General features: G+C 43.4%; 1 protein-coding gene across 1 annotated transcript; it reads right to left on the reverse strand.

The window, feature by feature from the left end:
* Nucleotides 1-6,447: 6,447 nt before the first annotated feature.
* Nucleotides 6,448-59,463, reverse strand: BASP1 (brain abundant membrane attached signal protein 1). The gene is made up of 2 exons (XM_074576165.1): nt 58,699-59,463; nt 6,448-8,071 (listed from the first exon to the last, which is right to left on the reverse strand). The coding sequence occupies exon 2, from the start codon at nt 8,060-8,062 to the stop codon at nt 7,331-7,333; it is 732 nt and encodes a 243-aa protein (XP_074432266.1). The 5' UTR covers nt 8,063-8,071; nt 58,699-59,463; the 3' UTR covers nt 6,448-7,330.
* Between the last annotated feature and the right edge of the window lie 12,626 nt (nt 59,464-72,089).

A 72,089-nucleotide genomic window follows, 5' to 3' on the forward strand; every position in this document is an offset into this window, starting at 1 on the left:
TCAGATGGTAGCAACATGGACGTGGTAGCACAGAGCTCAGTCTGGATGGTAAAGGCCCATCTGAGAGTTTGGGTCATCACCTATTCAGATTTCCCACTAATGTAGCCGTGTTGGTCCTGGCAGATTAAACTAGAAAAATTCATATAAAATTAGGTCAGGTATGGCTACAAAAATAGTGGCAGTGCAGTGAAAACAGAGCTGCTGTTCAAATCTCATCCAAAAGTGTGGTCCAACATGTGTGTGATAAGCTAAGCTAGAACACCAAAATATGGTGCAAGGCAAAATTCAGCTCCAAGTTATTTAAGTGCAGCATGATGCACCAGTTTAAATTTCTAACGTCTATTAGAAAGTATATAGCACTCCTCCCTGCTATCACTTTTTTTCTTCTGTTTCATTTTTACATGCATATGTAGAAATATGCTGATCCTTATGTTGTCCACCTAGTTTCACAAAAACAGTGTGAAACATTCATAAAAACTGATCATCTAAAGTCTTGAATAAATCTTTTAAATTTACTATTTCAGAACTTACATTACATTCCTAATTAGCATTCATACACCGCTTCAATTCAAATCCAAACCTGTCTATTATTAGGTTATCCCTAAGGTTAGCAGCTTAATTCTCTCATATCCAATCATTCAATGCTACCTAGTATAATGTGACATTCTATTGCAAGTAATTTTTTTTTTCATATCTATATGGAATAACTGCAAATAAAATTATTTTCACACAGTTCAGCGGACCTGAATCAATAATTTTGCTAGCTGGTGAACTGGCCTCCCATGTTTCAGGTTTTCTTTCCTTAGCCTGCAATGCGTGTCCAGACTCTATTAGATTGTCCATTTAGCTTATCATCAACAGTTATGCCATAAAAGTATACTTTTATGCATGTCCTGGCTACCAGGAAACTTTTGCTTTTAAATAAAATATTGGAAAAGATTCCTAAGTAGCGTTAGAGCTTCTTCTACTGGGAAAGGTTATTCAAGGTTTAATGGGATTGAAATTTTCCTTTGCAAAGTACTCATTATGAGCTACTGTTGTTTGCCTTTTCAAGCAAAAATGCTAGCTTGGGAATGCTGTCTTTTATTTAAAAATAAAAAAATGAAATGCAGCTGATGAAGTTCACATAATTGGACAGAGCAGCAGAGTTTAAACCAACAATGTATTCAGCATACTGACACGTGATATCTTTTGAAACCTCCATAGGGTCTTTTAGCTTACAGTGAGCCATTTCAGAATCCTGGACTGTTGCAGAATAAAGGGTTTGCTCTTTCAGGCTTGCGCCAATTTCCAATGATATAATTATTTTTTCAGCTTCTCCTTTCCACCAGATTAATTCATATTCTACTTGGTAAACATACAAGTTTTTATGGACCCTGTCCTTGGAATCCTGCAAGCGATGCCAGAACTTTACCAAAAAAATTGAAAGCCAGAAAAATGCCATTAATAAAGCATCAGTATGGTCTGTCACTACAGCACACTATTCTCATTAACACATAATAAACCTAAAACTGGTAGAAAGCCAATAAAGCAACAATACGGGAAAAGGAGTGCTAAAAACGAGAGCCACTGGAATAGACAGAACAGAAGGCCAGCAGCTGGCTTCCTGCCACGCTGGGTATCTCTAGTAGCCCAGCTTCTCAGGGGGGCTGTGTAGCCCACGATTAAAACACCTACAATTCAGGTTTAAGGTTTAAAGTACTAACTGTTAAGTTTTAAAGACCATTTGTTGGCTAGTATGACTTCCAGTCTGACTATTATGGGCTTTGCCCCATTCCGAAAGTGAAAAGACCATCTAGGGATAGACTCCTGTTTCACACTGTTTTTCTGAACTGGATGGAGCTGAATAGGTGAAAAAAAAAAATTGAATTCTATTGCTTTTCCACCTCCTAATGTGAACAGCTCTATTATGTTCTTGTATTGAACCCAGTAAGATTTGTTTAATTCTCAAGTGAGATTGAATGTCGAACTTTACCAAGTGTTAATCTAAAATTACTGGCCAGCTGAACCAGCAGTGATGTTTAGCAAGTTATTCATTTTGAAGAAACCTGATGAGATTCCAAATAACAGACTGGTAGAGCTTGTAGGAAGATTTCACCTTACCCTAAGCAGGAACATCATGTAAAGCCTTTGAATTTTTGCTTAGTAAGTGAAACGAAGTTGTAACTCAATCAAATCTGCACCTCACTTGACTGAACAATCTCAAAAAGAGTCATCTTGATCGAGCCAAGCCATGAAGAAGCTCAGTCAGCCTCCTGATGCAACGGGAGACTCTCAGAGATCTAAGACTTAAATTGTGGAGGGAAGACAATCTAAAGATGGAGGCAATACATTTAAGCAGCCATGAGAGTAAGAGCTTGGAATTAGTATTTTTTGCCTACACAAGCAAATATGCTAAAAGAGAGACAGGTACCCTGATGAGCTGGAGAGACCTGGTAACCCTATGGTGGCCAGTTAACATACAATAGTGTTGTCTCCAGGAAACAAAAATATTGTGTCATATGCCCTGTGTCCCAACTCCTGTGGCCATATTTTGAAACAGCCATTCCTTCCCTCTCACCCCCCAACGAAAAGAAAAAAAAACAACCTAAAAATACCTCCTCCTGTTTACCTGAATCTGTGGCCGAATCTTGAGCCCACCATGATAAATGCAGCAAGCAAAGTTCTGCCAGTCCCGGAGAAGACTCTTTTTCATAGCAATGAAGGAAAAAACACATATTTGCTGCTGTTTTCCCATGGCTGGAGGGCCATAGTTTCCAAATCTGACTGCTTAACAGCTGATACGCATTCATATTGCATGAAATACAGTGGGGAGGTTCAGTATAAAACAGGATGTTAAAAAAAAAAAAGTAAATGAAAGGCAGAAATTCAACCAAATCAGACTCCGCATAAATGTGGAGTGTTTCATGCCGAAAAAATATGCGACACCTCACCCCACCCCACCCCACCCCCCCAAAAAAAGAAGAGCAAACCAAGTGATTAGCATTTTAAAAATCCTTAAAAAGAGCCTTAGAGACTATTAGTTCAGTGCAAGGAGACAACAATGAAAGTATAGAGTAGATGTACTGAAGAAACGTACTGTCAGAGAATGCCTTCTGCAGCACTGGCAACAAATCCGAGGTAGTTCTTTGCCACACTCCCCAGTTTGGCTAAATAAGGATAAGGGCACCGAAATGCAACCTAGTGAGAAGTTGTTCCTGAAGCAAGACTGAGGGCTTGATTCGCCCCCTGCTTCAAGCTCAGTTCAGTGCACTAGGACCAAGCTGGAGTCCAAGCGGATCCGAAGGAGGCAATTGTTAGGTGAGACAGAGAACAGATAGACCTCCTAGTTAAGCTCCAGGAGACATTCAGGAGTCGCTGGCTGTTTAGGTACTGGCAGTCACACAGTCACATGCCTAGAAGTGCTGTCACATAAGACCAACACATCCTATAATGTTTTATTTTACTGATTCTTCGTGGAAGTGTCTACCCTGTACAGACCCATAAGTAAGTCCACAGAAAACAGCCACAGGGCGAGTGGTAAATATTGCTCCTAGGCAGCTATTTTATTATGAATATTTTAACATCACTTTAGTTGTTTTTCTATCGTAAAATGTCCTTATAAAAATACCAGCAGGCACGTCTCAAGTACAGTAAAAAAATGGAAAAAAAAAAAAAGGAAAGGTTAAGTTGCTGTACATTTAACAGCAGCTGCATTTCTCCTTGCTGTGAAAGCGCAAGCAAATCGTAAGCAAAGCCAGTGGCACTGACCTTCCTATTGTCGAAGGGAGAGCAACAGATTCTTGACAGTCTCCAAGGCAAAACAAGGGAGACCTTGCAAACATCCCTCTGTAGGGGCTCTGAACAATAGCAAAGGTTCTTTCCCAGGGCTGAATTTCTCTATTCCTTTGGCATGCTTTCACAAAAGGGCTGGGTCCTTTGAGGTTATCTGCAATGTGCTTACGCTCAAAGCATTAACATGCCTGCTAGCTCTGTACCCTTAGCATACTTTTACTGTTATTAAAGAGTGATTATAACTCAGAAAAAGAGGATCTTGGAGATGAGATACTGGACTGAGGTGAAGAAAAGCAGGGCTCTAGGCTCTAACCTCTTCTCATGCCACTTCAGGCAAGCAGTGTGCTTCACATTTCTATTAACCATATACGCTTAGTTCATAAGCTCTTTGAACTGAGGTGATTTCTTTCGTTACATAGATAGGTATAGAATAGCAGCACCGTCTAGCAATGGCCCAAGATAGAAAGCCTTGGCACTACCAGTTACGCACTAAGCATTTTAATTATAATGACAAGGCTAATTTTGCAGCCCCCTCTATTAATAAAAGAATTAAAAACATTACACGGCAACTTTCCCTTTTATTTTTTGAGAATACTGAGCACTTAAATAAGTAAGTGCATCGATCTTTGTCTGCGCTGCCTCTCAGCTTCCCAAACACAAATGCACACTTTGCCCATGTGTTGGTGATTTCCAACCACATGGAGCATAACATCCCCTTGCACCATCGACACTATTGGGAAGAAACTACCGTCAGCAGCAAGCAGGTTGTGAGAACTGCAGCACGTGTGTTAAAGGTTTGCTGTCAACTGCTGCAGGGGCTGCTGGGTTCAGATACAGATGTGGAGCACAGGGGTACTTCTAATCGCTTCAAAGATAAAGACTGCATTCAAGATCTTCTTACTGGTTTTTAGTATGCCAGCTGAAGGAAGTTCAGGGGAAAACTGAGGTATGTGTTGATTGTCGAACTATTTTTAGAGATTAAGTGCTATTTTTGAACATTATATTGAAAGTGAATGGGTGTGCTATCAGCCAAGTTGCAATATTGTTAGTAGGCACATTCACATACCGTCCCAGTAAACAAGTTACATACCTATTATCCATTGGCAGCCACTTCCAGCCCAAAGGCAGAGCATAAATGTAGTCCCATCATCCTCGGGTCGATTCAGCGCTATATCACCACAAAAGTACTGCAGGATCCCCGCACTCCTCCTCTCAATCCTGGACTCGTCTCATGAACAGTCATGGAGGAGTTGCGGACAGAAGTTCCCCCTTTTCAGGACACATCTACACTGGGAAACAATGGCAGAGGGCTCTCAGATTTGCAGGAAAGCCACAAACTTGGCCACACAAAGATGCTGTAGATGGTGACAGCTATATATATGCGCAAAGCTTGGTAAACTACTGCAAATGTGTTCTCTGCCTGGCCCCCTTGCAATGCTTCAGCTATTTAATCAAAAGAAGCCTGTCTTCTTTTTAAGCCAGTGTACTTAGCTGACCCTTCTCTGTGCAAAAAAATCCGCTTTATTTTGACATGTTATGCATGAAATGGACTCCTTCGGATTAAGGATGCAAAAGCTTGGTGGTGGTGCAAGATTCATGCAAGTGAAGGACCTGATCCAAACCCAACAGAATTACTCCTGCCTGCTCCAGTAAGCTTTCCACACGTGCACAACTGCACATGAGTATCCCCAGCACGGTGTAGGAACCTTGTATTTCTGAATAAAACAAAGGATAAGAATTATGGAAGTCTGTAGAGTGAATCATCCTCACCGCATGGAGAGAGGGCACGTGAAATAATTTATATCATTGAAAAACACCAGTTCCCTTATTAACTAAATACAAGCCCACTCATCCCTTTGGTATGTGTCCAAGCTGGGTTTCTATTTCCCATTGCCCGCTTCTCTCAGAACTTCTGCTTAGCCTAAGAGCTTATTAATGGGCAGACCAAATATGCTTCTTTAACCAGTTTTGTGAATCCTGGGCTCTGCACTGAAATCGTTGTCTGTATCCAGCAACAACACCGCTCAGCAGAAACTGCAATTAATCAGCAGTTCTGCTGAATAAAAATGGGGCAAACAGGCAAAACTATTGAAAAATGTTGTTTATGCTAAGCTAAACTCTGCTCAGATACACAAGGTTACCCATATTAGAAATACACAGAACTGGGCTTTTGTGGCAGCTGCGGTTCATCTCCTGCACAATGGCAACGGGGAAAAGAACAAAGTGTATCAGCACTAGAAATATTTTAATAGGACTGGGATTAAAATTAATTGCCTCATTTTAAAAGATCAGTTTATCAAATCCACTGTCTTACACCCAGTTAAAACCCAGTCAGCATGCCTCTGGCTCTTTAAAATACCAAGAGAGCAGTTTTTTTCATGTGTTAAGGCAGGCAAAAGCCCTTTCTACTTTGTCTGGGATAAAACATGTATGAGATGTGCTGTTTATTCACCACTTCTTCCAACCCCACCTGTGAATGCTTGTGGCTGTTGAAATAGGGGTTTATGGCAGCATGTTTCTACCATCATGAGGTTGATGGTTCTTTCTTTGCCTCTACTTCACTACAAATAGGCGAGTAAACAGCCCCAGATGTAGCACTTCTTCTCTAAGTGTAAGAATCTCCTTCACCTAGTTCCCAAGGGGTAAAAGTGAAGATTTAATCAGTCTTTACACTTTTTTATTTTTTAAATTATTTAACTTTTATTACTGTTGCACCATTTATACAATTACATATAATTTCAATGCATCCATTGTACATTTTGTTTTTTTCATTTGTTTTCCAATGAGTGTGTGTTGGTGTCTGTGACACAGAATGGAAGAGAAACTGGAACTGCAATGAACGCAGACTTTTTCATTTCCACTGACCAATAAACAGAACTACAGGTGCACCCAACCACGGACATGCATTAACTCGTCATGAGAAATCTAGGTAGGCTAAGTAGGATGAGAATGCTTTTTACTCCCAAAAAATATTTGGAGAGGAAGAATTGGAGGATTGGCATTGAGAAATATGTGGACAGCTAAGTGGGTTTTGTCTGAAAGTTGGCATTCATCCACTGCATAAAAAAAATATCAAAATAAGAAAGGCTGTAAATAAAAAAACCACAGAAAATACTGCTTTCATAAAGATCTGATTGCCTTGGCACAAACCCAGTGGGCAGAATCAAATGCATCACTCCCAAACCCCATTACAGAACAAAAAGAAGATTTTGATACATTGGTGGAGTGCATTTACAGCAGTTCAGATACAAAAGATGTGCTGTACTTTCAGACATCCATTTATTTTACTTTTTTTTTTTTTAAATCCAGGACTTGTGTCAAGTTGGCAGAAAGTATATTAGATATTTCCCCACAAAAATACTATTTGGATTCTCCCCCCTCCCTCCCTCCCAACTTGATGGGACATCCTTTTCATTTTTTTCTTTTTTTTTTTTTCTCCTTTTCTTTCTGGGCAATACATATTTGTTATTTCAGATCTGAAACGAGTTAGTATAGCTGAAAAAATAAAAAAAAGACACAGGTTGTTTTAAGTGGTTGTTTCAACAGGCTGTCCAATTTAATCTTGCACTGCTATGGTTTGATCCGAATTAGCCGCTGGAACTTCAGAAGGTTTCGCTTCCTCTGGTGGGGCTGCAGGGTCCGAGGCCTTAGCAGTGGAACTAGGTGCTGCTGTTGCCGCCGTCTCCTTGGAAGAAGGCGCAGCCTCGCTGCTGCTAGGTTTTGAGTCTGAAGCTGGGGCCACTTCACTTTTAGTTTCTTGGGCTGCAGGCGTTGCGGGAGCCTCAGTCTTTTTGGCTTCCCCTTCCTCTTTGCTCTTGTCATCTGCTTTACTGGGAGCTGTGGCTTCTGAAGGCTGGGAAGCTTTTGCATCGTTGCTAGGCTCAGAAGTTTTGGGTGCTTCGCTACTGGCAGCGGGAGCAGAGGCTGCAGCCGGCTCCTCTTGCTTGGCTGCCTGTTCGTTGCTCTTCTGTGGCTCTACTTTCGCATCGACAACAGACTCCGACTTCTCTGGTTCTGGTTTCTGGGTTTCTTCCTGGGTCACTGTTTTCTCCTTCTCCCCTTCTTTTTCTTCCGTCTTATTGGCAGCGACCTGAGTATCCTTTTCGCCCTTCTCCTCCTTGTTGTTCTCCTTCACTTCTGTGGTCTCTGTGGTTTGCTGGGCATCCTCAGCCTCCTTTGGAGTCTCCTCTTCCTCAGTTGCTGCTCCTTCAGCCTTCTTGTCTTTGTCTTTAGCTTTTTCATCATTGACACTGTACCCCTTCTTCTTCTTGCTCAGTTTGCCTCCCATGTTGGAGCTCTGTAACAGAAAAGAGAAGGAGATGGTTACCCCAAGCCCAGCATCTATCACTGAGAGAATCATTAGATCAGCTGAGGTGCAAGAGAAAAATTGATGCTGGCTCCTTGAAAAAGAAACTACAGCAGGGTTGGTCAGACGTTACCAGCTGAATGCCCTGACGCTGCTGAGCACCCCTGCCGCTGAGCTCACATCCCGCTCAGCCCTGCAGCATTTCACTCAACAAACCCCCCTCTGCCACGTCCCCCTGCGAACAGTCTTCTGAAACCCTCTAACCCTGGGTACTTTTCACGGGGGAGGGAGGAGGAGGAGTAACAAGATGATGGAGGACTAACATACTTCATCGCCTCTTGTGTCCTGAGAAAGGGATATAAAGGGTGGAAGTAGTAAAAAGACGTATTGATATTCAGGTTGGGCACAAACAGAATTTGACTGTCAATCTTGGCATCCACCCCCGGTTAACACAAAGTCCGCTATCACTCTAGCAAATGCTGTGAACAAGCTTTTCATTAAGGCTTGGAAAAATAAAAGCAAGCCTAGAGTCGGTGAGAAGGCTGATGTTCTCCCTAAGACACAAGACTGCATCTACTCACCCCTCTCCCACTGCCTGTCACCCACACAGCCAGCTCCCGCTGTGGCTACAGCCTATCTGCAGGGATGGTGGTACCCAGCGGCCAGGAGCCTGTGCCTCCCTCACCCAGAGGGCTGCAGGCACCACAGAAGCAGGAGCAACTCCTGAGCGGGGACATCCCCACGCACGGAGCACCTCACCCAGCCCCTTCCCACTGCGATCACCCACCACAAACTCCATGTTCCCGCACACGGCGGCACCTCACACCCGCCCTGCAGCAGGATGGGAAACCCAGAGCCCAAAACACAGCAAACCTCCCAGTAGGACAACCGAAGCAAATATGGGCACTTCTGACTACAAGCTTACATGTGGCACGTGGCATGACGCAATAAAAAATAGGGATCAAGAAGAGGGGTGCAGGCTTGGCATCCTCTGCTCACGGGTTCCAAGCATGACAAGCAATCAGGTACACAGTTCAGTTGTTTAAAAGACATTAAGGACGTGTGTAACCATATCAATATTTATATACCCTCCATGTGAGAGTGTTAACTAAGAATATATAAAATCTTTTCACAGCACTTCAAAGCAAACTTTGTCTATTAAAACAGAAGGAGATACTTGCAGATACACTGGGTCATTAATGAACACAAAACCCTCTTTGATTCCTAACTAAATACACTCTTCTGGTATTAAAACAAAGGTATCATTCATACTCAATGAAAGGTTAAGAAAAAAATGTTTCCTAGTTTTGTACTATTTGAAATAGGTGAAGGTGTTTTTTTCAAAGTACTGCCAAACAAATGTTTAATTTAAGGGCTTCTCCAGGGGAGATGAATCATTCTAATTTTCTGGTTTGCAAAGGCAGATAGACTTATAGGCCCTATATGTTTTACACACTTGACAAAATTGTGAATACAAACCAGTAAAAATTTATATTCATAGGAGTGCTCATAGAAGGCTGAATATTAAATTTAAATACCGCTAAGAACTAGCTGTCTCTCACTAGACTTTCTGCTGACACAGATACAAGGCCCAGGCACAGCCTAGCAACAGATTTTCCACGTCTTGGGCAAAAATGAGGCATTATGGTCAGCAGAGACCTTTCTGATTTCAGCTCCCCAAAAGAACAACAATTTGCAAATACCGTTGAAGGGTTAGCACACAGCCCTGCGAAATGGTAACGTAATGTTACTGAAACACTACTTTGCTGCCTGAAATTTTATGGGGCACAGCAATAAAAGGATTAACTTCCACAGAGCCACAGTTGAGCAATCTAATCTCTGCCTTCGTGGCAGATACACCAGCTTTTTAGGTATTTAGGGCAGGCTACGGACATTAGTTTGTTATCTGACAAATTTACAGGCTTCTTGATACTCCATAAATATTGCTCCAGCTTATTGTTTATGTACAGTTACAACCAAATACTTTGAAAGGGCTTTTGCAAGTCAGCAGGATCAGAGATTTACACTGAAGTCATGTGTGTATCCCAATTTGCAATCCCTAATTGAGCCTGTATTTGTTTCCCAGTACAACACAGGTACTGTAAGCCTAATTTCATTTGCTGCGTCTCCTGTATTTTTCCAGATTTTTGCTATTTCATGGCTAGTAGTAGCTCACCACAATTTATATTTTCATCCACAAAAAGCTTTTAACCTCAGATACAGCTGGCTAGAGAATGCGTATGCCAAAGGACCTTTAATAAGCAGAGAAGCATGCATATGAGAAGCGTGCTCCCAAACTATGAAAAGAAACATGCACTGTTTTTCCTGGGAGGTATACTGTGAAATTGCTGTGTCTCAATTTGCATCACAGCCAGCTGGCTCGGGATACTGGAGCAGAAGACGGAGAAGAGGTTCAGAGACTATCATTATGTTCTATTAGTAAATATTTACAGTTACAAATGGACTGCCACCTTCCAGCATAGCTTCAACTACTTTATAACAGAACAGATTCACTCTTCGTGACACTGAATCTCACATGTCCCTATTTAAAAGCCGCCTGGATCATCATCGTAATAGCTACGCTGGGCTATCATGCAAAAGCACAGCAATCATCAGGGTCATCGCCCAGCCCTGAAGGCAGCAATGCTATGAGGTTCCTTTCCCCCTGTATCTGAATTACAAATACTACTCCTCCTCCTCTCCCCAGCCTCCTGATAACGTATCTGGGCTCCCCTGTCATGTCCTCCAGAAACAGCCCCCGACGTGCTCCACTGCCTCAAACAGACGCTGATCTAGTCCCTGTCCCACCTTATCTGTTCCTGGAGCACTGTCTGAACCATCCACTGCAAAGAGTCTCAGAGTGCAGCACACACAAAGCAGACCTTAAGAAGTATTTTAAAATTACAGCCAGCTGCACCTGGAAGAAAAGCAGCACATAGACCAAGCCACTTGAGCATCTCTGTGACCGGGTTGGATATTCTTGCAGGGATAATCCTGCCTGATGCCATGTGAAAGTGAATCTCAGCGAAACGGCTCACAAGTGAAACAGACAGTAAAGTGCATTAGGTCACTGAGGTATGTATTCATACGGTGTTAAATCCACTCTGTATTACTACCTTCATATCAACACTTGCAAGAGTACAGACCTTTTTGCTCCCCGCCCCCCCAAAAAAAGAATAAAATCTAACAAAAAGGAGGTACCCTGTCTGTCCCAGTGAGACTGATGGCCCTGGCTCAGCCTCTCCCACTTGCCCTGCCTCTCCCTAACTCCCATAACCGCCACATCTGCCTTATGAATGAGAGACCCAGAAAAAGAAATTTGCCTACAACTCTTTACCATGTAGGCTAAACCCCAGTATGGCTTCAGTTATTTGCACTCCCATTGACGCATAGTAGTTCTGAACTACTTCCAGCAGCTGCCAGCTGAGTGCAAAGCATTTTGTGGCAAGCGTGTCCGAAAGGATGATCCTTGAAAATCCTGGTGCTGAGCACCATTCCTGTAAAATGGCACAGCATTTGATGGCTGTGCCTCTTCGCTGCTGAACAGAAAAGGCTCTAGAGAGAGACAGTCAAGAAGCAGATTTTATATAAGTTGTTGCGATATATCAGTTATTTTCGGGAAACTTTGGTGCACCAGTTGGCAGACCAGTGCTTCAGAAGAGCAAGGTTAAGTACACCACTTCGAAGTTAGAACAGACTTCATCTGCTTCTCAGTGTGCTGAGTATTCTTTGACTGTGTTGCTCTTCTCATGGAAGAAGAAACAAATCCAGAGACCACTGTGGAAGACTTCTACAACAGGAGGAAGGACTTCTTTAGTTTCTAGGAGCTGCTGTTCATTGTGCTCCTCCTGAAGGTTCCATTCTCCTGCAGAAAGCAGGAAGAGAAATGGAGAGCTTGCACAGGTATCTTTCTTTTTGTATAGAAGAAATAATCTGACCATATCTGTATTACAAAATATCATGTCTACAGGTCACCTAGAGCATGTTAAGCACTTTGAATATTCATGATAATCAGGATTTCCTGGGATAACAGTGTCAAAAAAAAAAAGAGTTAATGTCCATCAGATCATAATACAGCAGGAAGAAGAACTCACAGAACATTTCAGATTTTACACCTGCAGACTGAGCTGATCTGATGGAGATGAGTCCCTGGAACACAGGCAGCATACATTTGTACAGTTTGGGAAAATAAATATTATTTCAAATGTTAAGGTTTCAAATTGTTCTTCTATGTTGAAAAAGTCCCTAGAATTAGACTCTTACTATCTTTCTCTTTTGTCAGTAAAGACTTGTCTTCCCAATTAGATTTCTTACGTCCTTATAAATTTCTAAATATTTCATTTAGCATACGCGTTCACATCCCATGAAAGGGTCTGTCTATTATGAGAATGCACTTGCTACCGCCCTCAGTATGGAGAGCAGCACATCAGGAAAGGACAAAACCACAGATACCACCTATATATTATCATAGTCTGATTGCCAAAGCTACACTTCCAAAGCTCCTGTTCAACTTCATGCGTAGTGTGGGGAGCTCAGTCCACCTCCAGAAAAACCAGTTCAGGAAGACAATAGGTATCTTCTGAAATCCCACTGCCTTCCGCGCAATGTAGGCCCGTGTGCTGGGTCAGGCCAAAGCAGCCCTTGCACAAGCCTGTTCCCAGGCGTGAGCTATCTCACACAGCCTGCAGACAAAGAGCTGTAAAATGCACATCCCTCCCAAGGCAGGGTTTCAACACTCCAAATGAAAGGAAATACGGATTCCAGAAACTGCCCCACCCCCCAGCTGCACAAAATAAATAAAAAGATCTTGAAGAAACCATTACATCTCTGTACCTCATTGATTCACCCTACACTTCTGTTTAAAAAAAAAAAAAAAAAAAAGCAAGTTTTTATAAAGGGACATATATAGGAATTTAAGGAAACAAGAATTTCCAGACACAATTTTTGAAAGATTTTCTGAAACTTTTATGAAAGAAAAAAACAAAGAAGTTACTACTTCTCAAAATATCCAGGACAATTCCATTGCCCACATACACACACGCGCATACTCTCAGGGACACTCCTATCTCACTAGCCCAGGTCAGTCAGTTTACCAGGTTAAAGTTAAGAAGCTGTCTGAACATACCCCTAGAAAGAATTAGACTTGCTAGTCTTGTCTTTTAGCAATAAAGCCATGTTTTTCTGTTCTTTCTCAACTATCCTCACACATCTTCCTTTTCCTGACATTACTTGGAAATAATGGAATAGAAATGCTAGGTCTCATTCAGGTTCAAGCCTCTTCACACCTCAGTAATAGTGACCTTCTCTTCTCTTTTCTCTTCTCTTCTCTTCTCTTCTCTTCTCTTCTCTTCTCTTCTCTTCTCTTCTCTTCTCTTCTCTTCTCTTCTCTTCTCTTCTCTTCTCTTCTCTTCTCTTCTCTTCTCTTCTCTTCTCTTCTCTTCTCTTCTCTTCTCTTCTCTTCTCTTCTCTTCCCTTCCCTTCCCTTCCCTCCTCTCCTCTCCTCTCCTCTCCTCTCCTCTCCTCTCCTCTCCTCTCCTCTCCTCTCCTCTCCTCTCCTCTCCTCTCCTCTCCTCTCCTCAAAATTTAGTAAAGGAGTATAGAGAAAAAGAACAGTGAATGCTTAAAACAGAGAAATTGTGCTCACTTGATTTTCTAACCTTAATCTTTGAAAGAAGCCAATTCCAATTTTGGTACTGTCCTGTTTTCTTTTAATATGCAGCCAATAAAGGAATTTTAAGAAATAATACTGCCAAATCTAGGGTTTCATTCTCAGCCAGATTTCAGTTCTGTTTTCCTCTGGTGAGAAGCAGAATACATTTGATGCAAATTTCTTTAAAAAAAAAGAAAAAAGAGGAACGACAAATTTTATATTATTTTAACATTCCTGGGGACATGTACAACAGACAAAAGTGGGAGGGATGATGTGGTTTTTTTATATGGGACATTTGCCATTAATATATCTTAATTATGATCATTGATAATAGACTCCAATTATGGGAGTTATAATAATTTAAGCACACTGCAGGCTGATATAAAATTGTGCCTGGCTATTTAAGATCTTGTACATGAGCAACTATTTAATTTGAGAAGCATAACTACTAATAATACAGCAAGTTATCATAAATGTTAATAATCATGGGACAATTATTTTGAGAGCAAATTAAAAAGTTGTACCTGAGATATTCCTAATATTCCTGTGAAATACTTGAGCTCTGAGGTATGTATTAATTAATCAATTAGGAACCTATTTTTCCAAGAACAGAACAGGAATGAAGACCGGCAGTTTTATTACAGGAAAGGGTTTTGCCAAAATTATCAATTAATTTAGCGTCAACCTGAAACCACAAGTACTTTGCACCTCTAATTTGTCTTTGCACCCTGTGTGGAAAAAAGCTAGCTAGCTAGGCAGAATTCCTGAATAAAAAAAATAAATTTTATCTGTTATTTGAGCAAAGAGTGATGAAGATTTTGTGGGTTACAGTGGGAAAGCAACTATTGAAGACTTTGGACTTGTGTCCTTCTGACTTGGAGGAGTGTACAGCTGAAGAACCTGGAGACACATAGTGACTGAAAATCCACTACCCAGCCTGACTCTGGTCAGACACCAGCACGGCTTTACCTGCAGCAGAGTCTGCGGAAACAAAATACCCCAAGGTACTGCCTTATGCAGTCTCTGTGTGTGTCACCCTCCATTAAAGCCACCTGAGTGAAGTACCAACCTGCGTGCTGCAGAGTCGCTGTGTAGGAGCGTACTCAGGAATGTGATACACCTCATTTATTTAAGCGGATACACCTTACAAAGCCATCTTGTAGAAAGCATGAGCAGAACATGGACCAGTCTTGCCTTCCCAAGCCAACAAGGGGAATGGAAGAAATGCTCCGCCGTGTGTGAACTCCCCGCTCACCCCAGGTGAGGCTGTGCTTTGTAGGCAGAGATAACATCTTTTACTAGGCTAGCTAATACAGATAGAAATAACAAACATCACCCTTATTCTCCTTAGACAATTGCCTACAGCTGATCCATTTCAGTTAGCATTATTTGATACTTTCCTGTTGCTGGTTTCAAATCAGAATCCCACTGTTTTGCTACAACTGGGGTTTTTTTTCAGCAATCCAACATTGCCTGGCAGCATAGACACAACTGCCAGTACCTCCAGTTTCATGCCTGGCACATCCCGCCAGGCTGTTCTGCATTGTTTGTAACAGAAACACAAGCCATATTAAAAACTGAGCAACACAGAAGAAGTATAAAATAGGTTCTTTTTACAGTACAGTGTATGTGTTTCTCGGCCTTGTGTTCAGTTCATCCAATGCTCTGATTGCTTAAATGAAAAACGCTGCCATCAATTCCTGTTTGCCTTATCTGCCCCACTCTGTCTACCAGCCTTCCTACAGACTTGAGACCCAGCTCGTGTTCAAAGCATTTCTCCTCTATTCAAATTAACTGCCTCTGTTCTTTTTGTAGAATAATAAAAGCAGCTTGCAGACATGCTCATGCAGGTACACACACGCAGCCAAAAGTCAGCCTGCCCCAGACTTAGATCTTAATCACGCTATTATTGGAAGGCACGCGGTTGGAAGGGGAAACTGTGCTGTAAACACCTGTTTTGCAGCGACTGAGATTGATTTTACAAGAACACCTCTTGTAGAAACTGTTTGCAGCCTTCAAGAGAACCTGAAAGACTAAGCCAAAAATATAAGCATTGTGCCTCCTCGTTCTTTCTAAGTTGCCACATCACTGTGGGGTTTGTGCATGACTCTCCAGGAAGCAGTTTAATAAATATTTTACACCGGCCAAAGCTTTCTAATCCGTATCCTAGAATTAAGTTCCTAAATAGGAAATGGTGCAAATTTCAGAGGTGGTCATTACCCACATCTTTCAAACTGTGCAGGTCCCACGAACACGCACAGCCGAGGGAGAGGCGAGATTCCACACATATTATTCCAATTATGGCCAGCCATTTTTTGCCTCCCTCGAGTACTAAAGACACCATTACCATGCCTAATTAGAAAAACACTCAAGGTGATAAAAGCCTAGATAACGGGATAATTTCATTCCAATTCACATTTTGCTAGAATTTTGTCCCTCCAGCAGCTATGTCATTCATGGATCTCAGTACGCTTGGCTTGCAGACCCCTGAACTGACAGAAGAAAAAGAGACTCCAAAAATGTAACAGTCAGATGCTAGTAAGCAACGAAAACATTAGCCTCCTCCACACTACAATCCTAGTGAAGAGCAGATGTGGGAAGACCTCATTCCTGGAGGGACTGCCCCCTGGGAAAGGGAATTTTTTTCAAGCTTAACACCTATAGCTTGTATTTCTCTAGCCTCACCCTGAACAAAGAACATATAACATGAGGCACATAAAGAGATTTCAAATTCATGCTTTCTACACTAAAAAAAAATTACTGTGCAATCCTCATTTACATATTTCCTTCAATAACAAAGGTTCTTCGTTACTGTCTGCATAAATAGTAAACTTACCTGCCATTTCCTTAACGAGAACTTGGAGAGCCATGTTCATTTTTTGTAAAAGGCCTGAGGGTATTTAATTAGGGAACTGTCACCGGAGACAATTATTTATGGGGATCTACATTTACATTTTATCTGTTTAACATTCCACACTTAAAACCCCCTGTATTACTTTAATGCCCATTTAACTGGTCAAACTAGTTTTAATCAAACTTGAGACGGTCCTTAGAATATAAATTACAGTATGTTATAAGAAATGGGTACATTAGCTTTGAAATCCTGCAATTACCAGTTTTACTTTGAAAATGGATTCTCCAAGTAACTGCTAAATTCGTCAGCATTTTTCTTTGCCATCTCTAGTCTGCTCACGGTGCTGCTCACTGGAAAAAGCACTGGGTGTATGCCCTGGCTGTAAGAAAACATCTTATAGGTAGGAAAAGGAGTCTTAACAGACAGCTCAGACCTATGGTAGACCACGACAATCCTTAGCCTCTGTATTTTCCTTCTTCTGTTTGCATGACACCCTCACTACAGGCAATGAAATCACATTTATAATTATGAACCAAATCCGATCCTCATTTTTTTTTTCTTTTTTAAATACAAGCCACACAGACTGCAGCACACCATCTCTGACTGCAGCACACGATTCCACAATTGCACCACAGGAAGGAGGGAAACAGGGAAGCAAGACCAGCCACCAGCCACCTAAGGCAGCGCTCTCCCCTGCAGTGCGCGTTGTGGTGTTCACGGGAACATTGAAAGCGCTTCCTTCCAAAGTACACAGTATCTAATTTACTCGGCAAAACAAAAGTTTAGCAATTTAAATGAAGTATTTATTATTGACTCCTTTATTCCATTACCTAACTATTTAAGTATTTTAAGATTTAGGCTTTAGGTAACACATTCTCTATCCTATCTGCTTTTATCTGTTTCAGCTGCAGCAATAGCTTTCCTCTATTTTTCCTCAAAAGGAAATGATTGCACATCCACTTGATGCTCCAGGAGGTATCCCAGCTTCAGGTTTAGACTTTAGAAGAGGTTGGTTGATTTAAAAAAAAAAAACACCCACAGTTCTCTTCTCCTCTCTCAAATCTTCGTCACCAAACACGCAGCGGATTCAGTCACTGGTGATGTGCCCACCTTCCCGATCACCTCAGCCCTGAACACCGCAACGGCATTCCTCAGAAATGAAGGTATATGCAAGAGTCGCAGGATTGAACTAACTGCGTCCTCCAGTTAATGCACAACTGCTAATGCCAGTTAAATTAGTAATGGGAACGTTATTCTGAAAATACCTGCAAGTTTAAAATTGCATTAGAAAGCTGAGCGCACTTACGTCTATTAGGAGAGTATTACATATCACGCCTCTGGTGGAATTTAACCTCCTGCAAGCGACCAACACAAAACCTACTTACCACCTCAGCAGCACTTATGAGGTATTTTACACCGGCTTCCTGAAGAGTTGCTGCATTTCTCCTTGGAATAGCAACTTTTGACTTTTAGTCTTGCGTACAAAGTTTCATTTTAAAGGAAAAATTCTGTACTGAACTCAACGTCGACAAGTCAAGTCATGTTTTGCGTAACATCAAAACTACCTATAATTAAACCCCGCAAGACTTTGGGCTGAATTACAAGTATTTTTCATGTTGTTAAGAAAGAACTCCTCCCCGTGACCACAGTATCAGTGTCAGCACCTTATCAGCTCTCTGCTTCTCACAGCTCTGTTGTAATAATGTCTTGTAGCAAAGACATGCTCAAGAGAAATGAGAGAAATGCACGCCTGAATGCTTAACACCTTGGAAAAGTTTTTACATCCATGTTCCCGGACACTCATTTGCACCATGTACATTTTCTACCAGGCTGTAGCTTGGTCTATTATATTAAGTTTGTCACTTTGGTCGTTCTCACTTCCTGGTTCTCACACTAGCACAATATGTGGGGTTTTAAAACAGCATACATTTGACACAAAAGAAAATCTCGTGTTTGAGACTTGCTTTTTTTGATCTTATTTAGAATGCATGTTTATACTAGGTTTTGACTTTTTTCCCTTCCCCCCTCCATTTTCTAAACAAGGCATTACATTCAAGCTACGCGGCTTACCAGTTTCACTGTAGTCACTGGGGAAGGATTATCAAAATAACATGGAATTGGTACACAGCAATCACTGGCAAGCAAAGAGCATTAAGCTGCTGATTTCTGTTTGCGTCTTACAAATATCTCTCTCCGTCTTTTTCACCACTACTCATTTACACTCCTCTAATGACTGTCTAAGGTACCAAGACGCCTTAGGCAATCTTTTATTAAGACTGGCAATATTCCCCAAAACTTGAGAAAGGAGAGCGGTATTTCTTGACCCAGACGAAGAGCCATAGGTATGCATCAACGAATGCTGTCATGTGGAGCCTCTTACACTCCTCCTGTGCCACGTTTTGGTAATAAGCTAAGACATAACCAGAGTGTGCCACAGATGGTTGGGAGGAAAGAGGCAGAGTTTGCTTTTTGGTTTCAGTCGTGCAAGACGACAGAGGGGGCTGGAGAATAAAACCAATCTCTATTAGAGAGTTTTGTCTTGTGCACAATAATGGTTTGCTTTGAGAAAGCCACTTTGAAAATGTAGTGTTCCTCATAATCCCAAAGTAAGAGCTAGGCCAGGCAATAAGTCGTACCATGTCATGTGTAAAGCTGTCACCTTGGATTCAAGACTCAGAGATCCTAGACTGATTGCCTAAGTTTCTTTCCAACATCTTCGCTGCCTACACTTTCTCTTTTCTTTTACTTGGTTTTGGTTCGGGTTATATTGGGATGGCTGATCAGCTCTGCTAGAGAGAAGGTTATACAGGACTGGAGGCTAGCAAGTCCATTTGGGAAGGCGTACAGTGAGCAGCTAGTGAAACCCACACATCGCGTTGAGAGATTTATGTTCAGTCCGGGCAAGGCAGAAATCCGATTTAATAATTACTCAGCCAGAACTGTTCCATGCTAGCAGCTACCCAAAAAGGAGACGAGCAAACGATGCGGCAGGAGTGAAGTGAAAACCAGAAATCAGGAAAGGTGACCAGGTGCATAACTCCTTTGAATAAAACAGCTTGGTTTTCTTTTCCATTTAAGTACCAGTAGGAAATCTGTCCATCTTAGAGCTATCAAATTTAATCTCACTAAATGAAAGCAAAAGCAAAATAACTCTGCAGGGACAGCTGTGGAGTTGGATGTAGTCCCTTTTCCTCCCCCTCACTTAAGCAAGGACTTGCGTTTTGCAACAACGAATGTAATTGATAGCTAATATGGCCAGAATTCAACTTCTGCAGTTCAGAATGCATATCAATTGCCTTAGACTGTATTACTCTTGATGTAGACTAGCCCTCCATCAAGGCTGTATGTACGCCAATTTGCAATTTTGGTCAACTCAGACCGTATAACAGAAAAGAACCTACTTTCCAAGGCCCACGTGCCGTAGAGGAAGTTATTTATAGAGAACTCTTAGAGTCACTCCTTCAGTTTAAAGAGCTTTCAGTCCATGGCTATTTGAAAAAAGTAATTATTCTAACCAAAGAAGGCAGGCAGACATTACTATAAAGCATAAATGAGCTATTTCAGGATTAAAATGAGAGAAGTCTATCAGAGCAATGGAGGCTTGTGAAGTATGGAAGATTGGTTTTCATTTTTCAAGACAGAGCCATAAATAAAAAGAAAAATACCACTAGAAAGGTTCTGTTAGCTCTTTCAGCGCTAATACATTTCAGTAGCAGTCCAAGTTTCAAATCAGCACTGGGGGCCCATTTTGCCGTCCCCCATATTAGCACATATGTGGAACCCATGTGTGCCCCGGGGCATCCACGTTTTAGAAGAAGAGAATATAAATTCATTTTAATGCCGTTAACAGAACACAGCTGCCAAAGCTCCCAATAATAACTGGCTTTTCCACAAATTTTTTGCAATCGGTTCTCCTGGCTGGTGAGGTAGCAGTGGTCAGACTGAGCAGCACTTCACTTTGGGGTTTTTTTCCCTCCCTACGCTAGCAGGTTAGCTGGTGGGACAGGGCCCCTGCATTCCCCTGCGGGATCTTGTGAAGGAATGGGGACCAAGTGAGTGCCTCTGCCCTGCTGCCTCAGCTCCGGCTCCCAGGGTTTGGCAATCCATTTGCTTGGGAGAAGGAGCTGCGCTTCATAAACTTTAAGATGTTGGCTGTCACCAGCCAAGAGGCATTCAGCTCTGCGGAAACCATGTACACAGTTCTGCTCGCTGCAGTTTTCTGGGTAATCCCCCCACACACGCACAAGTTGAGCACTAAATTCACACGTCCCAAAGATGAGGGGTGGGTCTAAATATGATTCAAGAGCATAAAAGCCGCATATCCATATTTGGAAATATTACTTTCAAAGGTCTCATGCTATTTCAGAAAATGCTAAGTGAGCCAGTATCAAGAAATTTGTCTCAGGAAACACGTAACTATTTTAAGAGTATTTGCAGCCCCAAATCTTCATTTAAGTCTCTTACCTACCACAATCTCTTACTTCCTTGTATTTCTTCTCTTTTTAACCACAGGTAACTGGTAAGCAATACCACAGTTAAGCTTATTCTATGATTTATACATAAAACAGAATAAAAAAATTTTTTCCATAAATGGCCAATTTCATTGCCCGCTTTCAGTTCAGCAATTCTTCACTATAAAAGGGCAAGTCTTCTATTTAAGTGTTTCTTAGCTTTTGCAAAGGAATGATTAAAAAATGATTTATTTTCAAAGTCTCTTCTGTGTGAATATATAGGACTAAAAAGAGGGATCTTCTTATGCTGGTTGCCAGTGACGGCAAACTTCTCTCGCATCACACACTTCTGACAAAATCTGACATGAGCCACTTCATTCAAACACAAAAATCAAATACAGAAGGAATTATTCTCTTTATTCTGGACAACTTAGATAAATCATGTAAAACTACCATCACACCATTACATTTTGTCATTCCCTGCCATTCACACTAAGCTTCATGTGTGAAGCCTGTCCCAGCTCTGCAGCTTTCTGCAAGTCTAAAGAACCTACCTCGTATCCCTAAAATCACAACATGCTCATTTGGCGCAGGAGTCATCTTCTCAAGGTGAAATTGCCACCCTAGAGCAGTGAGGCAACATCCCTTGGTTTACGCTTCTGGGACCTGTCACAGTAGGAAGCATACCATGGTAAAAATGAGAGATGAGATCTTCCCTTCTAAAGCCCAAATGCAGACCCATATTACTGTAATAGGACTGTAACATAGTACAAAATCAGGAGGATATCTCTCTCTCCCCATTTTCAGGGGTCCACGGCAGTCTGAGGTCAGGGGACGCAAGAGTCCAAAACCTACTCAGCTTCTCCCAGTGGCTGTTGGGTGGAAGGCCACCCCTCATTTGCAGCCCAACTTCCTCCTTTGCAAAACGAGATGATATCACTTTCCATCCTCAGAAAAGCTCTGCCTGGTGCCCACGGGTGCTATAAAGGGTTGGAGACATTTTTGCCTGCTTTGAAAAGCCAGCTCCTTCCATATGACTTCTTCACCCCAAATCTCTGTTAGAGACGGCCGTTTTTCTGCATATTGGCGCTGTACTGAATTACGGCCTCTGAAGCTTGCCATTATATCGCACTATTAGAATAGCATAATGTAATGAGCAAGTCACTCACCTAGATTTTACAGTACTGTGCTCCTACTGTTATATGGAGCTATAAAGCACCTCTGAACATTTTCAGGTATTGCTGAAAGCTCCTTCTGGAACCAAGCCCCTTCGCATTTATGCCTCTAGGCTGAGAACATCTGTACATGGACATTTTGATTTATAGTTCCAAATATGCACATTTCGCTCAGTTTCGGTTCACTTGATGAGAAGGATTTTTTTCTCAAGCTAAGAAAGCTCAGGTGTATCCAGCTGGATAAAGATGAAGCTACTGCTTGGCAGCCATCTTAGTGCTTTATTAAAGACAGATGTAAGAAAACAAAGTAATTTTGCTTAAACAGAACAATGTGAATGCTTGAAAAACTACAATAAACCCCTTTTAACTTGCTTTCATTAGGTTTTCAGATGTTGGACTGACGTATGACGGTCAGTGCTATGTTTATTAACTAGATGCATGTCTTCGTTAAAAGGACATCCCTTTTAGGAGTAATTATTCAAATTTGAACAGACGCAAGAGGAAGCCCTAAACTGGTTCACTAACTTTCCAAGACCTTTTTAAAGATTACACAAGTTTGAAAATTCTGAGTTATATTTGTCACATACTGCAGAAGCTCCCTTTCCTACCTGAGCTGTAGCGATTACATTATTACAGTCACGAAAAGTTGTGAAAACTAAAAGTGCCTTCCTTTAATGTGTGATTAAATATCAACTAGACGCAGCAACATGGCGCTGCTGGAGATGATGCTCAACAGAGCAGGATACGAAAGGATCGTCTGCAAGGAATGGCAGGAATTAGGGATTTGAGGGGTGACAAGTTTAGGTAAATTTCCCTCAGTAGCAGCATTTTCACACTGTCTTTGTACCCATTGATTTTGATGTAATTTTTTTTTTATGTACATTTTGATGTAATTGTTCTTCTTCATTAAGAGTAGAGGAAGGGCATACACATGTTGTTGCGGAGACTTCCGTTTCCATGCAGGTTACATCATGGCAATTGTGTAAACACGAGGCCCTTGAAAAAACCTCATATTGGTGTCTGTTGAGCAGGTTCACAACCTATTTTATAGACACTAGTTGAAAAATAAATGTATCTTAAAAGCAAAAAAAAATTTTTTATTAATTTCACAAATAAGCATAATTTCCAGAAAAAGGTCAAATAAATGTTACAGAGGAAGAAAAAAAAGATGAAGAGGACGGTTCTTTTCTTTTAAACTAAAAAAAAACCTACTTTCATTATCATATTTGTCAGAGGCCAGTCAGGAAAAAAGTTCTGTGTGCTGAAAAATCTTAAAGATCCTAGCCTGAGAAAAAAATGAGGTTAAATTAAGTAAATAATATGGGATCATGAACATATGACACTCAGCTTCAAATAAACTCAGTTTCTATGAGCTCTTATATTTGTAAGTTGTCAGCTCATAATTTTATCATAACCTCAGAGTATTTGGATTTTTTTAAAAGCATCAGCTCTAGTATTTATTACAAAAATAATCTAAGATTTCATTTCTAATCCTCATTTTAGCAAGAAAAGTCATGAAAAATTCCTAAACCCAGAAGGCATTTTTTGTCTCATGGTTTCTTATGACATCATTCCTTTTAAATGCTTAAGGCTGGGAACACTGCATTTCTGCAAGGAGAGAAATGTATCTGAAACATTCATTCAAAAATGAATGGCAGTTAATTTCAGTCACTCATACTTGTCAGCCCGGTATTCAGATAAATTCAAGAAACACAAGGGTTCTTTAAATTTATTTTAAAATTTGTGTGAGCGTTTCTCCTTAGTATACTTTGTTCTGACAAGTCAAACTTACATATTCAAGAGTCCAGACATCTCGCACCATTTGAAATAAACCTGATAAGGGACTTTACAAGAAGGCTGCAGGGAAGGCGGAAGAATTGTGGATGGAAAAGAAGAGAACTGACTCTCTGGTAACTGGTATGTCAGGAGTGCAGAGATGGGAGTCTGATGAAATCAGTACAATTAGAGAAAGGAGGCACTCCCAACAATTTTTCCATTTCAAACCTAAATGGAAAATCCAAAATTGGATTTTCCAATCCAAATTAAAATAATTTTCAAATGAAAATGTCATGAACAATTTTGTTGTCTACAAGCTAGCTACAGTGCATCACTGCAAGATGATCTATGCTATTAGCTCTCCATCTACTGAGCTTCTGGAGTGTTTTGACATAAATTCCTTTGCTCATTTGCACTTAACAACTGATTTTTTTGGTGCTCTGAGTGGTTTTCCAGCTGGAGCACTATAACAATAATTTGATTTTATTTATGTTATTTATAGCATAGAATTAATCCACAAATGAAAACATGGGAATTTGAAACTGGCTGCTTGTTAGGCCATTTCAACTGTTTTGCCTGGATATTTTTAACCATCTTTTTTCCGATCTCATTCCTATTTTTAGCGATTGGCAAATAACTACTTGCTATCAGGCTAGATTAAAATAAAAGCAGTTCTGAAACTTGTTTGGAGCAATGTGGTGATGTTATCTGCTATACCAAGTAATTCAGATACAAATCAATGTGCAATTTCAGTACTGCTGAAGAGATGGGAGTTTCCTCACTTCTTTTTAAGTTCCAAATTTTATTTTCATGAGTTACGTTTTCAAAATTCTGTTGAGTGCTCTTGAGAGTTTTTCCTTATGATCTTTCCCTCAAAGATAACCATAGATAACAGTACAAAGCAAGAACTCAGTCTTTACAAAACGCAACCATCATTAACAATAATTCTGCAATTTCACTCGAAGAACTACAAAGTAATGCTTAGAAATGCTAAACAGAATTTAATCTGCAATGACTGTCTGCAATTCGGTACTTTCAAATGAGTATTAAAATACTAAGTTTTATATTTAGGAGAGTGAAATTTCACTGGGATCTTTGATCACATGTCTGGCATTTGCCAGTACAATTCTCTTTCAATAAAAAAAAAAAAAAAAAAAAGAAAAAGAGAGACAGAAAGGCTCCAGCACTGTTTGCTAGCCCTACGAATGACGTTAGAAGCTGGATCAAAGAACACTGAACCAGAGGCCCTGAAGCCAGTTGGCTTTGTTGAGCCTCACATTCAACAATTTTTTTTCAAAAATCAAGTGTTTCATATGCAGCCCAACTGTATGACATCTACAGTTACTCAAATATGATCCTCAGTTACCAGAAATATGCTCATACGAGCAAGCAGCAGCTGGAAAACATTAGTATCAATGGTAAACCTGGATGGATATCCATATCTGCAAGCTAATAGCCAGAGAAAAGAAGTATTGTAGTTCTGCATGGCCACCTGCCTATAGAGATTGAGAGCGATTAACTCTCTTCTCAACTGAGCGTCACCCTCCTCAGACTGCTTTAATGACTTTAAAACATTGCTTAGAATGTTACTGAAAGCATAGTCTTTATATTTGCAAGGCACAATAGCATTTCCCCAGCTGTAAATTGCTGAGATTTACAGCCTCCCCTTGACTAGCACCGCAGCACGATGCTGTGGAGCAGAATGCGCTACTCTGCTTACAAAGATTTGGCGCATGTGATTAAGCAGATGAAATGAAATTCTTAATGCTCAGCTACAAAAACATGCAATAATTAATTAAATATTTGACTACAGCAATGGGAGAGCAACTTTGTGTATGTACACATTCCTGTGTTAAAAAGAGAGACATTAAATCATGCATACAATTAAATTTACCAGGAAACAAAGTTGCGAGTCTGTAAAAGAGGTAACAAAATCTGAGAAAAGGGTGCTCTTTCCCCTTCTTATTTTGTACTGGAAAGGCACAGAAGAAAAGAAAAGGAAAATAAAAAAAAAAAAGAAAGAAAAAAAAAGAGTACATGTCAGTCTATATTCCCATTCAGATGTGGGTACTTCGTCGAGCCTGTCAATCTGCGCTCATTTTCAATCGATGGTTATCCATAGAAAATGGGAATGCATCACAGAGCTATTTATTTTCCATTTAGCACCCCACCTGGAAAGACCAGCAGTCTTGCAGCTCTGAAAGGCTCCATGCTCCATTGCTGATCTTGCTAAGATTTGAGAGACCACCAGTGCTCAAGGGCACTATGCAGATGTATAGGCACTGTGGGCTGAACAGCCCATCACAGCCTGAAAGATCGACATCGAGATGAAGACACTTCCATACAAGTATTTTATGAACACCTCCAAGCTGTACTTTTGTTCTCGGAGCATGATTTTGCTGCCAGGTTTCTACAGCGCTAGTAAGACTCACCCTCCAATCAAATACTAGTGTAAATTTGGTGCAATAGGTCCATGGAGATTATTATTCCTGTCCGCCTAAATCCTCCCAAGACGTACAGTTTCAGCTCTACTTTAAACGTAAAAAGAAAAAAAAATAATACGTGGGCAATCCTACAATTGTTTTCCTTGAGAAGCTGTAGGATTTTGCATCTCAGCTGTAAATAACTAGTTGATATCATTGGGTCACAGTGCACAGCAGACCTAGGAATCTGAACAGCCTATACTTGTTAATACATTCCATGGAAAAAGGGCATAAAAATAGTTAAATAGTTGTTTCATTCTAGGCTATGCTTTAATTCTTTTCTACAGCCATGGTTTAGATCTCAAGAATATTAAGGCCTTAGGGAACCAATCTGGACATTATAAGCATAGTTGACAAGAAAAGCTCATGTGTAGAATCTGAGTGTTGAAGGTACCGAGGAAGGTTAAAACTAAGATTTAAACTGAGACCACTAGCCAGAACATGAGCTACTAAAGCATGAGGAATTATTGTAATTCAGAAAATTAAGTTATTCACTGCCATTTTTCGTACTGAGCATGATCTAACGGCAAATGTGTAAGAAGCAATGCCAGGAAAACGTTACCACATTGGTCTTTATGCTTTTCTGATTATTCAAATGTTGTGCAAGTATCTGACAAGTGGTAGGCATATTTGCAGCCCCCAGCATTAGCAGTCATTTTAGGATGCCACTGAGTATTTCTGAGGTCAATCTGCATAAATGTTAAAGAGTGAAACTGCTTTTATGTCCAAAAGAGTTTGCAAGAGAAGGGGAAAGGACAAAAGGGCGACCCTTTCCCTTTAGAACATTTCTGAAGAAAGGATGTCTCTTCTCTGCTTCTCCGGCCGATACTGGAATGTGGCAGATCAACTCCCTCCCACTTTCTTTCCTACGTTTTTTACCATGTTGCTCACTGAAGGAATGTCCAGTAAATTATCCTAGCATGAAGGGTAGTGTGGACAATCACACAGAGAAGGCAAGACGTCATCTGTTCTAACCAAGAAACAAAAGCAACTTATATACAGGGTCAGTATGGTCCATATTGCTGCTTAGCTCTCTGTCACCATAACAGAGCACCTCAGCTCCAGGTTTTCCTATGCACGTTCGGCATGGGAAGTGCCCCTTTCTCCTGTTCCTGGCACCAGTTAGCATCATCTTCCTGCTTCCCCTGCACTGGCATGAAGCAGCAGACCCCATGAAAGAAGCTGGAGTCACTAGATAAAAACAGACAGAGGAGATTCACTTTTACACTGTGAGGGAGGGGAGGAGAGGGACTGAAGAGAGAACAGAAAACCAGATAAAAGGATATATAGGAAATCTATCCTTGTCATGTTCAACAAGAGCAAGAATATGATATCATAAGACCAGCCTTCACCTCCTTTTCCATGGGGTCCTTGCAAACAAAAAGTACTCCCCACCCACATTTGTAACTCAGATAACGTCCCATCACACTCGCTGTTGTACACAGGTATAAGATGTTGCCCAGGACAAGATAAGAAAGGTACAGCACCAGTAAAACAACAAAACAAAGCAGCAAAACAGCAAACAACAAAGACCAGGAGTAGCAACTCCAGCACTGGAGCTCGGCATCTGTTTGGACACAAGCCTGGCTTGCCCGAAGTGCCGGGCGTCACGGAGGCAATGGCACGGTCTGAACGCACAAGACTAGGCCCAGCAAGACATCAAACGAAATTTAACAGCAAAGCGTATGGAAAAAAGCAGTATACTTAACTCGTTCTTGGTAAATGGCTATTCAGCCTAGCGGGGTTGAGATGCATAGCTGAACTAGGAGTCAGAAATCTACATTTGCCACGACATTCGGCAGAAAAAGGGCATAAAAATCATTAAGCGGGTTGAAAAAATTCTCACTTTGAGTTTAATCTAGAGCAGATAGAAAATAGTTTGGTTACTCAGCAACATAATTTTTAAAATTTTTTATTTTAACAGATATCTGAAGTTAGAGGCAATAATCTACACCTCTATAACTACTTTTATAACTGTTTATATTGCTATAACTACCTAAAGTGCTTTTATGTGCTGGAACTGATTTCTGGGCATGTTTTTTGTGACAAATAGGGATAATAAATCCCACAGCCTTCTGTTCTTCACCCTCACCTTCTGCTGTATGTCACATTTTGGTTCATAAATTACTCTCCCCCTTCACTTACAGTGCCCCTTCACTTTTATGAAACACAGCTGTCAAGGACTTCAGTAACAAAGAAATTCCCAAATTCTCCCAGTCTCAGGCATTTCCCTGTCTATTACAGTGCTTACAGCATTAGAGCGGTATTATGTGAAACAAGGCTGCCTTAAGAGCATGGCTGCCACTATCTATTGACACGGGACACTTTTTAAAAGAGAATGTAGTAAGAGTCAGAGTTCAAGAATCGCGCGCCCAGTCCAGCTGGATAACATACAAACATCTTACAACTCCGTCTCATTAAACGAGTTCAGGGAAAGGGCATTGCTAAAAATGAAGAACAAATGTCTTGATTTACAGATCTACACAGCATTTGCTGCAGTACATTAAACAGTAACAGAAGTCACTTTTAACGCAGCCTCTTTCACTGAGAAGCACATAATGACACCGCATCTGTGCTGCTGAGGAGGAACCCAGGAAGGACACATACAGCACAAGTCATTTGTGCTGCCTTTTACTGAAAGCCCACACCAGCAGAAGGTAATGACGGCGGTATGGTGGTGTACAAAATATTGCTCCAGTCACTTAAATCAGTATCCTTAATCCTTGCCCTTCCTTTCTGGTCACTGCCTGTCCAGCAGCCAGCTGTGAACAGCCCAGGAGATGCTCTCAACAAAGACTGAGTTGCCCAAATTAAAACAAAACTTAAAACCAAAATCGGCTACAAAACCAAGGAGTCCAGCGCTGGGACTGTATGTCGCCAAGTTTAAGGAATTTGAATTCATGCCTATAAGCAACAGGGTAGAAAATCGGAGATTACACATTCACATTTTCACAGCAGGGACACGCTGATACAAATCAGAGTACGGATTTTACTGGTTTACCAGTAATAACCAGCTGGTCCATAGCAATCAAACTGGTTGTTGAATAAAGGCGTTTTATTTTTGCTGAAGTACGCACAGGCCTCTGCGAAAGAGCTCTGTGTCAGGGCAAATGCTCCTGAACTGCTACTCCACTCTTTCCAAAGATGCCTAAGCAACTTCCCATGCCATGTTTATTTCCCTGCTACTGCAAAACACCAGGTGACACAGAGCACACATCCCAGATCCCACCGGGATGGACGTGGAGCACTGCAGAATGCATCTGCCACGGTGGAACCAGGTAAAAATGCCCACTGTTGAGTCAAAAGTGAGCTGCTTTGATTTGGGATTTTGGGACAGGGGTAGCGGCTCTTTTCTCTCGGGTGCAGCGCTAGTTAACTTTCTGCAGCTAAGCAGACAATCAGAAAAAGACTCACAGGATTATAAGGATCATGTATCCATGGTGATTTTAATAAGAAATCTTACTTGCAGTAGAATAGATAGAAGCAAGAAACAGAATCAGGCTTCATGGGTGATTTATTTTAGTTCATCTCCTAGGAAGTAGGATGTTACTGGTTTGATTTGAAGCCAAAAATTGTAAGCCTGGATCAAGTTGAGATTCAAACTCAACTATATTCTGCTTTCAGAAACCAGGACACTGTGGCTGTCTTTATCTTGAATATACCAGTTCTCTTTAGTAAATTGCTTACAATGTATTAAGCCAAGTTTTGACAGAGTGACGCTGTGAACATTAATTTCACCAGCATAAGTATCTTACTTCAACTGCCCTGTTTCTTTTCCTGTAGCTTTCTGGAAGAGCAATATTTATGGTACTTCTGTTTCTCCCCAAGGCCAACGATGTTTAATAGTTCTCACGTAAAGTAGCCTAATATACATACACCTAATTTTGTCAGTTTTTCAGAGAGGAAAGGATAGGGATTTTGCAGCATATGTCAGGATGCTGTGTAAAAAGGAGCACTAAATAGTTACAACTTTCATTTGTATATATATATATTTAAATTGCATTCTTTTTAAGAATTTGTATACACAGAAATATATATATACATATATAGGTTCTACAGAGTATGAGCGCCCTTTGTTTACAAAGTTTCTCTTTGGATCAGCTGCTTAATGCCCCTTATTCCTTGCAGCCTATTGCTACGTTTTCTGAAACACGGTAAGTTTATTGTTACTATTTATTTTAACAAGCTATTCTATCAAGCATTTTTATATTGCTCGCCACCACCATATTCCCTGAGATCAAGGATAAACAGAGCATTTGGGCTCGCAACACTCATGGGATTCTGTGACTAAGCTGCCCAACTGCAGGTGTGTCCTAAGCAGTGAAGGTATTTGTGATGCTAGAGAGGCCATTCCGTGCCCATTTGGTTTCCTCTGTTGTCTACAGCTTTATCTTACTCTGTGTCCTTGCTCAGTCAAGGAGGAAGAAACCCCAAGAAAACTATGTCAACAAAGTAGAACTTGATAGAAAGACTTGTAAGAATAGGGAGAAGAGAGACCTGTTTGCATTGAGACTGGCTCTGTAGGAGGGAGATGTCACAGTCAGAGTTTTAGGCTTGAACGAGCAAAGACCAGAATAGAAATTATGTTAAGGCTTCTGAGAAAAGGAGTCTGAGAAAAGGAGTCTGACAAATGGCAAACCAGCTGTGAAATGTTTGCATTCCTTTTGCAAGGTCCAATAGCTCTGTTCCCATAGCTACTGTATGTTGAGATGGATGATGTAGCTACAGCAACAGAAAGCCAACATCCATGTTCACTGTAAAATTCCTAAGTCGTTACTTAATCCTTCTTTTACCTCCCTCCAAACTTCTAAAAGAGGAAAAAAAATAGGGTTAGCTTGTTCTTTGAATGAATTAAAATTATGCTAAAAAAATAAATATTAAGATTAAAAGATCCACTGCAGACAACTGGAGCTACAATTTGCTTCCCTGGCACCATTTGCCACATCCCATGATTTCCCTCTCCACGCTGACTGGGGGCCATTGCTGTTTTGCTAGAGAGAGCCGTCACTGCATTACTCGATGGGTGATGTCTGGCAGTCTGCAGCTCCTCCAGGTCCCACCACATTCAAGTGCAGCACCCAGTCATTTATAAGCCAGCCCTTCCATCGTGCTGTTTCTTATCTCCCACCACCCCCCATTTCTACCCCACTACTATTTTGAAGACGTACTTCCACTCAGATGATCTGCAAATTTTTATAGCAATTATATGCCTCCACTTAACAGTGCTGTTTCCCTACATAATTAAAAGGGAAACACTGCATTAAGCATTGAAAGTGTTGCTTAAAGCACAGAGGCTTTTAATCTTCAGCATGTTGTTTGCCAGGTGATTGCCAACTGGATAATGTTTGGCAAGCCAAGGGCATGTTTTGTTATATGTCTATACAGCTAAACAGAAAAGAGTTTAAAGTTTAACCTACTACAATGATTTCTGCTTTAATGCCCCAATTCAAATCTCACCAAAAACAATAGGAGTCTCACTTAGGGGGATTTATACTGGGTCCTTAAGAGGAACAGTCAGCAAAAGCCTTGATTTCCTAAAGGCCCTACACAGAAATATGCCCCTGTCATTGCAGAATCCAAATGTGGAGATACCAGCAACAGTCAGCACCCTGAGCTCTCCTTCATTTTGCTTCAACGTCCTATTAAAAACTGCTTCTTTTAGAGCTTTAAAGCATTGTCTTACTTAAATAGTCACTCTTTGCTAGAACTATAAAAGGGCTTAAGCAAAACTTAAGCCCTGATATAGCGCAAATTAATCTGTAACCACTGATTCAAAAAGCACTGAAGCAGTTTTATGTTAAAAAGTCAACCCTAGAATATCCTCAATTAAAAAATCCCAACCTCAGTGCTCAGAAATAATCTCATGAGAGGCCAGAAGGCAGCAGAATCTCAGTCTAAATATTTAAAAGTTTTAATAACAAGATGTTTATGCAAGCTCATAAATCCGTGTGTGGCATAACTACCCTACGTCTACACTGACATTGCTGATTTTGGTTTGTGTGGACAGAAGGACGGCTCAAGTAAATACTGCAGAGAACTGTTTTTCCAGACCCCATCTTTCAGTCAGGTCAAAATTGCAGAGGCTTGCAGAAACATTCGGTTAATATTGGGATTTTTTTTTTCCTGTCCGGGAAAGGTTCAGCACAGGTGACATGTATGCAAAGTTACTCCTTCAGCAAGTGTCATTAGTCAACTATTTTCCATTTAAAAATAAGTGAAAAAAGACTATAAACCCAGCCCGGGCTTCACCTTTTTCAGAGGAGAAGACGACTGCTCAGGTTATGAGAAATGACTATTTTAGAGATGAGGCTGGTTTGTTTTTTTTCCCCGGCCCGGCATTACAACATGTCTTTCCCACTCCCCGGGGCAGAGCTTCTGAAAGAGGAAAGTTTCACAACACGGCATCGGCAGAGCAAGCGTGTGCACCACACACCAGCCCGGGACAACAGAAATTGTGCAGGAAGTGAAACTACTGTAAGTTCACAAGTTTTCAAATACAGAGCTGAATATAGATACAAGCTAGCTGAAAAGTGGAAGAAACACAGAGCTGGCAGAGTTCACGCAATGTAGTGAGAGACAGAAAAATGCACAGTAAAGAATTTATAGTTGTTTTTTTTAATCTGGACCCTTCTAATTTAAATCACAGGTTACCCAAACAGGTTGATATTTCATGTGTACTACATTTTTTAAAGCAAATTTACAAATCATCTCATTTTTACCTAAAAAACGTGTCAGCTCTGGGCAATCTAACAAAACAAGAGCCTGGTAGGTCACCAGGTTCTCATTAACCTCGGTGTTGTAATACCTTTGAAGTACTGCAGCAGAACTCATTTAAACATCGAAGGCTAGCTATCAGGTTACACTGCTAGAGTCCTCAATATCTACAGATTTGGGATGATTGTAGGCTCTGAATTAATTATCGGCAGAAAAGGAGATAGGCTGCTCCAGACAAGCAGCCGCACAGGCACCTTTGGAATTTCAGTCAGAACCAGGAAAGGCTTCCTAAAGGCTGCACAGAAATGTTTGCCATCGCCCTGCAAGTAATAGTTCTGAGGCCAAAAGTAAAAAGAGTAGGAGATCATCAAAATTTTATCTTTCAACAGATGAGATTCCACCTGCATACCACGGTAGTGGGAAACATGCCTGGTACAAGCCTAAGCAAGGAGAAAAGAGGATTCAGAGGGCATGCGTGTACTCTGTTTCTTCCAGACCTGAACACAAACTGGTTCACACCTCAATTTTAACATCAGATTCTGTAAGAATGAATAAATGACCTGGGGGACCAGGACTGCCTCTTCTTCAAGCTGTGTCCATTTTGTGAAACTAACAACTAAATGTTATAAGGAACTGGCCCTACCTCATCTGGATTTAGCTTGCTCTATTGACTTGAAAAGACTTTGAAAGGAAGAGTCTCCATATCACAGAAAACAAGCCATGGTTCCAGAGAAACCTCAGCTTCCTTCCTGCATGCTGGCCATTGCAAAGGCATGAAGACAGGAACTCCGAATGAATACGACCATTTCAATATTAGTGACAAACCCTGTAAAAGTGAAGTACAAAGCTGGAAAATAATTTGCTGTGGGATTGCCCCAGGCATGCTAAGAAAAGGAGTGCCATTGCTGCTTCTTCCTGAAGGAGAGATGGAAATCACCTTGGTGAATTGGATTCCAATGCCAGAAAGGCGGTCTGAAGACTAGCAATAGGGAATACATTGTAAACTATGAGTATCCTCAAAACCCAACATTTCCGAGATATTAGTTTTGTGAAATATAAAAAATATTTAGAAAAATAAATCCTCCAAACTCAAGAGAACTTGAAATAAACTGCCATTCTGTTGTAGAGGCACCAGTCTTATTATTAGAAACAGTTATGGTGTTTACTCCACTGTACACAATAAAAATGCCAGATTTTTTTTTGGATTACAGGATTACACTTCCTCTGTTCTTCATTAAATTTACTCCTTAAATTTTATGCTCTGATCCCTGGCACAATTAGAAGAAGGCCTCCCGCCCATCTGCATCACGCATTCTGGTGCGCTCGGCGTAAGCAGTGCTTTCTCCCAGTAATGCAATGGGCTCTCATTCCAGCAACAGAGATTCATCACCGCTATCCGAAAGAGAAAGAAAAAGTGATGCCTCACGGACAGAGTCAACCTTATGAGCTTCCATCCTGCATCTATGGCAAGAAATGCAGTGACTTATTCTAGTCCACCGGCGCTAGGAGAAAGAAGATATTTTACATGCAAGGACGTCAGTGTCACAGCATTAGTTGGAAAATATTTCCAGGGCTTCTCAAGCCAGCAACTGTCATCCTCTGATCACTGTGTCAAAAATGAAGCCTTCACAGATGGTAATGAAAATTCAAGTATAAGCAGCAGGTGGTTTGCACCCATCCAGTAAAACTAGCACTCAGAGAACTAGTCTTAACTGGTATTCTGGTAAGGAATCTGCAAATGAGAGAGGCAGCATGGAAGATCATCCCAGAGATACCCATCTCAGTACCTGTGACATAGTTTTAAAGAAGTTTGCAATTTTAAGTGATTCAGCTTTATTGTGTCTTCAATAAAGAAAAATAAAATTAAAAAAATAATACAAGAGTGATGTGGACAATTCGTAATCAGTATTATTTTGGAGGAATCAGCCACGCCATCGTGATGAAGAAGATCTTTATTCAGACAGCTCCATTTTTTTAATTGTTTTTATTTGTGTGTACCAACAGATTACAATAGAAAGTCCTTAAAGAGTCAAATGGATGCAAACAGAAGCTGCTTACAGTGAGTGGTCTGAAGTGACGGTAGGAAAACTCACTATTGCTCAACATTGACAGTGGCAACTCATTATTGCTAACATTGACAGGTGATCCAGGAGTGGGAAGGAAAAGGAGTTCTTGGTATGAGTGAAGTCATTCATTTCTAAGAATGTATCCCAAAAAGGCAAGATGCAAAAGTGATAGCTAAAAATGTTGATTAAAGAGCGAAAAATGTCCTAAGAAATGACAGTGGGAAAAGTTCCTAACAGATCTAGAAGCTGCCAAGAGATGACTGGTCTGATACACTGTCTATGTTTTCATCTGTATTTGCAAGGTAAAAGCTTCAGAGCTTCATGCAGCAGAGCAGGACTGAGCAAACTCAGGTCTCCCCACAGGCCTGTGAAATTCTGTTCTGTAAGTTCTTTCCATTTTACATACCTCCATTATTCACTGCTTCCAACATACCAAGCACATAGGAAATGTTCTAAGTATTTAAATGAAAAGGTTTGCCAGTTAAAATTAATTATTTTTCTCCAGCAAAGGTGGTAATCCAGAGAGTGAGACTTCTGCTTTGAGGTACTCATTTGCAAAACACCCAACTGTCTTGGGGGGGGGGGGTGGGAATGAACTACCTCAGAGAATTTCTTAACCCACAAGCAAATTTCAACTCTGCGCAACTGAAGGAGTGGCTAATGGTCAACGAACAAAAGGAGCTCCTTGCTCAAGGATGCACTGCACTTTTTATGGCGCTTAGCGCATGCCTGCCGGGCTCTGTTCATTCCTATAGCCCTCAATGGAAAAAAATGATGCGATAAAATTGAGGCCATGTAAGCGAGGAATTTAAAATAAACCCAAAGCCAGGAAGGACCAGTATTTTTGGAGATACTACAAGCACACAAAAGAATCATTGCCAGCTGGCAGACTGCAGGGCAGATAGCCTGCCAGCACAAACGATCCTGTGCCCTGGCACAAGGTTTTGGCAAGCTTTGCTGTGTCTATTGGATGTGGATTTCCCGAGAGCCCCGGCAGCACCAGGCAGGCTCTCACCTAGGCTGTGCCCAGGCAGGGCTGAACCCAGGGAGAGGAGAGAAAGCAGAAGAACTGAGGGTGAAGGGGAGCCTATGGTCAGGCAGCGGTCTGGGATTACCTCACACCGTGTGGGAGCGCAAGAAGTAGAACTGGGATGGGAACCGACCGCAAGAAAAGCCCTGAGATCCAAAGGCGTGAAGGAAGTGGGAGAAGGATAAGGAAACTGCACGAGAGGGATTCCTAATGGCAGAGATATCTGTGCCAATAGTTAACTAGAGAGGGCTCTGCACATTAAATCAACATCTTTGAAAGAGGCTGTTGCTGCGATAAGGGATAGGACAATCGTGCCAAAATGCAAGGGCAACGTCCCCAGAGCAGGAACACAGAAGTGCCAGACAGGGGAAATATCACCGTGTTTGGGACTGGAAGAGATTATGGGCTCTGGTGAGAGCCCCTGGCTGAATACAGTCTTTGCTACCTCCTTGTGGTTAGGGGTTTGGGCAGTGGAGGGGCTCAGCGGGGAGGAAGATAAACGAGGAAGGAGATTGTTCAAGGCAGCAAGGCAATCCTTAATTCACACAGCCAGATTTTGGTCTTTGTTTCAATCTCTATAGCAAGCAAGAGTAACTGTCTGTGCCTGCAGTCTGCCTCCCAAAGAGCTGACACTGGTCGGGTCAAGATTCAGGAGGGCTCAAGGGCAGCTAGATTAGATCTGGCACCGAACAGGAGTTAACATCAAGGACTTTTGTACAATCAGGCTTTTCTCTACCAAGGCTTCCTCATCTGTGTTTTTTCCTTTCCCATTATCTGAGCTAATGAAGAATTGTCCATTACATTGGTCCAGCCCCGAAGCAGCTGCCCAAGAGGAGCAGAGGTGAAACAGTCCTCAGTGCTGCAAAAAAACACACGCATTGGCAGGCAGCAGTGGATGAAACACAGGCACAGGGTTCATCTGTTTTTCCATTCACTCTAGTATTTAACTCTATTAAAGGTTATTTTAAATGCAGAGGTCTCACTCACTACTGTAGTGGGATATTTTTTGAAGTCATTCCAGAATATTTTTACTGTGCTGCTTTTTTTTTTTTCTTTTTTTCCACTCTAATGGGAAAGCCTCACCAAAAAAAAAAAAGCCTCAATTTTAAGAAAACACGTTGATTCTTTTATGTCCTCAAGGACTTGGCAGGCAGGCAGATTTGGCAAGCGGACTCGTGACCAGGCAGCAGCTTTTAGGTTTATGGACATGAAGGCCAGTGACACAAGGCACATACACTCCGTATCACAGCTGCATGCTACTGAATTTCCACAGTGGGTCAGTGACTCATTTACATAAACAGTGGAAATAAGAGACCAAATCACCCCCAACACAGCCAATCTATTAATAAAATAAAGTCTTTTGGGGTATGAAAAATCAAGAATTGGCAAAAGAAAAGCTAGGGAGGTTCCGTGGCTTAAAAACGGCACAGACCTGGGTTTGAAGTTACTGGCTCTGATAAACTTGGCTTTAATGAATCTTCAATATCTACAATTTTTTTAAATACCATGCACAGCTTCACTGAACACATGGTATATCAGGATTCTGGCCATACAAAGAGGAAAGGCAGTACCTTACAGAACCTGTTTCTAACTCACACTTCTCATCTTTACTTTGCTTCAAAGAAATACTCAGATTGCTTTCATCTCTGTGGTATCTGAGGTATGACAACCACGTCCTGGTATGGTCAGCTAATTATCTTCCATGGATAATTAAGAGCACTGAGGAGCTTGGCTTTCTCCACCAATGGTAGATGTCAAGACTTTTAATTTGGGCATTTAACTTTGTTCCTTAAGCTTTTCTATGAGAACTGCAACGCTATGTTTTTAATTTTCATAAATCCCACAGAACAGAGCAAAATCTTCTTTTACATAGTAATGATGTGTTTCAGAGCACTACTAGCCCTTCTTTGTAAGGTCCTACACACATGATGAACTAAGGCTTCAAAACACCATATAACCCAGGCATGTAATTGCACCTGAATTCAAAAAGCTGCCAACCACAGTTAAGTTACAATCCCCTACTAAGATCAAGGTCACACTAAAGGGATAAAAAGAGGGGAGAAGTTAAAGCATCCCGTGTAACAGTTTAGCAGAATATCTTAATCAGCTGTTTTGTAATGATTTATTGCTTGGCCTAGGCAATTTGCTAAAAAAGTCGGAGTTCCGTTCATGGTCTAGGAAATAAAATTTCAGGTGCCAATATCTCACTATATTAAGACATAATAACATGACATAGTTTTCCTGGAAGCATGGTCAGGAATTTCACATTGCCACCACACTTTGTCAGAGTGAATCCTTAAATAGTACCTGCAAGATAACCTCTGAAGTCTTGAAGTGCTCCACGATTGTTGAGGCAGCAGCTGGTTGAAAAACAAAACATACTCTGATCTTTGCTTTATTGTTGATCTGCATGATGTCCCTCTTTTGGCTACTGTATGTGTTGTTCTGTGCAAACAATTGGACCATTTGTCTTGGAATAGAAATATTCTGTATAGTGAGAAAATGGTCTAATTTTTAATTTTCTTTTAAGATGACATGAGGAAATTCTTTCTGAAGCAGTGCAAGTTACATGTACAGTTAAAGTGGAAAATAGAAACTTTACTCCAAGAGAAAGAGGAAACAGTCTCAAAATACTTAATGAATTTTCCATGCATTGCTCCGTCTGACGAGTTGCATTAATCACACTATACGAATGCATTACACCTTCTCACCTCCCAAAACTGCATGTATTTTAGGCATGAGAAAATTGAACTCGTGCAAAACTGAGAAATTGTAAGGCCCTGAAAACAGGTGTTTAAAGAGTCTTATCAATCACACCTGTAGCAGCACTAAGTTTGGAGAAGATCTTGCTCTTGGTTTAAACAGACACCAGTGACTTATTTGACTTTGATATTCAAGAGTTGGTTTTTTTATTTCAATGTTTGAGTACTTCATAGGAGAAATATTTGTACAAAATTTGTTACAAAATTTGTTAGCTAGGACAACGCACACAAGCCAGTTGTTGAGGTCAACAATACCCCTGAAGCAATGCTTCAGCGCTAGATTGCGGAAATAGCAGAGCAACCCAAATGAACCCAGAATTTCAAGGGACCGCTCTTTATATCCCTCTAATTGGGTGGACACATCAATCCTTGTTAGAGCACCTCAGTGATTCATTTGTTGTTTACTGAGGCATGTGCTGGAAGAGTCCACTGGCATGCCTTCAAGGGTCACAGAGAAGCCTCTTCCATTGAAATTAAAAATCTAGTTGTCTTTAGCAGCTTTTTTATAAACAGGATTTCCATTTGACCCACATTAGAAGCTCGCTTTGTTGAGATTTAGAAAGAAATGTCTGTCCTTGCAAAAGAGCACGGGGGGCTGTTAATATTCAGATTAGATTTCTGCAATGATTAGGTATTATTAGCACTTGAGTTTCAGCTCAAAACTAATATAGTTTGTTCCCTGTCTCGAGAAGTTCTTCTCAAGGAGTCACCTTTCTTCCTCTCGGAAGCAGCAGCCTTTGGAGACACTAGAGTCTTTTTAACAAATGGCTTTTCAGTCGGACTTGCATCGGGCGAGAAGCTGGAGTGCTCCAACACCTCACCAGCTGTAGGTTCATACAGGACCATCTGCAGCGCAGATGCACGCAGCCTAGCTTTAACACCAGCTGTGCCAGGTGCTGCTAGTCATACGGCTACCCCAAAGCGAAGTGTGGACTAGCTATTTGTGTATTCATGCTGCCGCTCGCATGGCTTCTGCGGATTGCTAAGCTCCATGCTGCCATGCAACTTCAGCACATGCCTTGAGCTAACTCAAAAGGTGCATCACAGAGCCACCACAGCAGCACCAACAGTGTAGACATGTGTCCCGGTTTGAGCGACACAGGACTTTCTCTTCCAATGCTTGGGAAAACTGCACTTTTAGAAGACTCTAGCGTCTGAATTTGTGAAAGTATTTACTTTATAGCTAGCTATGGTATGCAGGTTTCAAGGTCTCGGCGTTTTTGAGTTAGCCAGGTGCAGGGATGAGGAGGAGCGAGACCTGGACACTCAACCCAAGCTGGCCAACAGGATTATTTCATACCATAAACGTCACATTCAAGATAAATTAGAAAGTTTGCTGAGAAGTTCTCTCTCTCTTCTATGATGGCTGTGATCCTGAGAACTTCTTGCCCCAATGCGGGACCCCTGAGCCCTTCCCTTCCTCCCAAAGCCATAGCACTCACAGTGTCCGACATTTACTGTCTACTGCTGGGAGTGCACAGCTCCCGAATGGTGGAATTGGCTGAGTATAATCCTCATATATTTTACATTGGTAATGGGATCAATATTGGTTCTTTAATGTTCTTAATACTAATTAACTAGTCTTATTCTATTAAATTTGTTTATATTCCAACCCTCGGGTTTCCTTACTTTTTCCCCGATCACCTTCCCAGGTGGGGAGGGGTCATCAGGTGATAGGGCAATTGTCTAAATAAATGGTTGTGGGTTTCTCAAACCCTAACCATGTGCCATAAAATTCCCAGGACAAAGGAGAAGGAAGCGGAGCAGTGCAACTTGCCTGGCAAGGACAGGGGGTAAGCCCATGGGCAGAGGTCTGCCCTGCCCTGGGCCGTAGGTCCCTCTCCAAGAAGGCACCTGGCATCACCCAGGGGTGGTCGGGCCAGAAAGCTTCATGAGATCACAACTTGACACCAAAGCACAAAGTGCTTTTTTCAGCCTGTTCTCCTTGATGGCTCTTAGCGTTTATATCAGGGATGAGATGCTTAGCCATATACTTGTTATCTGAGGATAAGTTACATCATATGTTTTACAAGCTTAAATTCCTTCATTCAGTGTAAATTTGTTTTACGGAAGTAAAACTACTAGAAAACAGGGGTCAGTGTCCTGTTCCTGGTAACAGAGGGAACACCGGTCCGCTATAAATGGCATTTATGCTGACTATCTGTGCTGAAGGGCTGATGCTGGAGCCATTAATGTTTGTGTGATAGATGCAGTCTCTGTAGTGCCATTCATTTGCAGAAGTACTCAAATGTAAGGTAGTGGGATCTCCATCATTACTGTCATCTCTCACGTTACCATTTTGTAATTATACTTATTCAGTTATGTAAGGTTGAAGTTAGGAAGGACTGTTAGATTTCACAAGCACTTCTGAAGAGCTATCTGCACAAAAAAAGCTTTATAATAGAAGATAAAACTAGTACGTTTAACACTGATTCTTTTTAAAAAATGTTATTTATATTCAATTTAATTCAATCAAAAAGAATGGACCAAGGATACTCACTACTCCAGGCAATGCATCACTGAAACTAGTACTGAAACACTGGGAAGGCAGAACTATGGGGCACAGAGGAGCGTAACATGCTGGTGCCCACGTTAGTGGAAGCAGTAAGGTAAAAGACATGTGAAATTCTACAAGAGGTGGATAAACATTCTCAGAAGGATAAAGTTAGCCCCCACAGAGATTCTGCATGAACGTGGCTTTGGTGCTGCTGGGAACAGAGCTAACTCCGGCACTTCTACAGCTACCGAATGCACTACAGACATATCCCCACTTCTATGGCTGCAATATAAACTAGCGGAGAATTGTGGATTTATGGCTGTAGATCTGGTGGATTAGGACTGTTCCAACTGTTCTTCACTTCCAGATAAAATCAGAAAAGAAATCTACTTGCAGTTGGTTTCTCAAAAAATCCCATCAATAGTCCTTTCTTTTTACTGCATTGCCTCAGGACATGGTAGAAAACACTTCTCAGAGAGTTTCGGTAGGCACACGACGAGTTACTGTATGAAAAGACAATATGATAGCTGGGCTCACTTCATAAAATACAGCTTTACACAAGAATAGCCCACTTACCTCGCCATTCTGACAAACTGTCCCATGTGTGGCTAACAGTCCGAACTTCCCCTCCCGCGAGCAAGTGGTACTGTTTTCCTGCAGCCAAATGGCTGACACAGTAGACATAAGTACAAAAAGCCTGTACAAAATGAAGCTCAGTTTTATAGCCAACTCGTAAGTACGCTAAGTGAGAAAATTACATATATTCATAAATTATGCTGAGTAGCTATCTAGAGGATAAGACATTTCCTAAAAAGTGCTAAGTTCCTGTTTACAGTATGAAGGATTTCTTAAACTGGCACCAATGTGGCAATTTGTAATGTGCAACACATTTTGATTGCTACTTAACTGATCTAATTCTACCAAGGAGTATAACTTCTAGTCTCAACAACCCATTTTGTAGTGGGAATCAGGAATTACAGATGAAAAAGTCCAGCTAAAATACCCCTTACCTTTTGAAGCAAACTATGAGTGACTCTTATACTAACAAAAAAAAAAAAAGAACTCCTTTGAAGAGATTATAAATATGTATCAGGAATTAAAATGTAGTCCCCTTGGTTAAAACTGATGGAAATCCCCCAACTCTCCCCCCAAGTCAGCATTAAATGAACGTTAAGAAACACTTGAAAGTATGAACTCCAGTTTCCAGTCCAGTCTAATCGTTTTATCATAACAACCTACTCACTATTTTTAATATTCAAATCAAAGGACAACATTAAAGTAAGAACTTAGTGAGCCTTCTGCAACTGTCTGGCAGTGCCAGGATCACAATATCCCTTGAGAGGTCTGGCTCCTGCCCAAGGCACAGAAGCGCCGGATGCTCCCAGGCATCCCTTTACTCGCCGTACCACTTTACTCACACCTGAGCTTTACACATCGACCCGCGTTCGGGTGTAAACAAAAGGATCACATCATAAACCATAAGGGTTATTGCTTGCTTTTACAGGAATCGAAACAACTTAAAAATACAAAAAAAAAAAAAGGAAGCTTAAGATTTGAGTCATTCTCCATTTACACAAAGTGGATATGGATGTAAGAGATGTAGATGGTCATTAGAGGTCACCGTCTGAGTTAACTCGCTTCTGTTTTCCCACACTGGAACTCCCTTGTCAGTTCAGACATACAGCAATCTTTGGGCAGATTTAGCCCTTTGGCACTGAGGTAATTCACTTACTATATTTTAAACCAAATATCATTTTATTGGAAGATTTCACAATTGGTTTTAATCTGCAAAAGTTTGCACAATTTTATTTATTTTTTTAAATTCCATAATGTGAGGTTTCCATGTTCTAGTCGTCAGGTGGCTGGTCTTAAACATGTGGGTTTAGGTGAAAAACACACTTAGAGAAATAACATTGAAAATCATTAAGATCCTGAAACGCAGGTGCAGTTAGGTGATACAGCTAAGCCAAATTAAATAGCTCGCTGTTTCCAGTGGGCTGGGCCCACTGCCCGCTCCCCTTCCCTTGCAGCTGGTCTGACTCTCAGCTGAGCCCTGGGCGAGGTGATGCAGCTCACTGAGCTGGGGGCAAAGGAGCCCAGCCAGAAAAAAACCAAAGCACAACGGGGGAGAGCACATGGCCAGCCCACCCGAAGGAGCTGCTGATTCACTTCAGCTGTCCTACCTGCGCCATCCGGGTGGAAGTATCTAACACCGTCGACGGGATTAGCCCTCAAATAAGGAAAACATCCCACACGTTGTAACGTAAGTTTAACATTTTCACACAACATAATTTGCCTCTAACGTAAAGCAGCGGGACCAGCTCCGTGATGAAGAGTCGTGCCAGGCACTTAATTGGCAGTTGTGGACTTGAACATCTTCCCGGAAACTCCTACAAATAAAATACTGCAAAATGGCAGAAGGGGCAGATATTTAATTTATGAATCCAAACAAAGACACTGGCTTTATACTAGACCCATATGGTAAAAAGCTGTACAGTCTCTCAAAAGACTGGCATTTATGGCATTTTTATAAGAGCTTTCACAGTCAGACAGGCAAAAAATTCTCCACAGGTTTAAACCTTTTGCTTCAAGAGAGTCACTTTATCTATAAAAAAGCAGGATTCAACTCTTCTCTGTCTAGTTCAGAGCTGAACCTCAGCTTTCAACTCTTCGGTGAGTGCTCTGACCAGAGATGTTCTCCTGCCAATTGGTAGTTTATATAGGATGGAGTAGCCAGCTCCGTCAGTAGAGGCTGAGACTGACCCAACCAAAAGTGGACAACAGTCTGCTGAATATGTTACTCACTTGCTTTGTAGGAGAGAAGTCTAATCCCCCAGCTGGAATCAGCAAGAGCGAAAATTTGAACCTTGGCTGTCCACGTGGCTTTCTTATGCCATGATTAGCTAGCTCAAAGTGGGTAAGCCTGTCCTTTTTTTCAGCTAGAAAGAAAAACCCATACGATCATTCCTACAGAATTTAAGCTGCACGAATTCAAACATTTTCCAGTAGAAAAAATTTCATTGAAAGATTCCCAGCCAGCTCCACTGTCATGGCCAAATCTCAAACCTTTTTATGACAATCTTTCTACAAAGGTAAAAGAAAATAAAAATTATAAAGTCAAAAGTACTATTCACTTGACTAGAAACTGTGGATAGGATTTCACTTAAACTTTTCTCCCATCAATATCACTCTTCCCATTTGGTGAAAAAAAATGCAAAGGATGTGGTACTACATAGGAAGCTACAAAATCTATTAAAATATATTCAAATTTCAAATAATTCACATTATAGTTTTTAAAACAAGTTTTCTTATTGCTGCACATCCTCAGGGTGCTTTACCAATAAGCATGTGATGTATGCCTTTCTTTAATTAACACTTATTAGTCCATAGGCTATGTATGCTGTTGCATGACTTAGGTCTTAAACCTCAGAACTCTACGAACTGTACTCTTTATTAAGTGGTTAGTTACCATACGGTAGAAAAGGAAAATGTTTTTACTATCCTACTGTTGCAAATAGTAGTCGCAAAAGCATACTCTAATACTGAAATACAAACTTGAGGGTGGATTTTGAAGTTCATGTTTATTTTCATTGGCCTGTCTCTTAAGTAGAAAAGGTTTTTGTAGAAGCAGACTAATTATGCCAGCTATATCTGGTTTATACATGTCAGACATTTCTCTATGACAAATTGACCCAGCTCCGGAGTTTAAACATTGGCATGCACATAATACTTGGAGATAAAAGCTGTTTTCTAGGGCATATCAACCCTTGAATGAAGTTCCAGCATGGCCATTTTTAGCGATTCGTCTTGCTTACCTATTGCTTGTACTGCAGAGCTCCGTACGGCAGCTGATGGATGACACGGGCTTGGTTGGATCACTTGTGAACAATTTTACCAAAACCAGATTCCCCACCAAAGCACAGCTGAAGCCAGCTCTGATGCAGGGTGTTGACTCAAACCCAGCACAAGCAGCGAAAGCCCCGTGACCACCCCAAACCACCACCCTCATTCGGTAGCTCCCACACAGAGAAGTAAGAGAGCACTGCCCGTCTATACACAACTATACGCTCCCTACCTGCCCTACTATATACCACTGCATAGCAGGATGCGTTTGCTTCCGTCGTTACTGTAATCACCAGGTCTACTGCTTCTCATGTACAGGCCCATGCACTGGAAAACAAAATTTTCTGCTCTACAAACTATTCTGCAGTTCTTTCTGCCAGTTTGTATGAGTTTATTAATATTAATCAGACCTAATGCCAGCGATTTTCTCTCTGACAAAAATAATCCTAACCTAAGGGATATTTCTTTTCTGACCTATCTACTCAACATGAAAGCTGCACTGCTGCACGCACTTACCTTCTACAGAATAAACAGATAATCCTTCTTCCTCTTCAGGCAGCAGGAAACTCGCCTTCAACATCGGTACTATCCAAATTAACCTACCATTAGTTTCTTAAGGGAACCAAGGAGGAAAACACGAAGAAAAGCAAGCAGATGACAGAACACCAGGATTTAATGTTTTGGCAATTGCTTATGTCTTACGACTGCAAACACAAGCACTGTTATATCACATAAGAGCATCAGACCAAATCAGTGCTGCCCATCCAACCATCCAAATTACAGTGGATTTCTAGCGGCTCACAGCTCTGCCTTTATTAGTACAACTTAATTAGATTCCAAGCAAATACTCGCTGATCAGCAATGTAAATAAAACCAGAATCAAGCCCACAACTCTAGTTCTGCTCCCAAACATGCCTCCCTCATTGAGAGTTTCGCTTCAGAGAACGCCAATACACTGTTGTGCATGGCTCGAAATCCATACGTCGCTGAATAATCTAACAATTAGCAGCTAAACGACGGTGAGTGTTTCCTCATCTCTAATAACACCAAGATACAGGCAGCTAGCCAAGAATCTGGTTCATTAAACAGAAACACAGGTACAAATCCCGCAAATGCTTCTTAAGAGCATGACATTATTTCCAGTAAGCGTATATGGAAACTAATACATCTCAGGTTGCCCTCAGGTACAAAAAGGTCGACTGATTTCATAGACATAGTCCAAAGCAGCCGCAGCACGGACAGCCCCTGGGACTGAACCAGGAACTTCAGTGGCAACTGCCCACCTGCACACAAAAGATCGATTGCACAGAGATGTTTGTTCAGCTAAACATTAAGTCTATTCAAAACCATTTATGAATACACACCAAGGATTTCTTTAGAAATGAGCCTAATTTATATCAGGCTTAACCTTCAAAGCTATTGTTATTATGCCATTAAGTTTGAGCAACCATGTGTTGAAAACGTGTGTATAGCCTTTGTTATGCCGTTAGATTCTCCACTCGTCTGTGGAACAACCCAGCAAACGTCCCTGCAGCCCAGAGATTAGGCAACAAAAGACATTCTAGTGTCATATCAACCAGAATTACGCAGCTGTCCTGAGATGAAGTCACAAAATTTCATCCTGGGCTTAAAATTTTCAAACACACCCACGTGACTACATATCACCGTCTTGAAAAAAAATTTAGGAACTGAAAATCCTCAATCACTTCTGTCAGTTTTACTCCCCTTCTTGCACACCAGCCCCAAATTGAAGAATGGCCTCAAACTTACAGCACATTTCAGGAATGAAAGTAAAAAGTGCTATGAGAAATCTCTGTTTAACAACCTGTGCTGTTCACCATCAATAAATTAAATCTCCTCTTGCCGGCTCTAGAAAAGCCTTATTTGTATATTTCTTTCTAGCACATATCATGCCCATAACGCATCTTAGCAGAGGGTTTATCTCTTGATCTCTATTTTAACAGAGCTCAGACACAGTGCCAATAAATTAGCACGCTTGGGAATGATTTTGTTTCAACTGAACTAATTTCTCTGGCCTCAAGAAGCAGCTTGCTCCAAAGGTTCCCCAAGTGCCTAGTCCCACAAACCATAGGGTGGAAGGGACCTCAAGAGAAGTCTAGGTAGTCCCTCTTCTTTCCCCAGGCAGAAAGAGTTACATTTAAGTGATCTCTCACTGGTTATTGTCTTACCTCTTCTTAAAATAATCATTCTCTTCCTTATGCTGCACAAAAACAATGCTTTTTTTTTAATTCCTTTCAGAGGACCTGTTTGATCACTTACTGTTTACATGTGCACCCACTTGAACGGTATCTCTCTTTTATGTGGCATACGACCCATGCAAGAAATATCTTTAAACGTTTAATGCATAGTACATGAAAGGAAATTCTTAGATGTCCATTTTAGGCCAGTTAAAAAGCAATTTATTCAATTTTGGTAGCGAACGCTTAACACAACTAAGAAGTGGACCTCTGTTACTCGTGTTGTCCCTTTCTGGCCAATGAAATCTTCTTTGTGACAATTCCGATCACATATTCTTTATGGCTACCACGTACAGTCTTTATTAGGAATGCCTCCACAGACAAGGAATTTTTACTATGATTTATCCATTTCAAATTATGTCAATTATTTTAACTCAGGTTACTGGCCATCTTCTACCTGTTACAGAGCAAAGGGCAACTATTTCCCACATAAAATCTGAAGTTATCTTTATCTACTCGAACAGTGGAAATCCCATTTCTTGTGTACAACACAGTTACTTGCTTAGTCCTTAGTGGCAGAACAGAGATAGAAGCCGCCTGGTTTCCATGAAAGGCTTTAACATGATTGTAAGTTATGAGGTGTACTGTTAACATAAAAAATTATTCCACCATGTTAATTAAGATGAACTCTGTATTTTTTATTTCAGATGAAGGGCAGCTGGGAGGTATTCCCGGCTGTGACTCCATAACTTTGAAATATAGTCTCTTAGGAGCCGTGAGCAGATTTAACCACGAAGAGCCAAATGCGCCTAGAAACATAAAGTTATATTTAACTATCTCCCTTGCTAATTAGATCAGGGAACTAGAATCATATGGCTAGATTAATTAAGATAAAACAGGGCATTTGTAATAATTAAGTTAGCTATTTGGTCTCCTTGCCAGTGCAGGGAGTCAACGAACATCGTTAACGCAGCAGCTGATGACTGGCACTTCACACCGTGTATGCCCCACGGGTGCAGTCCCACCAAAGCCACCAAAGAGAGCGCAGAAGGCTCCTTAGACAGTTTCATTTTCTTTTTTTTTGTTTTAAGAAGACTGAGTGGCCAGAGAAGCTCCTTGCCTGGAGGAGTCCCTGGGGCCGCTCAGGGGAGAGAAGGTTTCTGGAGGCGGCAGGGTGAGACAGGCGAGAGAATCAAGCCAGGAACCTGCAGCTCAGGAACAAAACTGGAAAAATGCTGTGAGGAGCACGTGGCAGACCCCCAGTTAGACCCCAAAGGTGTTGAAAAGGAAGTTTGGGACCAGGGAGGACTGTGGAAATTTGCTGCAACACAAGAAAACACTGCATACTTGAAGCCAACGTTAGCACTTGAAAATTGCAAGGGCTCATGAGCAGAGATCGAGCTGCAAATAAACCTTTTTATCTATTATTTTGGTTCTCTCATTGCTCTAAGTTTTCTCTGTTTAATGAGTTAATTAACTGAGATGACTAGTTGTAATTCTAATGAAAATAATTTCCTTTGAGTCTTTTGGTCGTCTTTGGGAGCTCAATGTACAGGAGATGATCTAAATCACGTCAGTTCTCTGGCCCCCTACCTCAGGACCCTCCACAGTGACTAAAGGCTATTTTGTGTCTTCACTCTATCTGTAGCTACAAACTCGTACTTCAGAAAAAAGGCATATATATTTGCCATCGGGAGCTCATTTGGCCTGAACATGGCACTGGTTTAGATGGCACCCATAATGAATTTGCACAGCGATCATGTTGTTGTCTCCATCATTTATAGATGTTGTGCTTTATTTGGACACAATGAAAATCTCAAGCAATTAGAAGTGGACCCAAAGAAGGGTTTCTCTATGAAAGCAACTCGGGCCAGTATGACTGTGACAGCTACTGGCCCCGATGCACTATGCAGCCCAGCAAAGCCACAGCTTGACAGACAAGCTTTGTCTATTATAATAGCAAATGTTTCCCCTTAAAATGTGTTTTGGAAGGTTTTGCAACTCTCTAATGTAGTTTAATTATGATCTTGCAGCAATTTGTTTAATGTCCTACAGGAATCAAACAGATCTAGTTCGTCCTGAAAATAAGACTCACAATACAAGCTATCACATACAGGTTTGGGTTTGGTTTTTTTTTTTTCCATTTAGTCATGTGACAGTTTTGCTTAAAACTAAAACACCTTGTAAAAGGGAAAAAAATTATGTTCCTTTTCAGCCAACGGAAGGAGAAATCACATTAATATTTCTTCAAGAAGGTAAAAGTGTTGAATGTTTTTGTCTGGCACAGATCCAAGATTTCCATATTGTTACAGGATTTGCATAAAACTTTGTTTAAGATCAAGTTCTCATGTTGATATGATCTCACTCTAGTGAACATCTAGATTTGGGAGCCATATCCATGCAAACCGTTGGGGTCTAGTAACATCAATTTCAGAGTTTGGAATTAAAGTTTTGCAATAGGTGGTCCTGTTCTCATATCTCCGCTTTGTATTACACAGGAATGACAGTACACATTTAAGCTTATGACATAGATCTTACTGCATTCTGAATGCCTGCTAACGCGCATAGTGCATGTTAAAGTGTGATTAACGAGGTGTTCTCTGAAATAGGTTGAGTTAGTCCACAGATGAAAATACGGACTTCTAGGGAGGATAGCCAAGGGGAATGGCAACATAACCAGTTGTGATAATTTAATTGAAGTAAAGATAAATGATCTACAGAGGCATGGCAAGGAAGGATACAGAGGCAGAGTTAGCTTGAAGACAACAGAATGTTTTTTACTGTGACGCATTTACAAATACGCACAAACATAATAAGGTATATCCCAACATGTTAGAATACAAAGTTGATATCAAGTGTATTTAATGGTTTCTTTAACCAGGAGCAAATGTGCCAACGAACTTTGTTTTTGAAGTAGAAAGGAAAAATAAAGCTGCTGAGATAAATATTTCTATTCACAGACTGTAAATTTACTGCCACTGTTTCACAGCAAACTCCTGGACAGACTGTTTTTCTGAACATAAATCTGTCAGTGCGGGACTTCCTTCGCTCCCTATCACCTCTGTGTGGTAGATGGTGAGGGACTTGGATGTTCAGTCTCTTGCCTCACACGGTCAATAGCTGTGGGAGAGCACCCAAAGCCAGTCCGTTTCCCTCAACACTATCCTCCATGTGTCAACTCCAAGTTAGAACAGAGATGGCAAGTATTTAGACACACAATATTTATCCTGCTTCAAGCAAGGGGGATCCATCGTATTTGCCACTTGATGATCGATATGTTTGCTTTTCTCCATAATGCCTTGGTGACAGCATTGTTTCAAGAGATGTTTACAAAAACACCTGTAGGTGATTTGCAGTATGGTTTGAACCCTTGGTAACAGAAGCCACCTCAGCGCTGAAGGCCACTTTGTGCCATAGCAGATTGCCAATAGAGTCTATTGTTCAGTCAGGATTGAGACACCATGAAGAGCGAGTGCCACATTGCTCTTGCCATCCCCACCAATAATTTGTTCGTGAATCTGTCAGTCATTGACTCATCCATGGAAGAGGATGACAGCTGAACTTTCAGTGACCTCATAATTATTCTAGTGCTTATAAAAAACTACTGTAATATTATTTTTCTTGAGCTCTGTTGAAGCTTTTATTCAATATTGCATGCACGGGAAAAGAGTACACTCGGGTGAGCCATCATATTTGAGCGCACATGGCAGCTCTTACTTAGCTCGGTTCTAAAAGTACTATTCATTAAGGCAATGTCATCAGTTCAAGGCAACTGGATGTAAAGTATGCGCCACTATGCAGAAAGCCGAATGTTCCTCTGAATATCACCTAGGGAAATTAGCACTGAGGAAATCATTAAAATGTACTATACTGGTGGAACGTCAGATGGCCACAAATAGCTTAAAAGGGGTTCTGCTGGTACCTCTGCACTGTGGGATGGCTTTCTTCAAGGTGAAGATCTCTGAGGGTAAGGAATGAAGAAAGGGAACTGCGTACAGGAACAGCGAATGGATATATCCGTCTTACCAAAATCCTTCCCTGTGGATGATACCAGATCCATCAAAATTGTCTGCATGGACAACTTGTCAATCTCCTTAAACTCTCACAGTCTGGATGCAGCTTTCTAGAGGCATCGGGATGCTCTTCACTATGAATGTTTGAGTTATGCAGAGCACATATGGACTGCAAACAGGGAAAGAGTTTCCATATTTTCCACATTACTTTAGTCTGCCAATTTTGGCACTTGAATTGTAGGCTTTGGGGCTACCCGGAGCACTCAGGTACACTGCCGAGGCCTCACATGCTCCTAGTGAAAGCAAGTTACAAACCAACAGTGCACTCTACTCGATCTCAAGCAAAGCATGGAATGGAAAAGCCTGGAAAATCTGGCCAGATTTTCATTTTTACACTCTGGGGAGCTGTTGTCTCCCTTGCTTCACAGGGCTTGTAGATCTGAAAAGGAAAGCAGGAGTCAACAGGCAGCTTTCATCCACTCTTCAGCGAGATCAGCTACTCCCAGGGCTGGCTGTACATTCACTGGTGCAGAGTTTGCAGACAGGGCTGAGCAACGCTGCTGGAGGAGAACGAGCCCCACTCTCTCAGCCCATCTGGTTCAGAAACCTGTTGGTTAGAGCAGCTAGCGCATCTTCCCCGTTTGGCCAAGCTTTTGTGGTGACGGCAAGAAACCCCGAAGAGCTGTTTTCACCACCTCAGAGCTCACTCACTGAATTTGCTTCCTCCCACCAGCTCAGCACAATTAGTAGCAGAAGTCAATCATGCACCTACCGGTGCTGGCCAAAATACAAGCAACAGGAAACTTTGCATATGAATGGGGAATGCCGAAACCATCTCAGTACCGCATCTAGTGGTGACAGGTTTCACCCTATCTTTTTCCAGACTCCTGGATTTATACCACCTTTAGCCTGGTTTTGGCTTTGTTTTTGTTTTCTTTCTCCCCGAATGACGCGCTCCGCTGCTTTCAGGAAGGATGATTACAGGAAGCTGATGTAGCAATTCTCGGGCTCCAGTCTATCTTGGACAAACAGATGTACCAAAGGGTTTCTCATGGTTTTACTCTCCCATGTTGATTACGTGTTTGCAACTGGGTTTTCACTGTTTTCTACATCCTCATTTGCGCTTGTTTTCTGTGTGCTTTTCTAAGGTAGTTAGATGAGAGAGATGTGTACCAGTTCTACTATTGTTGAACCATTCTTTGTTTTGTCTAACTTTGCTTCATTTCTTCTCCATAGTTCAGCGATCATCTTAAATTTGCCTAGCAGATGCACATCTACAGCATCCTGCTATGTGACCACCTTCTACTTCATCCTAAAACAGTTAACAACGTCAAGCTGTAATTCTGAATATGAGCCCCTCCTTCACCAACCGATCACATAAGGAAAACACTAATAGCAGAAAATAAATTCACACAAGAGAACAAGGCTCTATCTTTTTGCAAGGGTTATGCTCTACACCCGATTGAGTATTTAAGGCCTATTGAAAGAGCAGACGTCCAGCAGCCCCCTGATTTTACTACTTGTAGAGAAGTGGCTTCCATTTGTCATGTAAAGTCATGACAGCACAGATTGCTGCCATTAAAATTACTCCTATGGGAAGCTTTGCCATTATAGTAACTAGGCTTTTGCCTGGAGTAAATGGTTATGCTTCAACATTGCACTCACATCCTCCTCATGCCAATGAGTCAGTACTACAACCACCATCATGACATCATTAGCAAGCAGCCATCAACATATCTTTATAAGTAGCAAAAGGTAGGTGGTTAAGGCCCAAACTTACTCCACATTCAGTGTTGTATCCTTTGTAAGGACAGCAAGTCTCTAATCAAAGTGAAGCTCCTACCATCAGTCCTACGGTTTACATTAAACACGAAGTGCATGCTGCTCTGAACAACTGCCAGGGCAGGCGTACATAAAATTAAATCTTTTGAGAAGACATCCAAATTCCTACAGGGTTAAAAAAAAAAAAAAAATATCCCTGGATCAGCAGATCATAATCATATGTGGCACTACTTACCAGGCTAAAATCTAAACTATGCAACATGTGACTAAAAAGCATGTGGCTTTCCCAACACTACAGCCCTGGTGAGGTACTTGGCAGTCTACACCCTGCAAGTGAGATCAAGTCTACAGCCTACTTATTTTCTATTCTGCAGAACACAATACCAAACACATCAAAAGAGATCGGCCTCTGATTTATAGCCTAAGACAGAAGGTTTTTATTAATAAAACTGTTTCCTCAGAGTTAAATTCCATTAACCATACTTAAGAGGGTATTACTACACATCTTGCTCCCAGGCAAAATCTGACCATTCCACATGTGTTACAAATCAGTATCTCTTTACATTTATTGGTGTGCTGAAGAAAGTCAAAGGATCTTATTTTCAGATTCTGGCAAGTCAGGAATCTTTCATGTTTGAGGAATCATGTTGCTATCAATCAGTTTCCATTTTAAACTTATGAATTTTCATACCAAACAACCAATAGCTACATTTTTATGCTAACCGCATTTCTCCATCCTGAAGTAAGAAGCTTAGCTGGCATCACGCTTTTAAGACAGGCAGCTGGGAGATACAAGATGCTGTAGAGAAGACATTAAAGTCCTTTCCATTCCGCATGAGGTGTTTCCCCCCTTCTTCCCCCTGCATTTTTTTTAACTTCAAAGTGTTTCCTACTAATGTATGAAACCTCTATTATGCTGCATATGGTTTCTATTTTCAAGTCTCTAATGCTTTCAGGAATTTCTTTGATTTCTCTAGTTGTTACCTCATTCTTGTCATTCCTGATTGATACAGAAGAAGCTACACAAACCCCTCCTAGCTTTTCTTTCTTTAGTTATGAAGCTGTCTCAACACATCTCTACAGTACTTCAAAACAGCCTGCCTTTACTGCCCTTGTAGGAAAGAAGGTGGGGCCTTGAATATTGGTTGGTAACGCTTCATTATATTTGAACAGCATCCAGTTCTCTTACTTGAAGACCTCAGGTTTTAACCATTACATTTACAGTGCAGCCAAGGACACTACATTTGCACCCACAGACCTAAATCGAGACCAGGGTTTTGCACACAAATGTGTACATACACATGCAGCATCCTCTTCTTGCAGATGGAGGAGGGGGAGGAAAGGAAATACTCTGAAATTCTTGTTTTCAAAAGTAGTGCAAAATCAACTTTCAATGGCAAGTTTCCAAACAATTAGTAGCTCCATGGCAGCTGAATGCCTGAAAACGTAGCCGCGTGGAATTCTCTCAAGATTTCATGGGAAGGCCTGTTCCTGCCCTGCAACCAGCTTCTGTCCCTCAGTGTGACCCACTGGGGCCTGGGTGGACGCTTGCACAAGGGAAGAATTTGGCATTGTTCAGATGGAAGCTGTCCTGTACATGGGAGGCTCTGCTGAAGGACTTCACGGTTCACTGCATGGGGCAAAGCTACCAGTAGAACACAACACAAACACAAGAAACTTCGCTTGGAAAACACAATTTATTCCAGAGACTTAATATTAAAAGACCAAAACACACAAATACTTAAGGACTAGAGGTAGTTCTAGACACAGTTCTGAAATTATGGGGCGCATACACCCTATAGTCTCAGGGAAGGGGTATGCTCCAAAGATAAGCCACTTTCTGAAATAAATCAATCCTTTATTACCAGGATGCTTCAGTGGGTGTTGCATTTCAAATGTAAAGGAGCATGGAAAGAGAAGCAAGAAAAGAAAAAAAAAAAAAAGAAAAAGAAGAAGGAGGAGGAGAAAAGAAAAAGCATGATCATTGCTTCACGCAGTAAGTGGAACAGTAATTTTTGATGCTGATTTTATTTTAAATGGATATGATACGCTTGAAGGTTCATATCAACAGAAAAACCTGCTGCATGATTGCTTTTTGGCAGCTACGTACAATTTCCCCGAATTACACAATCAGCTATTTCATACATGAAGCATACAAGAACAGACAGAGCCACCATCAATTTCCCTACGCTTTGGGTTTATTCCATCCACAGACCAGAGCTGGCGCTCTCCAGTGAAACTACAACAGCCAGACAAAAAGAAAATATTCACTGCCTACGATCTGGTAGGTAGGAAGATCACAAAGCAAAGCTTCTCCCTCATAGAAAGTTCTGTGAGACAGCGAGTAGAGACAGCAAGTGCAAAAACCTTTGGCCGTGCCCTTAGTTCTTCCCTTCCCCCCTAAAGCTTGAAGGGTCAGTACAAAATTCTTGGAAACCCTCTGAAGACAAAAGGATTGTGAGGGTCAAGGTATCTCCGCTGGAGAGAGCTGTGGCAGCAGATGCCGCATCTTCCCCTGTTTCGGCACTGCCCACCCCAGGCTCTCACTGCTCCTGTGCTCAATGGGGAACCGCTACGATGGGAAAAAACCCTCAGTGTTTGAAGCCTGACCGCTGGTCTAGGTGGTGCCTGGCAAGCATCTGGCAAGCAGAGAGGTGACAGCAAGGCAGATTTCAGGGCTCCAATGGCAGTGCTTCTTCAGAAGGGACCTTAATTGAAAACACTGGAAATACCAAGTAATCACCAGGCAAGGGGCCTCGGGGTGTATATTTTCCCGCAAATGCTCATCACCCTAGAGGGGAAGCAATAAAACCCACTGCCATCCTCTGTTTAAGAGCCCACTTGCAATATTCTTTTGTCTTCTTTAACTCCAGCTTGACAAATACACCAGTTGTCTCTGTTCAGAAACTAACAGTCATTAGCTTACAAAATTATCCATTTCCAACAGGCTTAAGCATGCTCACGCTGAAGAGAAACCTATCGCCTGATTTTGGACGAGAGCATCCGCTGGGGAGGAAAAGGGGCGGAGGAGGAACGAGCACCGATGCCAGCATCGAGATGCAACAATTCGAACAAAAGAGATTTCAAGATGTCGCACTAACACACACACCCCCAAAGAAAAAAAAATTTAAAAAAAAATTTTCTTTGGAAAGATCGCTTCCCCCCGGCAGCGGCGGATGCTGCAGCAGACCGCCCGGCCACGCAGAGCACGAGTGTCCCCCCCGAGAGGGAGCCCGGCAGCGCGCACGTCCCCGCGGCGTGGCCGCTCCACAGGGCGCCCAGCTGCGGCACCCAAAGGGACCCACCGACGGCCCCGCCGCACCCGCCCTGCTGACGAGGACCCCCCTGCTCCCCTTTCTCTGCGTCGCCCCGCCAAGGGGGAGGCGGGGGTGTGGAGCCCGAGGGGGGGGAGCTCTGCGGACACGCCGCGGCCACTCGCCGCCCGCCGCCCGAAATCTGCTGCGGGCGGGGAGGGATGGGGCGGGGGGGGGGGGGGATGGGGGGGCAGCACCGCCTTCCTTTTACCCCTGCAAAAATGTCAGATTTTGTCTCGGCGAGGTGAGGGGGTGCACGGGGTGTGGGGGGACGACACACACGACATACGGGTCCGCTCCGCGATCGCGCACGGTACCAAGATGCCAAAGGGACGCCGAGCGCAGTGCGGGAGTGAAGGGCGTCGGCGTTGACGCCATTCACCTCCACGGGTGAAGCCCCGGCAAGGCCGGGAGGGGGGGGGGACATGGAGGGGATGGAGGGGGGGGGGGCGGCCCAGGGGGTCGCATCGCGGCGCCTTTGTTCCGCCGCCGGCCCCATCCCCGCCCCCGCCTCCGCGCATGCGCCGGGCAGAGACAAAGGCGCGGGCAGGGGCGGTGGGGGCTTCATTCATCACCCCCCCGCTCCCACCCGCGGCACCGCGCCCCCGTGGGGAGCCCACCCGGCATGGCGGGAGGGTGGGGTCCCGTGTGTCGTCGCGCCCCCCCCCTCGGCATGAGCCGCCACGCCCAGCTGATGCACGGGGGGGAAAGTTCCTTGCGGGAGCCGCGTTTGAAAGACACGCGTGTGCGTGGGGAGAGGCGACACTGCGAGGCGGGTCGGGAGGAGAAAGTAAAAAAAAAAAAAAAAGAAAAGGTGGTAGGGAGGTGTAGCTTGCTTTGGGGGGGGGAACGGAAAAGAAGGGGGAGGAAAAGGGGGTGATCTGTGGGAAAGAGGGGGGCGGCATTCGATGAATATTCATGAAATCAGCGCATCGGGGCGCCGTGAACGGAGCAGCATCGCGGGGCGGGGGGGAGTGGGGGGGTGGGACACAAGCTGCGGTCCCTGCCTATTTTGATGACCGGTCCGTAGCCCCTTCCCCAGGCAGGACTCGGTCAGCCGAGCCCCCTCTCCCCCCCCCCCCCCCCAGAGAAAAAATAACCCCCCACGGCTTGTCATAACGCCTCCCCCCCCCCCCCGCGAGACCGGGGATGAGAATCCACGCACGCGTGACCGGCAAAGGCAGCGCCGCTCCTTCTCTGCCTCGCCGAGAACAATCGCATTGTTGCCCGCCACAATGGGCACGCGCCGCCCCGCCGAGCCCCCGGGCAAGCATCAGGCTGGGAAGATGACAAGGAGGGGGGGTTGGGGGCGGGGGGGGGAGGGGGGGGGACGGTGGTGGTGCAGGGAGGTGCCGGGGGGCCCCCCCCGGCACCTCCCTGCACCACCACCGCCCCCCCCCCTCCCCGCTCCCTGCCATCTTCCTAGCGTGGTGCGTTTTCTTCTCCGAGCGCTTCATTTCGTGGAGAGCTTTGGAAAAATCGTTCTGATTTTTTGGTGGGGTTTTTTTTGTTTTTTTGTTTTTTTTTAAATTCTTATTATTTTCTCTAAGCAGCCTCCCTTTGGAAACAGACTCAAGGCACCGAAAAGAAATGGGGCATAAAGCACTATTTTTTCCCACCACACCCATCCTCTTGCTTCCTTCCATCCTCCCCCCAGAAAGCGTTATCGGGCATTTAAATTTCACGGAGTAGCCTTCAGTCTTTTTTTTTTTTTTTTTTTTTATGCCTCGAAGCCGCTCCGAGGCGGTTTCCCTCTCGAGGAATCGAGCTCCTCGCAGCGATACTCCCAAAATGTGCCCGGGGAGGTGGCTCCCAGTCTGCTCTGCTCTGCTTTCCCCGCTCTTTCCCATTCACACGCACATCTCTTTTCCCCGCATCTGAGACACCACGGTGAGGGGCTGGGGGATTGGGGGTGAAAAACAAAACAGATATATATCTATATCTCTAAAAAATGCAAAGCTCTCGGAGTCTCCTATGTAAATGGCATAAGTGAGATATACCGCTTCTTACCTTTTTATGTTTTTCCTCTCTCCCCCTCTGTGTATTTGTGTGCTGGGGTGTCACAAAGAGAGTCCCAGGTAGCCCAGAGCCCGCTCGGCTTGGTCTGAGTGCTGTGGCTCTCCCCTGCTCGCTCGCCGGGACCGGAGTGACTAGTGCCTGCTGGAGCAATGCCGCCGCTACCGCGGCTGCTGCCTCTGCATTTCTCACTCTCTCCCCCTCCCTCTTTCCCTCCCTCCCTCCCCCCCCACCCCCCCCCCTTCTCTGTGACAGTCTGTGGGCAGTTCAAAAGCCACACGCACTTATTTATTTATTTTTCCGCCCTCGGAGGCGGGAGATGCGCTGCGCGACGTTCACGCTTAGGGGGCGCACGGACCCAAGGTTTTAAATATTAGCCTTGCGCGCTGCGGCGGGGATGGGGGGGTCTTGCTCGGAGGTCCGCAAGCGCACCTTGCAACCTTACCGCCCCCCAAAAAAATAAAATAATCTCAGGGAGGATGCCGTCGAGGAGGGGACGGGGAGCGAGAAGGGAGAAGCCTTGGTGCTCCGAGGAGAGCGGGCGCGGCGCGGGGCGGCACGCCGAGGTGCGGGGAGCTCCGCCGCCCTCCGCACCCGCTCCGCGGCGGGGGCGGCTTTGCCGGCGGTGCCCCGAGGGGCGGCGGCGGCGGAGGCGGGTTCGGCCCCGGCGGAGCTGGGAAGCTGCGCGGCGGAGGGAGCGGGCAAGCCCGGCTGCCCACCCACAGGTGCAGCCCTTTCGGGGAGAGCGGGAGCCCGCTCCCCCCGCCAGAGAGGGGCGGCACGGGCGGAGGAGACTGAAAAATCCCAGGCGTTTTTTGCTTTTGGCACGCTTACGGAGAGGTTCTGCCAGTTAAACAAAAAAAAAAAATAAATAAAAATAGAGAGAGAGGAAAGCAACCCATTTCTCAGGAGAATGGATCTCTCCTGGGCGCTCTTGCAGCCGAAGAGCTGGTCCGGACGTCGCTGGGGCTTCAGGTCTGGTACATCCCTCCAGCTCTCCCCCTGTTCTAAAGCGTCCCTGGGGCCTCCGCGGCACCCCCGCACTCTCCGCCACGACTAAGGGCTCTGCCCGCACCTTCCCACCTCCCTCTTTTTAAAACCCCGCCGCCAGGTACTGGTCGGCTGTGGCGGAGCCGGGCGCGCCCTGCCCGCCGCTCCGCGCTGCGGGAGCCCGCCGGCGGCGGCAGCGGCTGATGCGCGGGGCTGGGGCGCCCTCTGCTCCCCGGCGGGCCGGGGCTGCTGGGCCGAGCCGAGCGCTGGTTCCCGGGTGGGTGATCGCCCCCCGTGTCCCCGCTGCCCGGGAAGGCCGGTGGAAGGAAACGTCCCCGCTGGGAGCCGCGATCCGCGGTGCCGGCATCTCTGAGGGGCGCGGAGGGGAGCGGTCCGGCTACGCCGCGGCTCAAAGGCGGCAGCACCATCTTCCAGCAGGGACAATGAAACCTGTTTCCCGTTCATGTGGGGACAAGGGCCGAGTGGGAGACGCGTAGCTGGCCCGTGATAAGGATAATTCTGTTTTGCCTTTTCGGTAGAGATGGAGCGAAAAGGGCGCAGGGCATGTGGCGAGGGCGGGGGCGGCGGCCAGGATGTCGTGCTGCAGGGACGTGGTGTGCGGTGCGATGTGCGAGGCGAGGAGTCCCGCTTTCCCGTACATTTCCACGTAGGGAAACGATCGGGAAATAAAATGGGTTTGGGGTTTATATGTTCCGCGCACCGCACCCCGCAGCCTGTGGCCACACCGAGCGTCCCGCCGGGGCGGGGAGGGGACTCGGCACCAGCCGCCGGGGGAGACGCGGGGGTCAGGGGAGGGCGGGCAGCGCAGCGGGACCCCCCGGTGTCCCCCCGCGGTCACATAAAAGCTCCAGGCGTGGAGGGAGGGAAGGAGGGAGGGAATGAGCGTGGGCACGGCGGGTTCCCCGGGCGACTGCAGGGACAATTACCCAGATTTTCGTGCAAACCTTCACACGCCAGCCTTCGCTTCAGCCTTTTTTTTTTTTTTTTTTTTTCCCCCCTTGATTTTCCTCCGCATCTCCCTTTTTTTTCCCCCGGTGGTTTCACCCGCGCTCCGCAGCCGCGGGGCGCAGCAGCTCGCCGTGCCACACCTGCCCGAATGCAGCACCGCGCCCCTCCCCAGGCGCCCTGGGGGTCTGGCTGCGCCCTGCCGCAGCTGGGGGAGGGAGGGAGGGAGGGAGGGCAGGCGGGACCCCCACACACACCCCAACCCGCGACATCTCCCCGCTCACGATAACGGGCAGCTGGGAGGGGCTGCACCGCACGCGTGAAGCAAGCAGCATTTACCGTTAAATTGGGTAATCGAGGAAAAAATTAAAAGGGGGGGGGGGGGGAGCACGCTGATACGTCTCAGCTGTCGGGGAGGGGGGGTGGGGGAGAGCTGCTCCCCGAGGATCCGAAGCGCATCCTGCCCCCCGCGCTGCCTCCGCGGCTCTCCGCGGGGGGAAGCGGGCGGCGGCGGCGGCTGCCGGGCTCCGCGCAGACCGGGGCCACCCGCTCGTGTTCCCCGGAGCATCTCCTGTAGAGGGAGCAGTAAGGCCGGCGCCTGCCCTGCCCGTCAGTCGCCTGCTGCAAGGTCAAGGGGCGAAAAATCCCCCTCCCCGGCTTTATTTCTGAGGCATGCCTGTTTGGGAGGCAGGGCTGCAGAGAAGTGACAGGCAAAATGGGTCCAAAATCTAGCCAGGAAATAAGGCTGAGGCGGGCAGAGCACAGCACACCCACGGAATGGGTCGGTCATGGACAGGGCTTGAAATGGGGTCCTGGACCGTAAGTAGGGCTCAGGGGAAGCCCTAGGTTAGATTGGGCAGGGACAGTCAGGGCTAACAGTGCCCACGGGGCCATGACATTTGGGCTGTAGAGATTGTCCTGTAAAATTGCCCAACCACTACAGAACCAGTGTGAAATAATACAATAGGAGGAAAGAAACAGGCCGGTATTTAAGCCTGTATTTGAAGGTGAATGTTTACGCAGTGAATGTTCACCTGCAAGAAGTCAAGCAGTATCTGACTTGGTAAAGGAAAGAGAAGTTACACAGGCTTCCCAGGATATCAAGGAAATAAAATTCCTGAGTGTGTACTGAGTCACTTGCTTGGGAAAGCCTGTACAACCAAAAGTGGCACAGAAACAGTCACTGCTGCTACCAGTTTGAGAGGGGTTTTGATCCTTTTGCTGTTTTCACCAGCTAGAGGGTTGAGATGATAACCACGGTTTACCAGCAAGTATTCTTTTCAATATACCTCCATGCTAAATGATGTATCTCTGAACAAACCCCTCCGAAATCCGAATTCATCAAATGGTCCCTTTAGTTACTTTGTTACATCAAGTTATCATACATATCTGTATGTCTTATTTGATACATGTGACACATTTATCCAAATGGAAATTCTAAGCAGCATTTGAACATCCTTGTCGTAACTAAGGGCGTGTAAGGTATCCCCACCTTTTCTTCATATGTCGAAAGAATTGAAAGAAAAAGTTGGTATCAGGAAGAAGAAAAAGCACTGAACAGAGACACCTGCAAAAAGATGAAGCAGGTTGCTCTGGAAATATAGGTACATCTACACCCTTCTGTGTAATGTAACAGTTCACTGTTTTTCGAAATCCACACTGTTACTCTGCTGTGACAAACACCCGAGCTACCTCCTCCTCCTTGGCCAGCTCCTCTTGTCACCTCTTGCCAGTTATTCCATATCAGTACCTTTCCCTCCAGTTTCAACCTTTCATACCCAACTTTATTCAGCCCTGTCCGTCTTCCAGGTCTCACCCACTGCCATATTTCCATCTTCCCCATTCGGGAACAAAACCTATCCTAAATACTTTTTTTTTTTCCCCTCTTTAATTTGTATCCAGTTTGTTCTTCTGATTAGTAATTGACTCTTTGCTCCGTGATTGTCTCGGGTCTGACAACAGGGCGACAGGCCGCAGCTCTTAGCCCAGTATTATCACAGCACAAGTCCAAAGTACTCACAAGGCCACCTGCCCTCTTCTTCTCCCACCCTGCCAACATCCTTCCTTCCCTGTCACCCAGCACCTCCATCTCTGTGTCTGACCGCTCTTTGATCTTTTTTCCTCAGGAAAAGCTCATATCAATAAGGAGCACCTACCCTGGGGCTGTGGGCTCCTTTTCGTTTGACCCCGTAGGAAAAGAGAAATGACCAGCGAGCAAGAAAAACCCCAAATCTCCAAGTTAAAAATCCCACCTGTGCTCCTCTTTCAGAAGCAGCCTAAGCAAGAGAAACGCCTCCTTCCTTCCACTTACCAGCCCAAGAAGACACAAGCAAACCCAAAGTCGGAACAGCCCAGGGCTTTCCAAACCTGCCAACTTCGGTTGCATCTGCCGGGGCGGCCTGGCCCCCCCAGCCGCCATCTGCTGCGCTATTTCCAACCCTGCACCACAAGAGGGAGCATTTTGTCCAGTTTATTGGCAAAACCTAGTTTTCCCCTCTGTTGAGGCGAAGCATACAGTTTCCCGTATGTAGAGGTTTTCCCAAGCCCGTTTATTAAATAAGCATTTTCGTAATGACATTTCTTCATTTTACCATGCAATTCAATTTTTTAACATTTCGTAGGAGTGTTATTCATGTTTATTAAGTTTTATTATGAGTATCTGTAATGTAATTAGGGTCTAATTCCCTATTGATTCACCTGGTCATAAAGTCACTTAGTCCGGGGAAAATAAAAATGTCAGTGTGAGGCTTATGTAAAATTTTCTATTTGCAGTGGGCATTTTCCTCATAAATGTAAATTTATCTGCTCTAGGTGAGCCTGCTCTGGCAGGGGGGTTGGACTAGATGATCTCCAGAGGTCCCTTCCAACCCCTATCATTCTGTGATTCTGTAAATACAAGCTACACAAATTTCAAAAACTGATTGCAATCGCACAGGCAGGCAAAAGGTGCTTTTTCACAAATTTGCAGTCAAAGCGCGTAAAATAAACAGCTCTGATAAAATCATAAAACAACGACTTTGATAAACGCCTACTGGAACACCTCAATCCAAATTTAAGTCCTGACGTGAAGACAGATGCAAGCCTCTGATAACAATTTTAACGACCCAAAGCTGTACGGTGGCAGGCATAGGTCAGGCTAGTCGTGCTAGACTGGGTGTTATTGTTTATACCATAACGAGTGGTGCTTCGTGCCTATAGCCAGGTAGGGATACATGGGTTGTGAACCCAGCTTTACCCCAACGTTCCTGGCTTCAGCTCAGTCAATAACGCAAAGCATATGTGCCTCCCAGGAGGTCTTGCTCTAGCCATTGATTTTAAAAGGCTTCCTTGCTCCACCGAAGTCTGCATGCAAGTTTTCCCAAAGATGGATATAGTTGCTGTTCTGACAGTACAATTATCTGGGTTATTTCTGTCTCCTACCCCATTTACCCTTAAGAGTTAGAGTTGCTTACGGACAAAAGAAAGAAATGTGCTCAAGTACTGTAAGCTTCCCTTACGATTTATGTATGCCAGGCTCCTCTGTGACCATCTATAGGTTAGATCTCGGAGTCTTTGCTCCATTTTCACTTGGAAGTTTCACCAAAGCAACAGCTGAATAAGGTATTCACTGTGTGGCTTCTATGGCCACAAAAATGTCTTTCAGCTGGAGTGACTGTATCAATATCTTGATAGTGATCAGAATTGGCTTCTCGTGTAGCATTTTCTTCTGTTCTCATTCAACTACAAGAATGTCAGTAATGTAGGATCAAATGCATGACTGACTGGATGATCTAACTAATGTGACAGATAGGATGTACCTCCTACAAGGTAGGAGAGGTGAGGCGCACAGAAAAGAGTGTCAAATACCCTGAGAGAAGAAAAACGTGATTCTCTGCTCCAGTACTTGATGTTCTGATCTCCTCACCGAAGGCTGCCTATGTGCCTCAGTTACTGGGCTAAAACATTGCTCTGTTTGAAACGCAAATTGGATTCCTACCTTGAGAGAGAACTTCTGGCGGTGAACCCCGGGGCTGTGTCCCTGCAGGCACTGTTAGCCTTATGTGTGCCCTCCAAGCTTCCCCTGGGACCTCCCCCCACCCCTGCCCATGGCCCAGGACCCCATTTCAGCTCAGCCTGGGCCATCAGTCGCTGCTCCAGTGGCTCTACAGTAGTGCCTGATCCCATCACCGTCTCCGATCCTATCTTCTGCTGCTTCTGGCTGGACCTCCTCGGTGGGCCCTGGATCTGGTTTATCTCCTCATCTCACTCCCCTCAGCTTCCAGCTCCTCCTCCCTTGCAGAGCAGCTCTGTACTTGCTGCTCCCTGATATCCCGTTTGTCACAGGTGCCTCCTGGCAGCCCAGTTAGCTGTGTAAGGACGGCACAACATGCAGTTCCTTGAGACAACTCCAGCTTAAGCCATCAGGTTTACCAGGCACATTGCTCCTTGGTGAAGGCACTACATGACATTGGTACCACTGCTCTGCTTTCAGATTCAAACTGGGTCACGTGAGGCCACTTCAGGAGTACCTGCATCTGTACTTGTGCTAATTTAGTCTTGTAATTTAAACTCTCCTAAGAGTGCCAGTGTCACCACTGAGTCAAAGCAGAGAAAGGACAAGATGGACACTCACCGCAAATTAGTCTGCCAAGGGCAAATATTCCTGACAACTATCTGATGTTGCTGCCGCTCCTGTCCTAAAAGCTGACTGCGGGAAAGCCTGGGGGTTCATTGCAGGGGAGAAATTTATAGGTTCATTTGCTTGTCTTCCTACTGCTCTAGGTTGCAGCACTCATTTATATACCTTGCCCATCCTTTTCCACCCTCTCCCAAAGAAGGGAATTTCTGGGTCAGGAACTGACTGAAATGAGGTGTTCTGAGGATCTCTGGTGATTGAAGTGGTCACAGAAAATAGTTTAAACCAGCATAAATTACAGCAGCTCTAGTCCTATACAGCCATCTTTCTTCCTTCAGCTTGGAGGCACTAGATTTAAAGCTTTCTGCCTCTTGCACGTCACTGCCCTATTTGTGCCAAGCACAAACTGCAAATGACATGTTGAGAGTCAAATTAAATAACTACATTTGAGGTGGCTAAAGCCGAAAATATTTGTAAATGTTGAGATGGAGGTGGCTCTCCCAGAAAAGGAGTGCCAGATAATACTCCTGCCTCAAAACCATTATTCTTCACCTAACCACCAGACAAGTCGATAGCGTGAGCTGTTGAGATCACTCCCATGTATGAAAACACTGCTTCCAGCCAAGAGTCAATTGTGGAGATTTCTCTGGAATTGAAATGTTAGCAGTAGATTGTTACAGAAAGGACACAGTGCTTCAGGCAAGGGAATGCAAGAGCAGCTAGATGGTGAAGTTATGCGACCACACCTAGGTGACCTGTCCTTTCCATACAAGAGACGGGCGCATTCTCAAAGCATGCACCACGCATTCAGCCACAGGATTCTCCGTGCTGGAGCAAGACATGCTGTCTGCTTCCTGAATGCTTCTTTGAAATGCTACACTACTTTGATATTTTTATTTTCATGTTTTTACGTGCCAAGTTTGGTTATCAGCGAGGGTGGGTGAAAGTACTTGAGCTTTAAATAAGCCTTGAAATGTGCACTACCAGCTGTTTGTAGCTGAATGACAGAGGATCTGTAGCCAGGCTATAGCTTTTGCCTTTATTGGGTGAATTTTGTGGATACTACAAATGAAAGAGCATGTGAGGAGTCCTGACATATGGTAGGATGAAGGTTGTTACGGTGCATAAATCAAACACTTACACGCACAAAATGGTTCAAGCTTTGCTGAAAAACTTCAGAAAGAAGATAAAGGCCAGTGGCATCTGTGGAGATCCAGAAGCTGATAAATGATTGTGCTCCAGCACAGAAGTATCAGACATCCCCTACTTTATCTGCTACAGTTCTTTGACCGATGTAACTGAATGACTTCATGTAATGGAGGCAGATGCTGCTTTTGCTTGCCCAGAGGCTCCTATTTGTTTAGAGACAGGATAATAGACTTGGTGAGAGGCACAGGCTGCTATTGTGACCACACCACCAGTCTGTCCTTCAGTGAAGATCAGTTAATTGTGGTAACAACATCTGACCATGCAAACAGCACCTCCAGTGTGTATTTAGTGAGTTAGAAAGCTAGGAAAGAACTTTCCAATGGGACAAGCAGAGCATCGTCTTTTCTCATCCAAATCACTGAAGGAGGCCCCACTGCTGGTAGGTCTGACACAAAGCCGACAGGACAAGGAGCCTGTTTGACTGGAAAGTTGTAACTTTCTATAAGAAGTACTTTCCAAGTGTTTCTGGAACATCATAGTTTCCACGAAAGTCAAAGTCTCTAGCAGCTTCCAGAAGAGCTCACTGGTGGGCCATGGCGTGACCTCATGGCCCACATTCCTGAATATATTGTCTGATAGGACTTCTGTGAAGAGGCATATGGTTTTACTTCTGATCAATGAAGTTCAAGATACCATCTTGTACTGGTCCCATCTGCCCTGTAGTCTCAAGCACACCTGCGTGTTTTAATTCATCACTCAGGAAAACAAGGCTAATACCACACCTGGAGGTAAGTTGTGGGTTAGTAAATGTATCCTAAATTCCATGAGCTCCATAAGACTGAGGCTGAGCTATTACTAAGAAAAGATTACAGGCCAAATCAGTAAAGAGGTTTAGTTCCAAATATGGTAGCCGCTGCATTAGCAGAAGGGCTTTCAAATAGCTTTTTCTTTGAACTGAGAAAGTAAACTGGGCAACAGCATAGCACAAAACAGTTGCCAGTTAGCTGAATGATGAATTCTCTAGGGTTTAAGAAATGCTTCAGCTCCTCTTTTTAGTCTCCTTGCCCACTCTCTCCCCTTTCTTCCCTTGTAAACCAGCACTTTGGCTTCTTGCCGGAGAGGCTGCAGTACTCTGCATGGCTAGGGTAGGAGTCTATGCCATCTTTCACCAATGCCGAGGGAATGTAAGCGATCTGCAGGTATTCATAATGTAAGTAAAAATAAGTCATAATCAAAACTCAAGATCGCTACAGTCACCTTGCTCTTCGGTCTTTCATGCGTTTTCATCTGCGCAGTCTTTTTGACAAGGGCAGAAATTTTTCCCACTCATACACACCCATGCGTTGCAGGTCCTACCCAAGTCAAACAGATTAGTAAGATCATGATGCCGGCTAGACTCCTGTACAGTGTCAGGATCATAAAAAGCTTAAGGATGAGCAATGACCCTCTAGTAGGAGTGAAGGAGCCTAGGAAGCAACACGGCTGGATTTTGTGAGGGCTGTTCCCCTCCGTTGGATGGGTAGCTAGTGACGGCACAGTTGGCTCAGGCACCTCCTGCTGCTTGTCCCGACACAGTCAGCATGAGTGAAATTATGCACCAGGGAGGATTACTGATGCCAGAACTGCATCTAGAGCAGATGATTTCCTCCTTGCAGAAGGAGAAGGAGGATCTTGGAGGGCCTATCAGATCAGTTCAGGAAGAAGCTTACCTACACCCGACTTTTGGCACAGCAACCATCAGCGCTACTAATAAAAATCCTTATCATTGCATTAGAAAGAAAAACTGACCAGAGCATATTGGGGCAGTCATATTCTGGGTAAATATTCTGCTTTTCCACAACAGATGCAGTAGACTTAGTTTTGAGAATTTCATGGTGAATTTGCAGTGGTATGTAATGAATAAGACACATAACCATCTGCATGGTCTGAGGCTCCAATCTTGTTCAGTCCACAATCTGCATCTGGTTTTCTTATTCTTCTTCTACCCAATGTCTGTTTCTTTTGTTTGTGGAAGTCAGTAACAAAACTTAAAAGCAAATCCTGTTGCCTTCTTTCTTTACACGTTCTTTTTATAAAAGACTGGTTTTTTAAGCAAAAGTTAACTGTATATTCTGATCTGAATAATTAAGCCTTTGAGCACAGATGAAATGCAATATTCGAGGACAAAAGCACAAACTTTCCCCAGTTGCCTTCTCAAACACTTTCTTCTCTCCATAGAATCAAGCATTCGCTAGCCTTCACTACAGCATAATATTGAAATCCTTTGCCAGAATTGCCAATTACCTCCTTTCTCATGGAGGAAGTAACTCTATTCGGCAATTTATTTTACAGCCACGAAGCAATTTCGTCACAAGAGCCGCTAGATGCCCCAACCAGATAAAGAAACAGGAAGCTTGAAGGAAGGCTGTCTTCTGCTGCTGTTCCCTGTAACCATCCACATTCGTAAAGCTCCTTTCAGCACAAACTACAAAGATACATTAAGCTGATATGGCTCACTCCCATTACTATGTGATGAACGAAAGATGCTGAAGATTTGTCTCACCTTCTTTTAGCCTTCTCATACAAAAAAAAAAAAAAAAGCTAGAACAAGAATTGCCTCTGTTATTCAGTAAATAACAGGAATGTCGAATCCACCACAAGGTGGTTCTGCTGAAAGCAACTTTGGGAAGAATATACTGCAAGCTCCTCCGCCATAGTGATAGGTTGGATGAACCAGGCCATTTTTACCAAGGTATATTAGAGTTAATATTGTAAACAAACAAACAAAAAAAAAGCACCAGTTTGACTTGAGGTTATTTTCCATTCAATTGCTTGATTATCAGTTTATGGATTTGTTTACAATCCAATTTTATTAGTTACCCAGGCCTTTTGAAACATAGTGCCTGAATATAATATTTCTCTTCTCTCTCCAAACAACTCTAAAAAGTATCTGCTTTGAGATAGAGGAGGAAAATAGACCATAAACTGAAATGAATTCCTTAGCCAGAAGTTTTTCTTGACAATTTGAATTGTATATCCTTCACGGATATACACTGATCTACATGAGCAAAATAAACTCCTTGAAACGCAAGGTTTCAGCTTGGACTAGAGATACTTTGTAACATATTACAAGTCCTGTTTTGAAGGAACCTTGGTACGTATATACATCAGGTTTCTGCTTTGGGACAATCTTAAACACTAAATTAGGCCGATCATGGCTTCATCTGGTTGAGTCTTGAAAACCTCCCAGAGTGGAGACTCTAAAGAATCTCTGATAGCTTCTTCCAGTGCTGCACTACCATCTTGGCGAAGAATATTCTCCTAATGTCTCATTAGAACCTCCCAAGTCACAACGTATGTCCCTTGCTCTTGTTTGCTTTGTGTTTGCTACTGTGAAGAGAAGTCTGTCTTTGTCATCTTAGTAGCTTCACTTCATGTACTATTAGGCTGCTATTCAGCCTCCCTTTAGCCTCTTCTTTGCCAGACTAAACAAGCTCCATTCCCTCAGTTTTTCCTCATATCTTATGTGCTCTGTGTCCTTCGCCATCTTGATATGCCTCTGCAGGACCGTTTCCAGGTTTTAACATTCCATTTGAAGTGTGTTGGAGGCCTGAGAACCAGACACAGTAGTCCAACTGTGGCCTCCTAAGCAGCAGATTAAAGGAAGGAATAACCTCCCTTGATCTGCTGGCCATGTTCCCCCTAAGGTAACCCTTAAACGTTTGCTTTATTCATGATGGAGCACACGGTTGGCCCACGTTCAACTTGGCGTTCACTGTCACACCAGGTAACACCTCTAATCCCAAGTCCTCTCCAGTGAGGCTGCTGCTTTGCCAGGCAGTTCCCAGAAGTGCATGGAGTTATTCTAACACAGATGTATTTTTCCTTACTGAGTCCAATGAGTTTTCTGTTGCCCCAGTCCATGAGTTTCTCAGGTCGCTGTGAACTAAAGTTCTGCCATTTGCCATTGTCAGTCAGTCTCCCTAATTTAGCAGTATCCACAAATTTGTGGAGGGTGTGTCCTGCCTTATCAGCAAGACTGTGGATGAAACACTGGATAATATGGACCACAGTGTTGCCCTCTGAGGGACTCCACTGGTTACCAGTCGGACCTCACGCCATTGATTTCTATCCTTCGAGCCCCAATTTGTACCTCATTCAAGTTCAAACTTCCTCAGCTTCTGTTTGAGATTTGGGATACAGTAGGAGGTACCGATTTACTAAAATCAAGTATTTATATCCACCACTCTCCTCTCAACTACATAGACAGTCATTTTGTCAGAGAGGGTGGTCTGGTTCATCACGGATGAATTGCTCCTTGGAAATCTGTGTTGACTAGTCCTCATTACCTTGTTGTCCTGTGGGGGTTTGGAAGTGTCCACAGAACATGGTCATCAGCTGCCTCTCCTGGTTGTCATTATTTTCCATGGACAGAGGCACCACAACCACATCAGCCGTCTCTGGCAGCACCCACCTCCTGCCACGGACTGGATACTTACAGCTTCTCTAGGTCATCCCTAAACTGTTGTGCCCCCTACCGACCACCTCCTTCCAAATATGTGGTGGTACACACAGAGCAAGTTTTGTCTCTGAAGGCAGAAGAAAAAAGGACTTTAATACTTCAGTAGTTTCCATGTTTGTTACTAGACTGTCTCCTCATTCACCCACTGACATACCTTTTCTCTGAATTTCCTTTTCCAGATAACGTACCTGTATAATCTCTTATTGCCCTATGTGTCCCTGGCCAGTTTTAGTTCCAGCCCCATCTTCTGTTTTGACCATCCCAATTTTGTCCTTACAGCATTTGTCCTTATGCATTGCTAAGCAATATTGTTATACTCTTCTTTCCTTGCCTCTCTTTGTTTCCTCTTCTTGTAATCTCCTTTTTTGTGTGTTTTAGTTCATTGAGAAGCTCCTGGCTTAGCCAAGCAGGCCTTCTGCCAGAATTCCTGGTCTTCCTATACAACAGGATGGTCTGTTCCTGAGCTCTCAGAAAGTTTTCTTTAAAAATTAGCCAGCTTTCCTGGGCACCTTTCCCCTTCATGGCTGCTTCCCAGGGCACTCTGCCTAGCAATTCCCTAAAAATAAGCCTAAGTCTGCTGTCCTGAAATCCAGAGGCCTTACCCCGCTTCTTTCCTTCCCAGCCTTCCTTCAGATCCTGAGCTCAATGACCCCGTGGTTGCTGCAACCCAAACTGCCAACTGTGACTGCATTTTCCACCAGCTCTTCACAGTTTGTGAGCAGTAGGTCTGGGAGAGCATCACCTACAGTTGAGTCTCTAACATTTCTGTGTTAGGAAATTAGCACCAGCACAATCTAGGCTTTTCCTGTTGTGCTTACGTAAATGCCGTGTTGTCAATGTCTAGAGGGTTGAAAACCACATGAGGATGAGATCCTATAAACAGGAGACCTTTACGAGTCATTTTAGAAAGCCTCATCTGCTATGTCCTCTTGGTCAGCTAGTTCTTACAGATTCACCCTCAGCGTACACTCCTCTTCTGTTCTTGACTCAGAGACATGCTCAATGAGCATATCCTACAGCTTTATACTGGAGCACTGGGTAGTCAGACTCTTCACAAACCCCCCCTTCCCTTCTTCCTTGCATATCCTTCCTAAACAGCCTTTACTCGTGCCTGACCGTGGGCTTCAGTCTCTGTTCACCAGGGATTTATGTTATACAAGAGGG

This window comes from Larus michahellis, chromosome 2 (genome assembly GCF_964199755.1).
Source record: "Larus michahellis chromosome 2, bLarMic1.1, whole genome shotgun sequence".
NCBI classification, from domain to species: Eukaryota; Metazoa; Chordata; class Aves; order Charadriiformes; family Laridae; genus Larus; species Larus michahellis.

Excerpts from the sequence above, each read along its gene's own strand:
- BASP1 (XM_074576165.1), bottom strand. The coding sequence starts at position 8,062 with ATGGGAGGCAAACTGAGCAAGAAGAAGAAGGGGTACAGTGTCAATGAT.